General features: G+C 36.0%; 4 protein-coding genes across 4 annotated transcripts; 3 read left to right on the plus strand and 1 right to left on the minus strand.

Moving 5' to 3' along the window:
* Positions 1-10,214: 10,214 nt before the first annotated feature.
* On the plus strand, positions 10,215-11,954 carry LOC109147058. The gene has a single exon (XM_019294695.1). It carries the CDS (start codon positions 10,215-10,217, stop codon positions 11,952-11,954), a length of 1,740 nt encoding a protein of 579 aa, XP_019150240.1.
* Positions 11,955-13,585: 1,631 nt separating this feature from the next.
* On the plus strand, positions 13,586-14,371 carry LOC109147059 (uncharacterized mitochondrial protein AtMg00810-like). The gene has a single exon (XM_019294696.1). It carries the CDS (start codon positions 13,586-13,588, stop codon positions 14,369-14,371), a length of 786 nt encoding a protein of 261 aa, XP_019150241.1.
* Positions 14,372-32,940: 18,569 nt separating this feature from the next.
* On the minus strand, positions 32,941-34,743 carry LOC109147060. The gene has a single exon (XM_019294697.1). The coding sequence runs from the start codon at positions 34,741-34,743 to the stop codon at positions 32,941-32,943; it is 1,803 nt and encodes a 600-aa protein (XP_019150242.1).
* A 27,832-nt stretch (positions 34,744-62,575) lies between these two features.
* On the plus strand, positions 62,576-63,507 carry LOC109147061 (uncharacterized mitochondrial protein AtMg00810-like). The gene is made up of 2 exons (XM_019294698.1): positions 62,576-62,747; positions 62,900-63,507. Exons 1-2 carry the CDS (start codon positions 62,576-62,578, stop codon positions 63,505-63,507), a joined length of 780 nt encoding a protein of 259 aa, XP_019150243.1.
* Positions 63,508-72,089: the final 8,582 nt, after the last annotated feature.

Raw genomic sequence — 72,089 nt, forward strand, 5'->3', positions numbered from 1 at the left:
TCAAAGAGCGCAATAATCATCTAATTCTTGAAAAGGATCAATTAAATGAAAAATTGCAAAATGCTCTACTTGAAGTGAAAGACTTGAAAGATAAAATTATTTGTCTTCAAGAAGAGTGTAAATCAATGGAAGTGAGAGAACACAACCTCAGAGAGGTTATAGCTACATTTACACATTCATCCAAAATAAATGGGACAAAATGGTAAATATGCAAAAAACCCTCAAGTGATAAAACCAGACTTGGTTATGATCCATCGTGTTCTCAAGCCTCCGAAAAATTGACCAATTCTACTACTACTTTAAGTAATAAAGTTCAAGTAGTAAAATTTGTAAAAGGTCAAGAAAGCACAGTGAGACAAGGAATTGGTTACCAAACTGATGTCAAAATTAACACTGTTGGACTAAAGCATCAAAGAAACAATATTTTGTCCAAACAGTACATTAAAAGATAAAAGGTTGTTCCTAAATGGAAATATACCAATGAGTCTAGTGCACAAAGTCCTCATAGGAAAATAAGAAGAAATCCGAGGATTGAGGCAGGGAGATCTATCCCTCTAAACAAGATTGGTTTGGAAATATTAAACCATGGACTAAGTCCAGATTTAATGCTTATCACAGGCCCAAACAATCTATATCCACGTGTCAAGAAATCGAGTCAATTTTCAAAAACCGGCACAAAAAATGTTTTTCAAAAATTAAATATGATTATAATGTGTTTAATGGTTACCAATCACCTAAACTTAGATCAGTGAGTACAAGGTGGATTTGGGTACCAAAAATGACTAACACCAAGGACCCAAGTCAAGTTGGGTACCTAAAAATGTTTAATTCATTTGCAGGAAGTTTGGCACTTCGATAGTGGATGTTCTAGACACATGACTGGAAATAAATCAAGTCTTGTGAATCTTAAAAATATCGAAGGACCAAAAGTCGTATTCGGTGGAAATGAACGATACGGCATAACAAAAGGAATCGGTACAATTTTTCGAAATGGTCTGAAAATCGAAGATGTATCCTTTGTTGAAGGTCTAAAATTCAACTTGTTAAGTACAAGTCAATTTTGTTGACAAAGGATATCTAGTTGAGTTCTTCAAAGACAAGTGCCAAGTGAAGAATAATTCCACAGGAGAAGTTGTTCTCGAAGGGATAAGAAAGAAAAATATGTACGTTGTGGATTGGGACACAACAAAAGAATCAGTGTGTCTACTAGCAAACAACTCACACGCAACAAGTTGGGAATGGCACAAGAAGTTGAAACATCTAAACTTCAAGACTATTAACAAGCTAGCAAGAAACAAATTAGTTGAAGGTCTACCCGACATTGTCTACAAGAAAAATCAAATATGTGATGCTTGCCAAAGAGGAAAGCAAGTCAAGTCATCTTTCAAATCCAAAGCTCAAGAATCTACAACAAGACCGCTAAGTCTACTACACATGGATCTATTTGGTCCAGTAGACCCAGCAAGTCTAAGTGGTAAGAAATATACACTAGTTGTTGTTGATGACTTTTCCAGGTACACATGGACAATATTTCTCAAAAAGAAAAATGAAGTGGAGCAAAAGTTGCCAGATCTACTGAAGCTACTACAAAATGAGAAAGACTTGAAAATTGCAAAAATCCGAACGGATCGTGGAACTGAATTCGTGAATCAAGTGATTGAAGCCTACTGCAATTCCCAAGGAATTCTACATCAACTATCTGCCGCACGTACACCTCAACAAAACGGTGTAGCCGAAAGAAGAAATAGAACGCTAAAAGAAGCCGCACGAGTGATGATTACGTCAGCCGAGCTACCTAAAAGATATTGGGCTGAAGCAATCAACACCGCTTGCTACACACAAAATCGGAGCTTGATACATAAGTCTTACAATAAGACTCCGTACGAATTATGGAAAGGGAGAAAACCTAAACTCAACTATTTCAATACTTTTGGTATCAAATGTTTTATTCTTAATAATGGTAAAACATATCTAAAGACTTTTGATGAGCGTGCAGATGAAGGAATATTTTTGGGATATTCATCTACCAGTAAAGCATTTAGAGTATTGAACAAGAAATCAATGGTGGTAGAAGAATCAATTCATGTCACATTTGATGAAGCTCATATGAAGGAAACCCAAAGCAACAAAAATGATCAGGAGATTTGTCAAGTTGAAAAATCATTTAATGATGCTGACATATCTTTTAAAGATCAAATTGTACAGGGTATGGAGCAATTGGACATTGATTGCAATAGTGAAGAACACGTGGAAGCCAATGAAGATGCACACGTGGAAAATCAAAACTCTCAAGTCAATACACAAATTGGAGATCAATCTGATGAGCAAAATGTGTCTACCTCCAATTTACCTACTGAACAGGGAAACGTGGAAAGCTCACATAATCTACAACCTGACTTGAGATGGCTCAAAAATCACCCTCCAGAGCTAGTGATTGGAGATCTACGAGAAGGAGTAAAAACAAGGTCCTCAAGTATAAATTCTTTATTCTCTTGTTTTCTTTATCAGGTGGAGCCCACAAGCATTGAAGAAGCACTAAGTGATTCAGATTGGATCAATGCAATGCAAGAAGAGCTTGAACAGTTTAAGAGAAATGACGTATGGGAATTAGTTCCAAGACCTGAAAATTACAATGTAATTGGAACAAAATGGGTCTTTCGGAATAAAGCTAATGAGGATGGAATCGTCATTCGAAATAAAGCACGTTTAGTGGCAAAAGGATATTCACAAGAAGAAGGCATAGATTTCGATGAAACATTTGCACCCGTTGCAAGACTAGAAGCCATCAGAATATTTCTAGCTTATGCCGCATACAAGAATTTCACTGTCTATCAAATGGACGTGAAAAGTGCGTTTTTAAACGGATTACTTGAAGAGGAAGTCTATGTTGAGCAACCTCCCGGTTTCGAGGTAAAAGGTGATATTAATAAGGTCTACAAGTTAAAGAAGGCGTTATATGGGTTAAAACAAGCACCGAGAGCTTGGTATGACACCCTATCAATGTTCCTAATTAACTGTGGTTTCACAAAAGGCCCTGTTGATAAAACCTTATTTAGAATTCAAGAAAATGATCACATTTTATTAGTACAAATTTATGTTGATGATATTATCTTTGGAAGTACTAATAAAATTCTTTGTGAGAAATTTTCTAAGCTCATGCAGAATAAGTTTGAGATGAGCATGATGGGAGAATTGAATTACTTTCTTGGACTACAAGTAAAGCAACTCAGCGAAGGAATATTCATCAATCAGGCCAAATACACAAAGGATCTTATAAGGAAATTTGGTCAAGATGGAAAATCCTCAATCAAGATCCCGATGAGCACATCTTTACGATTAGATAAAGATGATGAAGGCAAGGATGTTGACGAAACAAAATATCGAGGAATGATTGGATCATTACTATACCTCACTGCAAGTCGACCAGATATATCTTATTCAGTGGGAGTATGTGCTAGGTTCCAGTCAAAGCCAAAAGAGAGTCATCTTCTTGCTACCAAGAAAATCATCCGATACTTAAAAGGAACAGTCAATGTGGGATTATGGTATCCCAAAGAAGGTAACTTGACACTAACTGGTTTCTCAGATGCAGATTTTGCAGGATGTAAAATCGATCGCAAAAGTACCTCAGGAACGTGCCAGTTCTTAGGGGGAAGGTTGGCTTCATGGTTCAGCAAAAAGCAAAACTCCATAGCTACAAGTACAGCTGAAGCTGAATATATAGCTGCTGGAAGTTGTTGTGCGCAAATTCTTTGGATGAAACAACAACTGAAAGATTATGGCGTGAATTGTGAAAATGTCAATATATTGTGTGACAATACAAGTGCTATTGCCATAACACATAATCCCGTGTTACATTCAAGAACAAAACACATTGATGTGAGACATCATTTTATCCGGGATCATGTTGAAAAGAAGGAATTATCAATCGAATATATCCCGACCGAGAATCAATTAGCTGATATTCTTACAAAGCCTCTGTGTGAATCAAGATTTTCGAAATTGAGACACGAAATGGGCATGATTGAATTGAGCTAAGTTTCTAAACACTATTCTATTTATAAGCTCAATTTTTCATCTGATATTTCGACACTTTATCTGATTTAAATTTTCGTGCCTATGTGTCACACATGCAAAAAATGTCACATCTTTTTAATGTCCACCTATATCTATTAAATGGTGTTAAAGCACATAGTGCTTATATATCTTTCTAACCGTATATCTATATACATATGTACAAGTAGAAATCATCTAGATATGCCAAATCTTACCATTTAAGAGTGATAAGATGGTGTGATGATAGAATGTCTTAAATGAGAACACCTTTTTATGGTAGTTGTGCACAATAAATAGTCTAGAAAGAATAGATTTCTCTCCCTTCCATCTAAATAAAAACGTGTAGATACATACATATTATTTTCGAATAGATTTAGTGCTCTTTGAATTTTATTTCAGGTAAAATCAGTCCGAGTATCTAAATTTTTGGCGCCACATCAGCAGACAAATTGGATGGAGAATATATAACCTAAACTAACTATCAGTTAGGTCAAAGGTTGGAAGCTATTGGAATATCAAAAATACCCCTCACTTATTAAAAGTCAACATTTAATTGTGAGGATATTTGTGTAAAGACACCTCCTTTCTACCCAATCGGTTGGAGAAGCCACCATTACACTCAAAATTTCAAAAGCTTTTCATCTTCCATAGCCGAAATACAAACCTCTTCTTCCAAAAATTTTCAATCCCTCAAATCTCCTAAAAATATCAATCGAATTATGGCCACCATTGGAGATACAAGCTCACAACCGAATGAAGAACACACCACACAACTCAACCTTGCAAAGCTAGCAGTGGGAATCAAGGCTGGAGGAAGTTTTGACCCTCAAGGATTCCTCAAAGAAGCCGAGAACTCTCCTCTTGCACAAAGAATCATCAATGCACTTCAACAAAGCAATCTAATGAGGTTATGTTCTTACTCATATTCTGGATTTTATGATGAAGATGTAGCAGAGTTTTATACGAATGCCAAGGTTGTTGGATGGACCATTGAGTCCACCGTGAATGGGAACTCTCATCACCATTGATGAACACGAGTTGCACACAACCTTTGGACTGCCCATATCTAGTCCAGAACAACCACTGTTGGACTTAGATGTTCATTTATATGATCATACGGAAATTTGGACAGAAATTCGGAATGACAATGCCTCTCTTGAACCAAATCTTTCCGGTCAAAAATCTGAGTTGAAGTTGGAGTATGAAATGCTTGTTAAAATTCTCTACAAATGTGTGTTGTGCAAATTAAATAGCATGGAAGATATTTCACCCGTAAGAATTGGTTATGTACATGCTATCATGAATGTTGTTAAGGGTGATTGGAGTAAGCTTGTCTTGAGCCGAATTGCACACTTTGTGAAAGGTGCAAAAATAAGGAATGGGAAGTTCAACCGTATATTAGGGTTCGGTTTGCTCATTGGAGAGATTATCAAAAGTAAAGGGTTGACTATGAGGTCAAAGAAGCCTTTTGGGAGTAATAGAATCTTGTTTAAAGATCATGAAGTGGTTAGTGATCTAAACTCCAAAAGAAAGAGGAAGCCGAGAGGTATCCCAGCTAGAAAAAGACCGGTTGCAGAAATTCTTGGTCTACCCTCTCAATCCCATGAAAACCCTACATCAAGCCAAAATCCAAACACAAGCCATAACCCTACCTCAAGCCTTAACCCTACCACAAGCCAAAATCCTACCACATGTCTTAACCCAAATGCAAGCCAAAGTCTCTTAAATCCTTTTTCCCAAATTGCCGAATTGGAAACAATGTTGAATGAGGAGATTCATCAAGTTGAAGGATTAGACTGTGTATTAGTGAATGAATACCGTAGAGTTCTAAGTTGGAGAAAATGGAGACTTGGTCCTTATGATGAGTTGATGACTAAGGGACCAAGTATGCATGAAGAAGAATTGTTTTCACTAAATTGGATTGGCAATTTTGATGTTTGCCATGCAACCTTGTTGTCTACGGTAAATGGAGCTTTTGTGAACAAATTGAAAGCCAAATTGGCCGAAGCTACTGTTGACTGCACCGTTCAAGATGATTTGCCTACTGAAGACAATTTCTTAGTTGATATGGCCGAATTTGTGACAAGGGATGTTGAAGAAAATGTCACATATGGTGTACACTTGATGGATAGTGGCTTATATGATGTGAGTGTGTTAAATCTCACTGAAATAAGTCAAGACCAAAATGCCATGCAAGCTAGTCAACATACGGAGGAAATTCAATCTCTTAATGCAGAAAGTGCACATGGTGACACTCACGTGCTACACACTCCGGAAAGGGAAGGAAATATAGTGGAAAATCAAGCTCAATCTCACATGCTTGAAGCCGATTTTGCTTAAGAAGGAGCAAGGTGTTTTCCCTCATCCCGAGAAGAGCAAGAACTTGTTGGCACACCTACAAATGAGAAGTTGGAAAATCTGGAGAAAGTTGTCTTAAGCCTTGTTGACCGAATTGAGAACATGTTTCAAGGGATCTACACTCATGGGGATCAAGTTGTCAATATTCAAGGTGGAAAATTCGAAGCATCTTTTGATGAAAATCGGAGAAGTCAACAACATTTGATTGATACCCACCAAGCACTTGAAAGACAAGTTGGAAGTTTGAATAACAATGTCAAAGGGCAACTCAATGAGTTCTATATCTAACTTTCACAAATCCTCAAGAATTCTGGAAAGGCAAATGAAGCAATTGCCGTGAACCAAAGCCAAGGTATTCTCAATGTTGTTCATCAACATGAAAAGCAGATTAGTGATGTCCACACGGATCTCATCTCAGTTAACACCAAAGTGGGCTGTCTTCGGGGTTCTTATGAGAACATTTCCGAATCCATTTCATCTCTTCGTGAATCAATTCATACACTTCTTGATTACGCCAAAAAGGGGGAAGAGAGATTCAGTCATTTGGAGAGCATGATTGAGATGATGATGACTGCCATGGCTAGCAGAAATGTTGGCACAAGCAGTAGTAGGGGTGGAGGAGGCAGATCTGCTGGAAGAAATGCACCAAGAAAAGGAGGATTGGAGTATTGGTTCGGTGGTGGTGAAGCTGGCAGTCCAGGAGGATCAAGCAGTGCAAATACCACTAACCGTTCTTTTCGTGATATTGTTTGTGCAGGGGGAAACATTGAGCAAATAAATTGGTACAACCGTGCAGCTCTTTATTTGGAATCCACACTGCGAGACGGTAGAGTTGAAATGCCAAAGTTGGTGACTTTGAATGATCTACCAAAAGGAATGAAGAAAAGTGGTCCTAGTGATCAAAACATGTGGGTTTCAAGTGAAAATTTCAGAAGAATTCAAAGCTATGCTAGAGCCTTGATGATTATGGTTCTAAGGGACTACATCAAAGTCAATGATGCCGAGCTACAAGATGGAAAAAGTCTAGAAGAGTGCATCATATGGTATGAGGAAGGTATACTGCCCGGAAGCAACATCACTGAAGCTTTCAACTACTATTCAGTTGGGCAGGTATGCAACAACTTTGCCATTAGTGACAATTTCGTTGATGTTCAGAACCATATTAACAATGTGCTCAAGGAAAAGAGAAACAAAGTGATTAGATGATTTGTATGATTGGTACAGTTTTTTTGTGGTCCACGGGTACATGAACCCATGAAACAATTTGAAATGATTTGAATTATCTGTTTATGATGCTATTAAGTTGTTTCTTAATTTTATTATTTGTCTTGAAAGGTTATATTTTTAGCTTAGAGTGTATCAAATCGCATGAACTGGAAAAATGAAAAAATTCATTATCATTAAAATTCCAAAAATGCGAAATAGGAATATAGTGGCTAAAAATACCTTTCCTAGAGTCAAAATCATTTGTTAAACTCATCTTGGCTATGTCAATGAAAATAATATAGGTTTTGACGTCATCAAAAAGGGGGAAAATTGATAGGAATATTTTTGTAAGTTTTGATGAGCCAAATGTATCTTTAGATCCCCTTAGTTTTTAAGTCTTTAGTACAAGCATCATAAATCAGAATATTGAAATCAGAAGGAATCTACCATAGGAAGAACAAAATTAATTTGAGAAATTAATTTTGGTCCTACGAGTATTCATCCGTGAAAGAAGCACAAAGCAATGACGTTGCAAGGAATGATCGGATGAGCTTAACGGCGAAATGGTAGAGGTCTTTACTCTAAACGATCACACTCGAGATCGATTCCCCCTAAGGACCTATATTTTTAAGGCAGATTTTGAAGGAGCACGATGTGTTCAAAAGAGCACAATGTGTGCTAAAGGAGCACGATGTGTTCAAAAGAGCACAATGTGTCCGAAGGAGCACGATGCCTTGCTAAAGGAGCACGATGTGTTCAAAAGAGCACAATGTGTCCGAAGGAGCACGATGCCTACTAAAGGAGCATAATGTGACCAAATCTGAAAGGAGCACAATGCCACCTAAGAATCACAATGCTGTCAGAAGAGCACAATGTATCGAAGGAAGCACAATGTTGTCTAAGAAGCACAATGCTGTCAGAAGAGCACAATGTATCGAAAGAAGCACAATGTTCAAAGTCAAGGAGCACGATGTTCAAGTCAAAGGAGCACAATGTGGCAAAAGAGCAAGATGATCAGAAATTGGATAAATTCGAAGGAATTTACTCCAAGTCCACCCACATGCCACAAGACTCCAAAATTGCCTGAAAGACATTTGATCAGAACGGAAAAATATTTATGAAGGCATGAATATAAAAACTTATCCTAGAAATAAATTCTATCAGATGAATTTATTTCAAAGATTCGTTGGATATTCAAATTGACAATTAAAGTAATATTTTTAGAAACAACTAGAAAATCAAAGTTGTGCTAAAAATAATTACTTTGTCAGGCAAGTTGACAAATCAAATCAATATTGAAGATCTACTACTGTCAACAATATCAGGCTATGAAGATTCAAAATTCAAATATCAAATTATCCAACTCCAACGGATATATTTGATTGACTATAAAGAGCCATGAAGACTTGAAGACAAACTGTAGAGTAGAGCAGAGAAAAACGAGATAGAATACAAGTGCAAAATTCAAAAGTGCTAGTGCTCAAATATTCTAAGAGACTTAGTCTGAATAGTCTCAAATCTAGTTGGAGAGAGAAATACAAATCCTTGTATTTGTAAATTGTAGAAAGAGTATAGTTGTGTGCAAAATACTCTAGTGAGTGTAGCTGTGTGCAAAACACTCGTAGTTTCTAAGTGTAGCTGTGTGCAAGACACTTAGTTGGCGTTGAGTATAGCTGTGTGCGAAATACTCGGAGTTGAGTGTAGCTGTGTGCGAGACACTCGGAGCAGGGTGTAGCTGTGTGCAAGACATCCGGAAGAAGTGCCTGTGTAGCACTTGTTCACTATTGTAACTGTGTGTGGAAAATAGTGAATTTCTCCTAGACGTGAAAGGAGAAAAGTGGACTAGGAAGATTACGCCACTTCCGAACCACTATAAATTGCCTCTCTCATTTACATACCGCACTTACATTATTTGCTATATCTATCTATCTCATCCGACTAACCCGTTTACTATTCACAGTTAATCTTAATCATCCGGGTTTAGTGTGTTCTCACGTATGCATGTGACTCAAACTTCTCGAGCTTAAAAAGTGATTTATTCTAAGCAAGTTTGACGTGTTGCATGTAACAGTCGTCACACGTTCGACGTGATACGATATTTATTTACAATCTTGAATATTGTTATTATATATTGAGTGAACCATCTCCTTTATATATTCAAGATATCTCTGTCACTTTACATATCATTTGTACCTAACTTACTTATACCTGCACACTTAATTTACTAGTTGGGCATAACTCTTTACTATTATTCCACTGTGCAGTACAAATTTGCTCTATTTACTTGTTACTTAGAGTTGAAGTTACCAAAGAGTTATTTAATTTGAAAAAGCTTGAAAGTCTATTCACCCCCCCCCCCCCCCTCTAGACTTTCACCACCCTATCGGGACCAACAGTACTTTTCTTTCCCTTTCAGTTAGTTCTTTTAGATCAATAGTCTTTGTATATAAGTCCTGTGTTTCCCTTTATTCAGAACTGATGAATAATACCAATGTAACAGTGCTCATCTCTTCAATACATCAAAGCTTCTTCTTCTTTCTTCCTATCTGAGTTCTGTTCTATGATATGGTATCAGAGCTATAAGCGCAGCATCCATGGCTTGGAACAACGCGTCGATTAGACCTCCTGGGACCTCGGCTGCCCCGCCTGTAGCAGGAACCTCGACGGCTCCCCCAGCACAGGAGAACGTCAATACCGTCGCAGCAATTTTTGATCCGAACGACACCGCCAGTCCCTATTTCTTGCATCCGAATGAGAATCCTCCATTGATTCTTGTCTCAAACGTTCTAAGTGGCCGGAATTACCATCCTTGGGCCAGAGCAATGGAGATGGCATTGCTGTCCAAGAACAAATTAGGGTTTGTGGATGGCACAATTCCCATTCCCAACATAGGTGAAGTAAAATACCCTTATTGGAGAAGATGCAATAATATGGTGGCAACTTGGATCATGAGAGCCATTTCCCCAGAGATAGCGTCAACACTCCTTTGGGTTGGATCAGCTGAACGTATATGGAGCACACTGAGAGCCAGGTTCAACGAAGCAGATATTTTCAGAATTTCAAACCTACTTGCTGAGATTCACCAGATCAGACATGGTGACTTAACTGTGAGCGGTTATTTTGCAAAATTGGAAAATCTCTGGGATGAACTTCAAGTCATTAGGCCCTTGCCTACATGCAAGTGTGATAGAATGTGTGATTGCGGATTGTTGGAGACTTTGCAACAACACCTAGAAAATGACAACCTCTCAGTTTTCTTAAGAGGTCTCAATGAGACTTATGCATCTGTCCAGTCTCAGATCATGATGACAAAACCTCTTCCTACTGTTGATGAGGCCTTTATGATTGTTCAACAGCAAGAAAGAAGGTTCAATAATGGGGTAACAGGAATGCAAACTCAAGAAGCAGGCAGAGTTCTACATACACAGGGCAATGGAGCAGGCTTCAAGAAGTTCCATTCCAATAGCAACAAGAAACCTGTCTGCACTTACTGTGGCTTTACTGGACATATAGGAGAGAAATGTTACAAGAAGAATGGTTATCCACCTGGGTGGAAACCAAGACAGAAGGTTGTTGGTTCTGTTAATCAAGTTGCAACCAACACCAATGAGCAGGTTTTAAGTGAGGACACGGGATCTAACAATACTGGTTCTGTTACTTTAAGCCTAGATGATTACAGATTGATCAAACAACTTTTGCATAGGAATAGCATAATTCACCAATCACCCTTGAGTGTGACTGAAGGAATACCCCAGGCCAACCTGATTGCTGCCAATTTTGCTCCCAATTCCCAACTTGAAGGTATTCACTCTGACCTCTCTTCTGAAAATCAAGCTGCTTGGATATTAGATAGTGGGGCTACCCATCATGTTGTATGTCATCATAGCATGTTAACTAATGCAAAAGAGATCCAAGGTATGTTTTTTGAACTACCTAATGGAGGCAAAGCTGATATTACACACATAGGATCTATTTGTGCTGATGGTCTGGTTCTGCAAAATGTATTATGTGTGCCTGCTTTCCATTACAATCTAATCTCTGACAGTGAACTAATTAAGACCTCCAAATGCAAAGTGTTGTTGTATTCTGACTGGTGCATTATACAGGATCAGGAATGTGGGGAGGTGATTCGCTTGGCTAACTTGCAAAGAGGGTTGTATTACCTTGTAAAACCCACTCTTCCTGTTTCTAATAAAGTAGTACAGGCTAGAGTCAACTTCTGTAATTCTGCCAATGCTTGGCATGCTAGATTAGGGCACTGCTCTTATGAAAAACTGAAACAAATACCTTCTTTGTTGAATGTAAATTTGAAAGTGAATAAAGATGATGTTTGAAACACTTGCCATTTAGCTAAACAAAGAAGATTGCCCTTTCATACTAGTTCTACTGTTTGTAGTGAATGTTTTGATCTGATCCATATTGACATCTGGGGACCATACTACACACACACACACCATATATGGACACAGATTTTTCTTAACAATTATGGATGATTGTAGCAGGGCCACATGGGTCTATTTACTGAAAGGCAAAGATGAAGTCAGGTCATTAGTTCAAGGATTTTGTGCCTTGATCGTGACACAGTTCGGGAAAATGATCAAATGTATAAGGATGGACAATGGACAAGAATTTAAGATGGATAAGTTTTATCAACAAAAAGGGATAATCCATCAGACAAATTGTGTGTATACACCACAACAAAATGGTGTGGTTGAAAGAAAACATAGGCATATTCTAGCTGTGGCAAGGGCACTGAAGTTCCAATCAGGATTATCAGATGGTTTTTGGGGGGATTGCATACTGCATGCAGTCTATATTATTAACAAACTACCTTCATCAGCTTTGCAAGGGCAGATTCCTTATCAGGTGTTATTCAAGAAGGCACCACAATACTCACATTTCAGGATCTTTAGGTGCTTGGCCTATGCTGTCTTACAAAAAGGTCATTTAGGAAAATTTTCACCTAGGGCCAGGAAATGTCTTTTTTCTTGGACATCCTAATGGAGTAAAAGGGTACAAGCTCTATGATCTGAACTCTAGAGAAGTATTTGTTTCAAGGGATGTGGTCTTCTATGAACATATCCTTCCTTACAAGACATCAAAACAGACTGACAGATAAGGATCACCTCAGGATCTTATTTTGCCAAGTGACACAAGTATTATGGAAGATATTGTTTGCCAGAGGACTGTACAAAGAGAGGAAAGGAGTCACAATGGCCCTGTAGAGCCAAATGATCCCACACCTGAAGCTACTCAGGGTGATCCTGAGCCAGTACAATCTGATCCCATACCAGTGTAGACCAGGAGGTCTAAGAGACAAAAATCTAGACCTGTTTATCTGAGAAACTATGATTACAACTTGCCTACAGTTAGGACTTCTCTTCACACTCTATCAGCTGTGTTGTCTTATGAGAAGTTATCACCTACATTCAAGATTTTCTCTGCCAATATTCTTGATATTCAAGAACCAAAGTCATACAATGAGGCCATAAAATATGATTGTTGGAAGGATGCTATGCAGACAGAAATAGAGGCTTTACAAGCCAACAACACTTGGGAGCTGACCACTCTTCCTCCTTCCAAACAACCAATAGGATGTAGATGTGTTTACAAAGTAAAACATAAGGCTGATGGTACAGTGGAAAGGTGCAAGGCCAGGTTGGTTGCAAAAGGGTACACTCAGACCTGTGGCATAGACTATGTGGATACTTTTAGTCCAGTTGCAAAGGTAACAACTATTAGAACATTGCTAACTGTGGGATCTGCAAGAGGGTGGGAGCTACATCAACTTGATGTTAACAATGCTTTCCTGCATGGAGATCTCAATGAAGAGGTTTATATAATCCTTCCCCCAGGTTTTATCCCTAATCAACCTGGGCAGGTATGTAGGCTAAAGAGATCCCTCTTTGGACTGAAACAGGCAAGCAGATAGTGGAATGCCAGGCTAACTACTGAGCTTGTTAACATGGGGTTTGCACAAGAAGTGTGTGATAACTCTTTGTTTACTAGAGGATCTGGTGATGGTTTCATTGCCCTCGTGGTGTATGTAGATGATGTGATATTGGCTAGCAGTGACAGAACTCAAATCCAACAAATCAAAGATCATTTACATTCAGTTTTCCAAATCAAGGACTTGGGAAGCCTAAAGTATTTCCTTGGATTGGAAGTTGCTAGGAATCATATAGGTATATCTCTAACTCAAAGGAAGTATGCCTTAGACCTTCTACAAGATGCAGGTTTTCTTGAGAGTAAACCTGTAAAGTGTCATATGGTCCAGAAAAATAAGTTCTCCCAAGATGATAGTGAGGCATTAGAGGATAACACTCAGTATAGAAGATTGTTGGGAAAACTCCTATATTTGACCATCACTAGACCTGACATATGTTTTGATGTGCGACAATTGTCTCAATTCTTAGACAAACCTACAGTTTTTCATCTCCAAGTAGTCCATAGAGTGCTTAGGTACATTAAAGGCAGTCCTGGACAAGGTTTGTTCTTCCCTGCAGATTCCAATCTGAAGTTGAGTGGCTTTAATTTGCTGATTCAGATTGGGCAGCTTGTTCTGACACAAGAAGATCTGTCACTCGTTTTTGTGTGTTTTTGGGAAATGCCTTGGTATCCTGGAAGTCCAAGTAACAAAGCACTGTATCTAGATCATCCTCTGAAGCTGAGTATAGAGCCCTTGCTCTTACTGTTTGTGAAATACAGTGGTTGTTCTATCTTCTTCAAGTCCACTAAGTACAGACAGTAGAATCAGCCATTTTGTTTTCTGATAGCAAATCTGCAATTGCCATGGCAGAAAATCCAGTTCTACATGAAAGGACTGAGCATATAGAGATAGATTGTCAATTGATAAGATAGAAAATCCAAAAGGGCATTATAAAACTCTTACATGTTCCTACTGAGCACCAGACAGCAGACATCCTGACTAAACCCCTAGAGCCTATGCTATTTCAGAAGTTTGTTTCCAAGATGGGGCATCATTCCATGTACACTCCAGCTTGTGGGGGGTATTAGAAGAGAAGACAAGAAGTCAGTTAGGTTGATTTGGTTATAAATCAGTTAGTACTTTTCTTTCCCTTTCAGTTAGCTCTGTTAGATCAATAGTCTTTGTATATAAGCCCTGTGTTTCCCTTTCTTCAGAACTGATGAATAATACCAATGTACCAGTGCTCATCTCTTCAATACATCAAAGCTTCTTCTTCTTTCTTCCTATCTGAGTTCTGTTCTGTGATATCATTATTAGGTTGTGATCATGCAAGGTTATGTTAGAACATTTGCTTCATATTGTGTATGATTAATGCTTTGATTATATGGCATATTCTTAATTTGAAAATGTAGGTGTTGTTGCTAAAAGAGTAGAGTACATATGAGACAGACATTCTTGTTCCTACTATATATGAGAGTAATAGGTACGTTAGATAGGGAGATGTTTACATGTTATGGTCTTGATCGATTGTTTCCAATTTGATTTGAATTACCATGAGGGTGGAATTAGAGTCAAATGATTGACCAGATGATTACACTAGTAGCTACGGGTGGGCGCGTGCAATGAACATGCTCGCTAAGTGCGTTAATACAATTAATAAAATTTTAATTTATTTTGACTGTGATATTTTTCATTTTCTTTTTTCCCACTTTTCTTCCATTTCTCTCTCCTTGTTGGACACAAACCTAATCGAAACAACATAACTATTGTAGTTGCTTTAAGGAAGCTACTCTATAATCCACTCTTATGGTTTTTGTCGACTAGGAATATGAATAGATTCTAGTGGCTTCCTTAGTTGACTGTGATTTTTCAGTAATTGAAACAAAAATGAACATATGGAGAACATATGAAGAAAAATGTTTTCTCAAAAGTTGTATCTTAATCGACAAGGACCTTGTAGTCTAGTGACACTAAGTTACTCCTTTATATGAGAGGTTGTGGGTTTGAGTTTTAGTGGAGGCGATAAATAGGTTTTACTAGTAAATCACTTGTGCGATGCACAGATAAATTTTTTTTATATATATCTAAAGAAGAGTTAATGCCACATGGGGTCCCCCGAGTATAGTGGTTTTGCCACGTTTAGTTCTAACTTTCAAATTGACCATCTGTGGGTCCTTCGACTTTCAAATTTAATCATTTGTGGTCCAAGTTAACCACACATGATCCTTCAAGTTTCGAAATTTAACCAGGCGTGGTCCTTTCATGATTGGTTAAGATTTAATAGTTGAAGGACCATGGGTGATTAACTTGGACCACGAATGGTTAAATTTGAAAGTCGAAGGACCACAAATGGTCAATTTGAAAGTTTAGGACTAAATGTGACAAAACCACTATACTCGGAGGGCCTTAGATGGTATTAACTCATTTCAATAATAAAATTGATGATGAAATTATAAAGAATTTTAATATTTGAAAGTGTACATTTATTTGAAATTATAAGATTTGTATATTAGTGTTCCCGCAATTGATATATTAGGAAAAGTCTAAACAAAAAATAGAAGAAAGAGCATGGCTAATTGATATTATATATTTTAAGTAAAAAAATATACAATAATTAAATAAAGGGAATCTCTATGTTAAATTACCATAGTAAGATTAAAGTGTAAAATATAGGTTGGTAAAATGGACGTAATATGTGTATATTTAATTTCTTTAATTATGGACATAATATGTGTATGTTTATTTTTCTTTAATTACCCACTGTAATATGTGTATGTTTAATTTCTGGCAAATTATATCGTGTACCGCGGTGCATAATCGATTATGCACCGCGCATCAAAACGACGTCGTTTAGTTTAATGAAAATAAACGGCATTTGTTTCTCGATGTTCCACACCCTTCCACAAAAAGTAACTCTGTTATTCAATGGCAATTTATATCCTACACCACGGCGCGCGTTGCACTCTGCGCCCAGATGCAAAACGACGTCGTTTTAATTTTTTTTTTTTTTAATTTCCCACCCAGTGTATGGCAGTTATTTTTTCTTTAAAAAAAAAAACCCTGTTCAAAAATGTACATAATTTTATACTAGAAAACACATAATTGTATACATGAATGTACATAATTATATAACAAAATATACATACTCTTTTTAAAAGATAATACACATAATCTAACATAATACATAATAAACATAAACTTTTAACATAACACACATCAACTCTTAACATAATACACACAAATTTTCTGATTCGGATGTACATAATTATATAAAAAGAATGTACATAATTGTATAAAAAAATGTACATAACTGTATGAACAAATATACATAATTGTATGAACAAATATACATAATTGTGTGAACAAATATACATAATCACAGCAACTTCCTACCGCGCCTCCCAAAACGATCCCAAAACGACGTCGTTTTGGGAGGCGCGCGGTGCACAGTGCTACGCGCGCCATGGTGTAGGGTATAACGATTGATTATTCAGTTTCATTTTGTATACACTGCAGTTTCGGTTCAACACAACTACAATTTCATTTCGATATAACTACAGTTTCATTCGATATTTATAGACTCAAATATGTGAAAATGTTATTTAATTTTATTTTATATAGACTATAGTTTTATTAAAACACAACTACATGCAGGGACGGAGCTAGAAAACTTGAGTTTGGGGGGGGGGGGGGGGAGGGGGGGCGATGCAGTTGAGAAAATTTACAATGTTAGTCGACATTAAAATTAACCGCACCATATTATTTTATATATCATACATTATTGTGATCATTATTGATAATATAATGATTTCTAATTATACTATGTGTAATAAAGTATGAAATACATAATTATATGACTACGATCGATCATTACTTTAGAAATGTTTCACATAACACAAAATATAATAATAACAATAACAACAACATTTATTTAAAATATAGATTATCACTTAACATCAAATAAAAAGTTGTCAATTTTTTTTTCACCAAATTTTTTCGTAATTAACTTATATTCATTTTACTGGTTAATTGAATATTTCAAAATTTGAGAGATAAAGACAAAAACCAAGACGAATTAAATAATTAATATTAATTTTTGTCAATTTAAAAACTAATAATTTAAACTAACAAATGTACATCTTAAAAATGTAAATAAATAATTAAAACACACAATAACTCACTAATTATTAATCAACATATATAACTAATAAAACCAAAGCATATATATCTCAAATTTGGAGATTTTTTTTTTAAATTAAAATGTATACTTGATGCCATTCATTATTAAAATCTTGATAAAAGAAATAAGATAATAAAGAAAAATGGTCACTTAATTATTTGATTTAATTCTTTTTATTTAATGAATTTGAAATTTATAAACATATATATTTTGAGTTCATTTAATATAAACATAATAGATTATTTAAAAAAAAAAAATTAGAGGGGGCCAAAAGTGTATTTTATCCCTACTATATCGATATATACATACATATTTACAAAAAAATTTAGGGTGAAGGTAGGGGTGGGTGGGGGGGGGGGGGTTCAGGGCCCCCCTACCCCATAAGGTACCTCCGTCCCTGACTACATGATTATTTTGATATAATTACAGCTTCATTGTACAATATACACTCAAATATGTGAACTGTTATTCAGTTTCATTTTATATACACTGCAGTTTCATTTCACCACAACTACAATATCATTTTGATATAACTGCAGTTTCATTTGATAATATAAAAATAATACGTGAGGCAGTGTCGGTTTAGATATACTGTAGTGTTAGTTGGTATTTAACATATATAAAATGCACGCTCCGTTAAAACTAACGGCGCGCCGTTTCTTTACTTAAAGAAACGGCGCCGTTTTGACCGTTGTGCACATGCACCGCGGTCCACGATATAACGACTGTTAATTTTCTATATGGGTAGGAAAATTTATCATTAATTCCAATAAAAATGAGGCCGTTTTATTATGATTACTATATGGTAATTAAGGAGTATATATTATTCTTAATTAATACTATGCTAATTATGACGTCCATGTAATCTTAATAATTATGGTAATTAAGGAGTATATATATATTATTCTTAATAAAATAATGTGTATCTTTAATTTCGATTAATTATTGACATAATATGTGTATGTTTAATTTCTTTTAAGAGTTAATAACCGATTTGGTCATCTGACTATTGCAAAACTACCAATTTGGTTCTCGACTATCATTCCTACCAAATTAAGCCCTCAACTTTAAAATTTCTACTAGATTTCGTCATCCGAATCTTTGACCGTGAAGCCACCGTCTAAATGAAGGACAATAATGTAAATACTCATGTCATCTTCGTTGGTCTCTTCTCCAACGCTGGCCTCTTGTCCATGGCGTCGGCGATCCCCAATGCGACGAAATCTACCAGCTTCGACTTAGGCGACGAGGATTTCAGATGAGATAATCCATGGATATCATCATCCCAAAAGCATCCTTAAGACGGTGGTCGAGGTTCTGGCGCTGCATGACGTGAAGGCAGAAGAGGAGATAGAGATGAAGTCGCTGTCGGATTTGGCCGACGGTCTAATTCAATAGCCACTGCCCCCAAATTCTAGGGTTTGCAGAAAAATAAACCAGGCAACAAATCCAAGGGTTTGCTGAGCTGAATCACGAAAATGATACTTGAATCGTGAAACATAAAGAAGGAATTGCAAGCAATGGATAGAAATGAGTCACCTTCGAAGGTTCATCTGGATCCAGAGAACTGAGCGTGACTGCGTGACGGCTGAGCGGCGATTTGAGGGTGTGACAACGAGAGGCTGGCAGCGACGAAATCTTCTTCTTCCATTTGCTTTATATATACTTTCAAAATTGGGTCGGAAATCCCCTTAATTTAACTGTATTTTCACATTCCTAGAACGATTTTAACTCAATTTCGATTTTTGTTAGCATTGATATTTGAAGATCTATAGCTGATGGCAAAGGAATTCAATGTCCAGCCAGTAGTTTTCCGGCAAGGTGGGAACACGGGAACGCAGCAATGCCCTCCTCAATCGGCAGCGCCGTTTCAGCCACCCAAGTCATCCAGCCCTAGCATCCTCTTTATATCCATCGATGTGGGTTCCGCCGCCGCCTCTTCATCTTTTGATTTACTCTCATTACCAAAATTGTGGAAAAAAAATTATAAGTTAATCAGAATTTCATTGTTATTGAACAGATCATTTGAAGTGCTGTCAAGGGTTAGAAGAAAGAGAATTTGATCTAAACATGGTCTCTCATGCTCTTTACATACTATGACCAGAATTGCATAGAGGTGAGCTTACATATATATATATATATATATATATATATATATATATATATGTATATATATAGTCAGGTTTCCATATGGACAATGCTTCTGGTGTGGTCGTGCGGCCACGTAACATTAGGTATACATAAATGCACTACAAAGTGTTCAAAAATACCATTAGGTGCATTGCATTTTTGGAGTGTGGTGCATTTGTGCATTTTATTCTTGTGCATTTTAGAACACAGTGATGTGCATTTGTGCATACCTAATGGTGTAATCCGCACGGGAAGCTAGGTCTGATCTTCATTTGAACACACACACACAGACACACACACACACACACACACACATATATATATATATATATATATATATATACATATATATATATATATATATATATATATATATGTGTGTGTGTGTGTGTGTGTGTGTGTATATGTATTCATTTTTACATTTTACATTTTGTTCACGAGTAATATCTAACCGACTACCCCTACTTTCTACTACATCTTCTACCTACATGGTGAGGTGTCATCCTTTGACTGATTTAAACAATAAATTGGACCATTATATTGTTTTTAGTCAATCATTCATTTGTCTTTAAGCAATAAAATTTATACATGTGGCAGTAGTTATACTTCATAGAAGTACATATATTATTTTCTTTTGTGCGCACACATGCATCTGTGTGTATGTAGATTCTACAAAAAGATAAGTCTATTGTCAGATGTGGGCAAATTAAAATGTTTGCATTCTTGTATCATAAGGTCAAATAAGTTGTATTGAACAGTAATTACAAATGTTTTGTGGTCTAAAATTAAGATTTTAATGATATATTTTGTATATGTTTTTGTTGCAAATAAGGTTTCTGTGAAACTGGAGAAAACATTGATAGGATTAAAGAATGAATTGGAAGAAGGGTATTCATGGACATTACTCCGTCAGTTAGATCATCAGCACGGCGTGTACATAGATCAATATTATGAAAGAACAATTTTACTGATAATTCTTTCGGACAAGTCTTTGATAGCTACATAAAAATTAACGTTATCAAAAAGGTCATTTACAATTGTGGGTATGTACTAGAAATTTCTATAACATCATGAATCTAAAGTTATAAAAGAAATTTCAATTTTGAATTATGATATTATATTGCCATATCACATATATACTGATACATTACAGATCCTGCTACCCAACTGGTTCACACTACCTAAAGATCAAATTAGTTATATTGTTTCCTTTACTAGTTTAGTTATATGTTTCCTTTTTATTTAAGGATTTCCTTCATATTTAGTTTAGCAGTTTTTAGAATATTATTTCCTTGTATCTTTGGTTGTAACTCCAATATATATGGGAGAATATTAATCTGTCAAGTTAAGTTGGAAATTGAATAAAATAAAAAGGAAGTTTCTTCCTCCCACTTCTCCTCTCTTATTCTATATCCAGCCACCATAGGTAAACCTTCTTCTTCCGTTAACCATAGACCCGTGATGCGTAGTCTAACTATTGAAACATAACATTTGGTTCCCGTTGCCGACGTCATGGGTACTGATTTGAACATCGAATCAGCCATCAAAGCTTTGCAGAAATCTGTCAAAGCTTTGGAATTACAGCATGACAAAATTGAAAATTTGACAACTACTGTCGCCTCCTTATCCGCATCCTCTCACACCCAGGCAGCTTCTCTTGCCAGATTGGAGAAACTGGTCCAACAGCTACTCACCAGCCATGGTAAACAACCTGTCCAGGAGGAGAACTCTGTTTCTGCCCTTCAAACTGAAGGGATATCTACTGTTGCAGACATAGGGGATCACTCCTACCGTTTTTCCCGCTATCTCAAGGTCAAATTCCCTTTGTTTTCGGGCGAGGAAGACCCTATGGTTCGGCTACTTTGTTGTGAGTCTTCATTTTGCATGCTGACACACCAGACCATGAACGTGTTCCTCTGGCAGCACACCACATGATTGGCGAGGCCCAACTGTGGCACCATTATGAAACTGCGATGTCACCATTTGCTTCCTGGGCATCGTTTAAGGAAGAGTGTTGTTTGAGTTATGGGCCACCTCGAAGCATTAATCCACTAGGTTAACTGAAGCTGCTCATTCAGACCAGCAGGCACGTTGATAGTTATGTCACAGACTTTCAAGTTTACCTTGCACGTGCAGGCACAGTGCTCCCAGCCCAACGAGTTGATCTTTTTACCGGTGGTCTGGACGAGGTACTTTGGATTGATGTAGAAAGGACCAAACCTAGTTTTCTAAACGAAGCCATTAATACAACCCGTGACTTCTACCGGAAATGTCACATCTTAGACCTTCTACCTGCCAAAACGGCAAAGAATGACCCACACCCTACCACACCCCTGCCCTCTACCCGTGTCTCATTAACCCCACAACAACCAACCAACCACACCAAATCACCTCGACCTCCGTATAAATTCTAATCCCCAGCGGAAAAGCCCGAGAGGGATGCCAAAAAATTGTATTATAATTGTGATGAGCGATTTTTTCCAGGTCATAAATGCCGCCACCATTTTATGTTGTGGACATTAGAGGATGGTGAAGAACCCCCTGCTTGGCTTGCATCCACGGAGATGAACGCACGCGATGGAATCACTTGAATTCAACTTGAACGTTGTCACCTGCTTCAAGCTTGAGGACAAGCTTGATCTCCAGGAGGGGTATAATGATACATTACAGATCCTGCTACCCAACTGGTTCACTCTACCTAAAGATCAAATTAGTTATATTGTTTCGTTTACTAGTTTAGTTATATTGTTTCCTTTTTATTTAAGGATTTCCTTCATATTTAGTTTAACAGTTTTTAGAGTATTATTTCCTTATATATTTGGTTGTAACTCCAATATATATGGGAGAATATTAATCTGTCAAGTTAAGTTGAAAATTGAATAAAATCAAAAGGAAGTTTCTTCCTCCAACTTCTCCTCTCATATTCTATATCCAGCCACCATAGGTAAACCTTCTTCTTTCGTTAACCATAGACCCGTGACGCGTAGTCTAACTATTGAAACATATCATTTGGTTCCCGTTGCCAACGTCATGGGTACAGATTTGAACATCAATTCAGCCATCAAAGCTTTGCAGAAATCTGTCAAAGCTTTGGAATTACAGCATGACAAAATTGAAAATTTGACAACTACTGTCGCCTCCGTATCCGCATCCTCTCACACCCAGACAGGTTCTCTTGCCAGATTGGAGAAACTAGTCCAACAGCTACTCACCAGCCATGGTAAACAACCTGTCCAGGCGGAGAACACTGTTTCTGCCCTTCAAACCGATGGGATATCTACTGTGGCAGACATAGGGGATCACTCCTACCATTTTTCCCGCTATCCCAAGGTAAAATTCCCTTTGTTTTCAGGCGAGGAAGACCCTATGGTTTGGCTACTTTGTTGTGAGTCTTCATTTCGCCATGATGACACACCAGACCATGAACGTGTTCCTCTGGCAGCACACCACATGATTGGTGAGGCTCAACTGTGGTACCTGTAACACCCCGTGTTACGGACTTTAATCCTGGATTAATTATTTAATTTATTTCGTTAAAAATAATTAAAAAGGATTTAATTTAGTTAGGATTCCCTCTAATTAATTAATGTGGTCCACCATGGACAGTGGACCCTTGCCTAAACTAGAGTCTCAAGCCTATTAGGAATAAAGAGAGTAGACTTATTACTAGTCAGATTCTATTTAGGAATCCTAGACCTATATATCTGTTAGGGATAAAGAAAGTAGGGGGTTAGAAATCAATTAGAACCCTTACCACCCATATATACTATTCAGATTCTGATTAGGATTCCTGATTCTATAAATAGGGGGTTAGAAATCAATTAGAACCTTACCACCCATAGTTATATTACACGAAACTATTCCCAACAGATTCCCCACCACCAAGCCTAGGGAGATCAATCGGATGGAAATCTTAGGGAAGAACCTTAATAGCCAAGGGAGGATTAATTAAGGCTAAGAGGTAACCCATGTCTCAACAAAACCTATTTTCCTTGCTATATCTTATTCATTGGCTCCTTTGTTATATGATTTTGTGCTTGAGTCTTGATAGAGCTTTGCCTAGGGTTTATATTGTGTTTATGTGATAATCGTAGTGTTTATGTTATAATCTTGATGTTTATGTGTTAATCTTGATGTTCTTGATACTATGACTAATTATATGAACGACCTTGTATTTTGATTATGTCTAGAGCCCTAGGGTTATAACATGGATTTCGTATTATGATATTCTTGATATATTTGGGTGGGATTTTGCATGATCGGGTATTGAGTCTAGCCTAGGACTTGTGTTTAGGACTTGCATATAGATTTCTTGATATTCTTGTGATTCCAGATATCCCTGGATCGTTATATGATTTATGTTAAGTCTTGGCATGTTTAGAAATCGTGTTAGGGTATATATTTGGTGTGATTCTGGGTCTAATGTCGTTACTTGAATACGTGGTGTTTTCGTTATGTGTTTGGACATGGTTTCGGGTTCCACGAGAGATCCCGGAGCCAAAAGTTTCCTGCGTATCAGTGGGGGGGACTGACCACCCGCCACCTATCCGCTGCCGGCAACACTGTTCCAGCGGGCAGCAGTCGGGCGGTGGTATGTCCGCCGGCCACCCGCTGGAATGGTGACCGGCCACCGGCGGGTGGCTGGCGGGTGGTCCTCCACCCGCCACCTACCCGCTGGAATCCCGGCGTGGTTCGTGGTGTTATTTCCCGTTTGATGTTTCCCCGTGTCCTGTTGTACCCCGTTAAGTCGTGTATGAGTCTCGTTTGCTGTTTTAGGCATCGTTCTAGGATTTTATGTGTGATACGTCTCATTGATGTTGTGTCTTGCTTGTTATATGATTATGTGTTGATTTATTGGATGATAATGAGTACTGTGGTCATTGCGCAATGACCAGTGTGACTGATGATGATGATAATGATGATGATGAGAATGTGATTGGTGGAAAATAAACTGTTGGCGGTTGGCACCACTTGTGTTTGGTCATTGTACTAAAGGTACAGGCTATAACGGTGACTGTGTTAAAGGCACACACCCACCTTCGACTTGCTTGCTTTAGGCATGGGTCAGGTTATAAGTGTTGCGGTGTCATGATAGAGCTATATGCGCTAACCCCTTGGTATTGGCACTAGAGGTGCGAATCATTGAATGACACTGCGGCACCATCATGATATGTTGGTGGTTGAAAGGTGGTTCGTCAGTGGGGGAATGTAGTTGCCCGGAGGCATAAGGGGTGGGGATATAAGGGTGGCCTGGAGGTATAGGTTGGAACTGATATAAGGACAGAGGGGAGCTACAAGGTTGGAACTTGGTATAAGGTTGAAGGATGAATTGTGTGCTTTGTTGACTACTTGCTAATTGATTGTATTGAATGCCTTAGTTGCCTCTACTCGTTATTTGCATGATTATCTGTCTGTTATGTCTTGCATTGCACATTTAGGACGCATATTAGTTCTTATTATTATTCTATGATATTGAGTCTGTTAATTTGCCTTGAGTCTTGATCTTGGATTTAGACTAGAGTCTCGTAATTATACATGTATTCCAATTTCAAAATGAGTTTCTTATATCTACCTATATTGTACTTAACGCGTTGGAGTGGGTTACCAGCATTATTCGCTGACGGTTGTTACACCGAATGTTTTTCAGGGACAGTGAGTAGCTTTGAAGCGCGCTAGTGGATTCGTGGACTTAGTTTAGGTAGTTCTAGCCTGGATGAGATGGCATGCGTGCCTTGATTTGTATTTGGGTAATAGTTATGGTTTATGCTTTGTTAGTTAGTTTAGCCTGTGCATATGAGCTCTCCAGCTCAGATGTGGCATATAACCCCGACTACTATGTCTAGTTTATGCTCTGTTTGGGAATAAATAAAAGATTAGCCTTTATTTTATAGGTTTTAAATAACTTGAAATTTAGGGGTGTTACAATTGGTATCAGAGCCTAAGTTCAACCCTAGGATAAGGCCCTTAAGACAAGACTTTAGGACATTAAGCTTGAACTCTAGGTGCTTAAGTTCTTAGGATATAAGAATCTTAGGACACGCGGTGAGACTATGAGTTTATTTATCGCTTTCTGTTAAGTTCCCTATACTTGTTCTTTGCTTTCTACGCTTGCTCCAAAGTTGTGATATCCTTGCATACTTTTACATGCTTTGTCACCTATCATTCCTTGATTATTAATAACTTACCTTGACATGCTATTGATTCTGTTTCTTACATACCGGACTTGGTTATTTGCTTAAGCATGAAAGTTGGGTTATTTTCCTAATTATTTCATTCATATACTGGCTGAGGACTTGCATATTATTGCTTAATTATTTGATTAATATGCATTATTTGGATATTTGTTATTTGATGGAATATTTTGGAACTTGCAATTGACGACCTTATTTGACCGATAATTGCTCACTTTTCTTAATTGTGATTGTTTAATTATTTTGATAGTTAACTTACTTATAGCTTGTGGGAAACGTAGCTTTATTCTCTAAGAGGGGAGGAATGTGATGTGTGATCCTTATGATGTCTTGAAACTTTCGTTTAAGTCTTCCGTATTCCTTGTTGATATCATAATAATGTTATTCTTTGATGTTTACATGTATTCAAGTCCCTTTTGTTGTTCATATGAGTGTGGAATTCTTTGGACTTGAATTTGTGCATTCTTGGGACTTTTCCCGAAGTGATTCCTTCTTCACAGTCACGTTCCAGTGGGACCTTGGCAGGAGGTCGACCTCCCACCACGTGCCCACTATCATGTTCCAGTGGGACCTTGATAGGCGGTCGATCGCCCAACCGTGCCCACTGGTACAGTATGTTTTCTTGACTTCTCGTTTTATTGATCCATTGTGCGCGTGTATCTCTTCTTGGATGATTCCTTATGTGTTTAATATGTGAATAACAATCTATACTTGAACATGAAGGTTGGATTCTTTCCTAATTATATATATATATATGTATATATATATATATATATATATATATATATATATATATATATATATATAATAGATAAATGCATAGGTACGTAGGATCATATATGTGTACGGTACATAGTAATCCTTGTCCCCTAACTCTATTACCTAATATCGTCATAAACCCTATTTCATGTTGGGCCCAATACTATACTCATAGTTCTAATACACGTATACATAGTTATACATATATGCACCAAGTTTTGACCAAGAAGACAATCTAAGAGAAATCGGGAGAAATCTGTGAAACTTAAACCAAGTGGTCACTTCAAAACTATTTTTGAAAGAAATCCATCTTGACCCACCCCTTCCCACCCCCCCCCCCCCCCCCAAACTATTTTAAAACTATCCTTCTAGACTTTGGTCCAGGTTGCATGGTGGACCACAAGCTTCCAATGCCTTGTTTAATACCCTTGACCACTAAGATAAAGACCACCTGAACAAACATTTATACATAAATAGGTATATCCCTACTATTCTAAATATATTCCCCTAAACTTCTACTATATATATATATATATATATATATATATATATATATATATATATATATAAAAGCATACTACATATGCGTGTAAGTGTAACATATGAATGTAATTACATTCATATGTTACACTTACACGCATATGTAGTATGCTTTTATATATATATGTACACACGTTCCTAAAGTATGTAGTAATCCCAATTACATTCATATGTTACACTTACACGCATATGTAGTATGCTTTTATATATATATATATATATATATATATATATATATATATATATATATATAATTGTGAGCCTATAGAACATCCTCCATTATTCATACATATTTATATAAATTGTTACGGTCATATTATATACAATAATATCTCTAACCCCAAATAATACACATGTACCCTAGCTATGATAATCTTATATGTATCTATAAGTTTGCACTTAGCGTATCCAAACCCTGAAATATTATAAATTACATTACTCATATATATATACATACACATATCCTGAGATAACCCTAATTCTACATTTCCCCCTCGCATAATCTCTCTGTTACCACTCCTACCTTCCCTAAATAATTAAAAACTTTAGCCTCATCGCCAGGTCATCAATTGATTCAGGAATTAGCAATCAAGGGTCTTCAATTCTAAGTTGTTTAGGCATTCTAGGCTTCTAGAGGTAAGATTTATGCCTACCTAAAATTTATTCACCCCGAGATAAAACTGATTTTCCTAATTGCTTGTGTGATCAAATTCTGTCAAGATTTCTCAAAGATAATCTTTTAGTATTTGTGAACCTAGGTTATTTCACTCGTAAATATTAAAGAATATTTGTATGCGAATTGCATGTTCAAATTGTAGGTGGAGATTTATATTTTCATTGTGTATGTATTGTGTGTCAAATCAGATAGCTCGCATGTTTGTGTTGAAATGCATACTTACACACATTCCGGTATACATAAAGCATGTTAGACAAAACTGTATGTTATAAAGCATTCCACTATGCATATATACAATATTATTAATTGCAAGCAATCTGCATATACGTGCCAATACTTGTATACTTAGTATGCTATGATCAATCGTGTATAACACCTCTGTATTCACGGCATACGAAATAGACATAAAGTATTCGTCTATGAAATCCGGTGAAATATTCCGTATGTGCTAAACGTTAGTATATATGTAAATACTCGTTATGTGATTATCCATCATTATTCATGATGTGCAGAATAAAGGTCCTAATTCTATTGTCTCCCCAAAGTTATTTACCCCATAAGAAACAAGAACCTTTCTCCTAATTGGTTACGTAAAGATCTTTTTATTGGAAATCGATCTTTTATTAGTTCGAGTAATTGTTATATGATTTATGACCTTCCTGAATTTATATGACAATTGTTTGGTTATGCCGCAATGTTGAGTACGTGAATTTATTTGTTAATTATGCACTAGTTTAACATGATGAATAATACGTATATGTGCTGTGTGATTCCATAGGACTATTTATTACTTAAGATTTGAAATATGTTCACATGCATTCATACCTATAGACTTAAGAAATTGTATATTTAGCATAATTACGACTTTATACATATAGGCATGCTAACTTGCAGGTACCACATATAAATAGTTAATTATCGTACGTGTTAGGCTTGTTATTTTGTAATCGCGAGAATTTGGTATAGTCTGTTTAGCACAATGATTAGGTATAGATCCTATATATGTAGCATTTGGCTCGCGACATGCTACACTACATACTAAATGCTTGCATCCACTCGTAAATGTGGTTCGCCTGTGTTGATATATGTGCATATGTGTTTTATAATGATTATGTGGTTATTCGAATATGCACCTGCGTGGTATTAGCCTCTTATTTGTGGCGAAAGATTGATTGAGCAAGTCTCAGATAGACTTCATTTGACAAAAAGGATCTCTCGTCTAAGAGAAAGGACGAAAGATAAAGTCAATCTTTCGACCAATATCTCTAAGTGAACAACTCAAAGACAGACTTGTAAAAGACAACCTTCATTTAAGTAAAGCAATGAGAATGTTGTCTATGACTCAGATGGGCAAATCATTCGGACAAAGAGTGTCCTAGAAATGATCTTCACAAAAGACAAGAAGCATTAAAATACTTGTACCATCTTGTTAGAGAATAAGGACAAAAGTCATAAAACTTTTGGCTCCAACGCCTACACAGTACAAGTGCATTAAATGCTTGATGCCCACTGGTTAATACACACTGGTTATTAGGTTTGAAATCTACATCTCCCTCCAACGAATGGATTTTTTCACCTATAAATACCTCTCTTCACTATTAAAGAAGGTGCTGGTTAATTCACTCATACAATTCAAAGAAAAGCTCTTCAAGCAGTCTCATCTACCAAAGTTTTTCATAACCAGTGATTTTGTGAAGTTTTTCAAAGACATATCTATCTCCATACTTCACAACTCGAAGCAGTCTTGTAATTTCTCAAGAGAAGATCAATCCAGACGTCAAGACAAGGCTTCAACCTGTTGGAGAAACATCATATTATCTTTCCAACATCTCAACTTAGGAAGGAGTTGATAGAGGCGGAGTAAACTCGAGGAGTTGAAAAACCTTTCAAGTGGCTGTCCGGCTTAGTGATCAAGGAAGCCAGCTTGAAGTAGTTTGTACTAGGAGTGATAGTGCAAACCCTTTCACGAGTTGTGAAAGAAGAGTGGAGTATGCTTCGTTAACAGCCGAACCACTATAAAATCTCTCTCTCCATATCTCTCACTTACTGCTTTATTACTTTCGTGCATTGTATAACATATTGACCAAACGCTAAATTTTCCCAACGAAAGTATGCAAAGTGTATCTAAGACGAAACGTAATTTCCGTTGTGCATAGCTCCGAAAGGAGTTACTTTGAAAAATCGATTAGAGTCTATTCACCCCCCCCCCCCCTTCTAGACTCTCATTCGAGCCTACCGGGACCAACACTTGCGATCTCGGACGGCTGTTGACCTCTTATTCTGACCAAACTGCGAAAAAATCAAACAAAAAAAAAAACAATTGCCAGAGACGGAAAGTTGGGTTTGAAAATGACAATCGATAAAGCCATTATGTTTTTCTTCAAAATAAAGAAGATGAAGATTGGCAATGGATGGCATGTTGAAGATGACAATCGATGTTCTCCTCTTGTTCACAGATGGGTTGATGAGATGGGAGCAGATTAGGGTTCGTCTCTAGCAATTGGTTTTTTTTTTTTTTTTTTTTTTTCGCACTTTGGTCAAAATAAGAGGCCAACAATGGTCCGAGATTGCAAAGTCAATGTAAATGTCTGTTTTATCCCTACTTGAAATGAGAAATTTTTCTTTGGTGAGATTTTGACGGAAAATTGGTCGGAAGGATCATTTTTGCAACAAAAACAATAGTCGTGGACTGAAATTGTAAAGTTTGAAAGTCGCGGATCAATCCTGATAGTGCAACTATAGTCGTGGGACCGAAAGTGCAAAAAAAACTCTTACAACATCAAATCAAACAACTTTATTTTTTTTTTAAAAAAAATAATGTTTACCACTTTTGATTCTTGAATTATTTCTAAGTTATAAATCTAGTCCATCTCTTTAACAAAGTTAAAAAATCATTCATTTAAAAAAACGAGATGGGCTATAGTATAAAAAAATAATGTTTACCACTTTTGATTCTTAAATCTAGTATATAATTATCAATCGTATAATAATAATTTTTACTCTAAATTAATAATTGCAAACAGGCGAAGCAGGTTTGGCGTGCATTAATCCCTTTCAATGAGGCTAGACGCCTGGAGGGACTGACCTTCGACCAGTGGTTAACTGATAATATCAAGGGAAGCGTTCAGACAACTCATGCATGGAAGAAATTGGAAAACCATGTTTTCACTCACCGCATGGTGGATTTGGTGATGGAGGTGCGGAGAAGTCTTCAATGGCGAAAAGTGGGACCACTGGAGGAAAATATCGTGGCTCAAGGATTACTGTGAGGAAGTCAAGGTTGATTGGAGCTTTATCTTTCCCATGAAACTTTGATTTAAAGTTGTTTGATACTCTAGTTAAATATTTTTCTTGGAAGTATCTTCCCTCCTCCCATTGTATTGTGTCACTCCCACTGTTGTCTGTTGATATTGGTTCATCCCCACCACTTGTTTGTCCTTGGTTCATCTCCATTTGTTATGGTCAATACATTTGTTCTACAATATTATATTGTATGAATTATATACACATATTAGTAAAGAAAGTGTGGCAACATAAACAAATTAGCTTTGTATTACATGGAATATCCAAATACTCTTCTAGAGGAGGTCGAGTGATAACAAGAATCTCCTCTGCCACAACCACATCTTCTGCCACCACTGGCAATACAGTTGCAATTTGCCTATAACACAAAAGAAGTTGGAAATTATGAATATGAAGATGCAATAAACTGTAAAATAAGTAGTGTTTGTTATATAGACTTGTTCTTGTTAAAGGGGGTAGTATTGTCTTTGGCCAATGTCTGACAATAATAATCAAGAAGCTTAGCAGGAACAGTCTTTACTCTCAGAGACCTCCTGTGTTGTGGTTGACTGTTGCTCACATCATGCAGGACCATGGTGTCCTCAACCCCATTCTCATTGATAACTTCATTGGCTGGCTGTAAGGCAGAATCATTTTCTGATCTGTCAAGACTGTATGGTGTAACATCATCACCATTAAAAGTGGTATTATTTCTCTCAGTGCTAACAGAATCATTAGTTCTCTGTGAAGGACCAGGGGGGATGCTTCTTGTATTATTTGAAGGGCAATTCAGCAAAGAATCATCCTCTTCAACTTCTTCATTCTCAGGTTGATTGGCATTAGTACTAGAATTTTTCTTCTCTTCCTGGAAGGGATACACCTGTTCATAAAACTGAACATCTCTACACACAAAGACATCTTGGTTAACAATGTCATACAATAGGTAGCCCTTTATATTAGCAGGAACTCCCAAAAAAATGCACTTTCTGGCTCTTGATTGCATTTTATTTCTTCCCTGTGAAGTTGTAGCAGCATAACACAAACATCCAAAAATTTTCAGATGATCATACCTTGGGATTTTTCCAAAAAGAACCTCAAAGGGACTCTTATCATCAACTATTGGGGTTGGCAGTCTGTTTATAAGGTAGCAGGCATGGAGAACACAATGTCCCCAAAAATTCATTGGAAGGCCAGATTGGAACCTTATAGCTCTAGCTACATTTAATATGTGTTGATGTTTTCTCTCAACAACTCCATTTTGCTGGGGTGTGTAGGCACATGACTTTTGATGAACAATTCCCTTCTCACTGCAAAAGGAGTCCATCAAAAATTCCCTTCCATTGTCTGTTCTTACTGCCTTAATGCTCACAGAAAATTGATTAAGAACATAGTGATAGAATCTTTGAAAGAGCACTGCAACTTCTGACTTATTTTTCATAAGATGTAACCAAGTGAATCTGCTATGATCATCCACAATAGTTAGAAAATAGTGTTCCCCCTTTGGAGAGGCAATGGCAAAGGGACCCCAAACATCCATGTGCATTAGATCAAAACAATTATCAGTTTTAGAGCTACTTATAGGAAACATTGATCTCTTATGCTTAGCAAAATGGCATGCATCACAAGCAAATTTTTATGATTTTGAAAACTGCTCATGCTTTATTCCATCTAAAAAAGACATCTTATTCATAGAGAAGTGCCCTAATCTATTATGCCACAACTGTAAAGATAAGCCATTACACTGAGCTCTAGTAATCTCATCTACACAGTGCTTCTTTCTTCTGGTTGGAGGATCTATCAACAGGTATAATCCATCCTTTTCCCTAGCAAAACCACACATCTTCCCATGAAAGCCCTGGATGTGACAAGAATTAGCATCCAAAACAAGCTTATATGAAAACTGCTTAGTCAACTTACTGGCAGAAATTATGTTGAAAGTGAATGAAGGAATGCATAACACATTTTTCAGCAACATATTCTCATGCAGTCTGATTTCTCCCACATGACTAACACTAACTGTTTCTCCATTAGGTAATTTCACAAGAACCCCATGTACTGCCTCACACTTTTCAAAGTATTCTAGGGAACAGATAATATAATCAGTTGCCCCTGAATCAATAATCCATAAGCTAGGCCTAACAGCAGTATTATCAAAAAGATTAGAAACAAGGCTACCTTCATTGAGATCATCAGGAGTGGACTTGAAGGTAGGCCTCATCCCTGAACTGTCCATCTTCGTAGCAGCATTCGTTGAGGCTAGATTAGTGGAAACCTGACTCTGGTTTTGATTTTGCATAAAGGCCAGCAACCTCTGAAACCGATCAGCTGATAGTCCTATATCCCCAATCTGGCTTGTAGAGGAATTTGCAGATTGCTGAATCTCTTGATTCTGCATGTTCTTGGATTTGTAGCCTGGTATCCATCCAGGTGGAAATCCATGTTTTTTATAACATTTTTCAACTGTGTGCCCGTTCATACCACAATAGGTGCATTTAGGCACATTCTTACCTACACCATTCCCAAACCTCTTTCTATTATTTGAATCTGAAACATCAACAAGACTTTGATCTCCCAAAACTAGATTCTGACCATTTTGAACAGCATTAGACTGGACCAAATCATTGCTCCTTTGAGCAATGGAACCATTGAGTTTCCTCTCTAGTTTTAAAGCCATATTAAGGACTTTTTCCATGTCTGGGATAGGATCCATTATAAGCACCCCTGACTTTATTGTTTCAAAGTCATCATTGAGACCATCTAGAAACCTAATGACTCTATCATCAGCTCTCTCTTTCTGCATTTTAGTAAGGAGATTGCAAGTACATCTAGGAGGACATTCACAGAGTAATATAGGCCTCATAGCATTCAACTTCTCCCACAAGGCAGTACACTTTGTAAAATACTCATTAACAGTCAAATTACCTTGCATGTTTCGGTAGATTTGATTCTGTAACTCCGCAATTCTGTGAGGATCTGCTTGTGTATACCTATTCTTGAGAGCTTTCCAGATATCCGCTACAACTTCATAGTATAGAACAGTCTCCGCAATGCTCGAACTTAGAGATTTCAGAATCCACGAGCAAACTATCGTGTTACATCTCCTCCACACTGCATACCTTGGATCATTCTCCCTTGGATTTGGAATAGATCCATTAGCAAAGCCAAATTTGTTCTTCACCTCTAGGGCTATCTTCATCGACCTACTCCATGAAGCATAGTTGTGTTCGGATAACGGAGGAGATACGAGAACCAAATTCGGATTCTCGGTGATGTGCAAATATAGCGGATCGTCGAATTCATCATTCCGCTGAGTTGGAGCTTGATCGAACGGACTTTGATTTGCTGGATTCGAAGATTGTCCGGCCAGATTCTCTCCGCCGGCTACGTTATTCTCTGTAACCACCGCGGCATAGCTAGGACGTCGCTCTGATACCATGATGAAAGTTTGGCATGAGCTAGTCTGAGCTGAGATGGAAAGTAGAACTGAGTAGTTTCATTGATTGTGGAACAATTGAATGAAGAAGATACAGAGAAGGAAGGAAGAAGACTTCCTTATATGTTCTGGTACAACCGGAATTAACAGAAAAGGAAAGGGTGTGAAAAGACAATACTACCCACTTTAACAACAAGTCTATATAACAAACACTACTTATTTTGATAATTAACAATTCTATTAGTGGGTCTTTGGGACATTTTCTTATGTTATGCCCTTGGCTCTTGCAGATAGAGCAATATATGCAAATTAACAAACTCCCTCATTGTCATATCCATTCAAATTCCCTTCGTAAAAAAATGTTAACTACCTCATTTGTATTTACAGTTTGAGTGACAGTTTCTTCATTCAAATCCAATAACACCTCTATACTCTACATCAACATCTATGTACCTCTCAAATTCTAAGTCAACAACTACATACACAGACTCCTCATTCACAGATTGCACATACACTTCATCAATATCATTTTCAAACATTATGGTAGTATCATCTTCACCCCCAACCCTGTTGGCACTATCATCTTCCAGTTGTTAGGTGGATCATGGTCGTCAAATGAAACTGTAGTAGAATTAAAATGATACTTCAGTGTTGCTATGATGAAACTAGTGTGTGTAGAAAATAAAACTAAAAAAAAAAAAAAACAGAGCTCATTCAACAATGTATATTGTCAAATGAAACTATAATATAACTAAAATGATACTTTAGTGTTGTTATAATGAAACTAGTGTGTATGGAAAATGAAACTAAAATTTAGAGTCATACAATAACTAACATACATTGTCAAATGAACCTAGAGTGTAATTAAAATGGTACTGTAATATTACTATAATTAAACTAGTATGTGGGAAAAATGAAAATACAAAATAGAGCTCATGCAATATATATTGTTAAATGAGACTGTAGTAGAATTAAAATGATACTTTAGTATTGCTATAATGAAACTAGTGTGTGTGGAAAATGAAACTTGAAAACGGAGCAATATTGTCAAATGAAACTGATGTGTAATTAAAATGATACTTCATGGAACACACTGCTACATACACCATGGTCCACATAAAATTTGCCATCATCTTCACCTTCCTCTTGGTCAACGGCAAATTATGCTGTGCAACCGTGTACACCATGCATGGTGCACAATGTTCTATGTTCATAATTGTTGAACTATATGTTCGTAATTATAAAGCTATATATTCATAATTTTTGAACTTCATATTCATAATTATTGAACTCTATATTCACAATTACAGAACTCTATGTTCATAATTTTCTATGTTCATATTCCCAATTGTTGAACTCTGTATTCACAAAACACAGAATTATGTGTTCATAATTTGATAACTATACAGTTTAGAAATTATGAATCTACAGTACAGAATATCATGAATCTGCAGTATAGAAATTATGAATCTACTGTATAGAAATTATGAATCTACTGTATTTAAATTATGAATCTACGGTTTAGAAATTATGAATCTACACTATAGATTTTATGAATCTATAGTTTAGAAATTATGAATTGGAACTGTGTGCATCTTGCATGGTGCACACAGTTGCACAGCATAACACAATCCAGGCTTTTATAACCCATATTTAAATGTCTTTAGGCCTAACAACATTATTAACTAAACTCCAAACATCCAAATCAGTATGCAACTTATTCAAACCTTTTTCAGTCACCACAAAAAATCTTAAAGTTTCAACCATATTATACCCTAGTTCTTCTAGACTATCCTTTAAAGAAGTCATTCCCTATTCATAATAGTCCATACCGTTAAATGAATGTCTAAACCCACCAATATACATAGGGGGATTACTTTGCTTAATCCTCTCCTGATCGCATGCCTTAGTTTAAGCATAAAACTATCAATGATAGGACTAACATCGGTTAAAAATACAAACACAGCAAATTCACAAGTATCACAAGTGATCCCCAACAAAAACACAAATATGCTACAGAATAAAGAAATCAATATGCACAATTTATAATTTAGTGTTCAAATTGTACTGGTTTGTCCACCATTGAGGAGGCAAGTTTAACGAAAGAAGTGGTCCCCAACTCTGTGTTTACCCAGTAACACATTTCACAATCATCAGTAATAAAAATGAAAATAAAAAAAAAAAACATCAAACATACATAAATTGTCCACCCAGTAACAACAAAACATAAACCGTACATTTCACAATCATCAACTAAGCATATAAAAAAACCATTCATTTCAAAGTAAAAACCATCCCTATTCACAGTCCTATATGACTAACGAGAAGGGGAAGGAAAAACAAATAGAAACTTACCGGCCTTCGACAACTCGATTCAACCTCTTTACCATACGTTGTGAACCCATGTCTCTAAACACTCCAAAGATCAAGTCTCGTTTCCGACTAGGGCTTGTGAAAAAGAACGATGAGCAACACAATATTCATTGACCATGAAATTTGGGGATTTTGACTCGCATTTCGAGTTTAAGTGTTTAACATAACTGATTCAATTGAAAATAACTTGAAAAGACAACTTTATCCTTGTATTTGATGGCCAACTAACATAAAATATTAAAATCTAACAGAAGACCATACAAGTAGACCTGACAATTCGTGTATACGGGTTCGTTAACGGGTTAACACGATAATGACATGAATACGATAATGCTAAATCCGAACACGACACGTTAAGGTTAACGAGTTCAAATTTTTAACACGAACACGAACAAGATTTGTTAATAGCAAGGTTGTAAAACATTTTTTTTTAAATGTAAAAAAAAAAAAAAAAAATTAAAAATTATAAAAATTCACTAATAAAACATAAGGTAGTTTAAAATATTGTTGAAACTATTTATTTAAGCGCAAACTATTTATTTAAGTGGCTATAAAGTAGTTTAAAATATTGTTAAACCATCTAAATACATAAAAAAAAATTAAAATTAAGGGCAAAAGAAGCATTTTTTAGAGAAATTAAAGGGCCAAACCTTCTTCGGTTGTTTGCGGTGTATAGATCTCGAAAAAATACGCGATTTGAAAGAAAATATTGTCCAAAACGGACAACGATCGAGTCAAAAGTTATGTCTTCGCAAAGTTTTTAACCCTAAAATAAATAAATAAATACATAAATAAATAAATAAATCGGACTGTTCAGCCGGCTAGGCGGTCTAGGCGGCCGCGGAGGAGGCTGATTCCGACCTTCCTCGCGGCGGCCGAGCGACGCCTAGGCGCGATTTTTGAAACATTGGTTAATAGGTTATCACGATAGACACATTTTGTTAATAGATTTTGTGTCGTGTCAACACGATATCACACGAAACATGTTTAAACCCGCTAAAACTATTAATATATTTATAAAAAAAAAAAACAAAACTTTAAAGTTATATATATATATATATATATATATATATATATATATATATATATATATATATATATATATATATATAGGATAAATGACTGGAATGTGTAGTCAAACAAGAAAAATTCCCAAAGTGTGTCGTCTTTTTTTTTTTGAAAAAAATATGCAAAACTCACTTACCACTTGCGTTTTTGGTTGTGTCCCGGCGTATTTTTTTTTCGTTATTTTCGTAAAACGCAAGACTTGGTTGCGTTTACGTATTTGTATACGTAAAACACATTACGTAATTGCGTTTTCTGGATGATACGGTATAGGCAGAAACGCAACTTACTCTTGGGTTTTGCGTATAATACGCAAAACGCAAGAGCAAGTTGCGTTTTTTTTTTATTTTTTGTACCGGCAATTTCCGGCGATCGCGAAGAACGGCGAAGCACAAAACGCAATTACCACATGCGGACATGAAGCGCAATCGCACCGTCCAATGCTGAGAGTAGGATGAAATTGAATTTCAAAAACAGAGAGAGCAAGAAGATGCCTACTCGCTCTCAATCTCTTTTTCTCCTTCATTCTTCTTCCAAAAATCTCTTTCTTTTTATCTTTCCGCCCACAGATTTGCATAAGCCTTAGTGTGTGCGTCTTTGTGCCGGTAAAGATCGAGTTTTGGAATTTGTTTTTTGAATCTGAGCTGCGCTTGATGACGAGTTTTTTTTTTTTTTTTTTTTTTTTTTAATTTAATGGAGTTTCTAGAACGATTTAGAATCTGAATGGTTCGAGTTCTGAAGGCTGTGATTGTTGGAGGGGAAAGTTTCGTTCTTGTAGGATAAAAAAAGAAGAATTAGGCTTAATTTTTTCTGGTTTTGATTTTTGAATGGGAACAACAAGTGAGGGAGGAGATTTCCCTCCAAAAAAGGCTGAAATGGAGGTGGCTTCTTCGGCTGTGGATTTCCCGGCAAAGAAGCTGGCGAGGCAGCTGGATTTTACAGGGTTCGGTGGCGGAGGTGCATCGGCGGCGGCCGTTTTGCCGGACCAGCCACCGCTCACGGCGAAGCCAAGCCAGCAGATGCCGCAGCAGCAACCTTCTATGCGATTTCTGTGAGTTTCTTTGAAGGCTCTATCAATTGATGCTTTTAGGCTTGTCAAGATAGATCGCCGGTAAACAGTCCGCATTTCGGACTTGCGTTTTACGTATTTTTTTCGATTATACGTAAAATGCATCTACCAAATGCGTTTAACGTATTCCATACGTCACATGAAAACGCATTTGGCAGATGCGTTTACGGTATACAATACGAAAAACGCAAGTCACCTTTGCGTTTTACGAAAATAACGAAAAAAAAAATACGACGGGACACAACCAAAAACGCAAGTGGTAAGTGAGTTTTGCATATTTTTGTCCAAAAAAAAGTCAGCACACATTTTTGTCATTTCTCTCCCCCCTCTACACATTCCTGTCATTTATCATATATATATATATATATATATATATATATATATATATATATATATATATATATAAACAAAATCTTGAATCCTAAAAAATCTCGCTTCGTAATAAAATATATTGTTTTTCTACTTCTCTATTCATACTATTAATTCTAGATTAAAATTCCTATTCTAAGATTATAAAATAGTGTAATACAATTCCTAATAGAATATATTGTTTCCTACTTCCCTATTTGTACTATAATTCTACATTAAAATTCCTATTCGTAATACAATAGTTCAAAAATTAAGAAGATATAATTTTATAATTATGAACATAGATTTGTGAACATAATTATGAATATAGAGATTTAATAATTATTAATAAAGTTTAAAAATTATGAATATATAATTTTATAATTATTAACATATAACTTTATAATTATGAACATATAACTTTATAATTATGAACATATAACTTTATAATTATGAATAGACTTCTCTAACTTTTTAACTTCTTTTGCAAAACACACAAGGCAAATAACACTTTGGTAATTTCAACTCTAAGTAACAAGCATCAACAAGATAAACAACTTAGAGTGTGCAGCAGAATAGGTAGCGGCAAAGTGTTATGCTTAATTAGTGCGGTGCTCAAAGAGAGATTCTAAACATGCAACACGTTATAAACATTTTATATGGTTCAAAGATGATGTACGCAAAGTTTGGCTTGCATGCAAAAGTGGGAACTATTAAACCCAGACAGATAAAGATATGCGATAAATCGTAATTGGGTTAGTTCGTAGTTAGAATAAGCATGCACAAAATATATGAGCAGAGAGTAAAGAGAGAGAGAGAGAGAGAGATTTATAGTGGTTCGGAGATGGTGTAATTCTCCTACTCCACTCTTCTTCTTTCACTTCAAGGAGGAAATTCACTATTCTTCGATCACCCAAATACAATAGTGAATAAGTGTCCACCGACACTTCTCCTTGTGCTTCGCACAAAGTTACACTCCTCCAAGGTTTTTCGCAAGCTCCTCTTGTAACTCCGCCTTCCCGAGTACTTCGCACCAAGTTGTACTCCTACAGCACGAGAACTACGCACAAAGCTACGCTCTCACAGGGTTTTCACAAGCTCCGATCCCCTTGTTACTCTGCCCTTTACAACGAGTGCTACGCACAAAGCTACACTCAACCAGGGTTTTTCACTCTCTCTAGTTACTCCACCATCTTTCTACACTCAGTAGAGAAGTTTACAAAGAAATAAAATATTTCGCTCACTCAGACTTGAATTCTATCGTATATAGCTCAATGTATCACTTGATGATTGATTGGATATTCTTCGTTGTTTTTCGTATTCAGCTCTTGTTCAAGTGTGTTTGTCTTCAAGTTTGCTTGGGAAATTTATAGCCAATGAAAGCTATTTTCCCGTTGATCAACTTTCAATCTCGATCGTCCATCTTCGTATGTAGTTGATCAAAATAATGTTGTCAACTTGATCTGAAAAGTTATTTGCCCGTTGATCAACATTTCTTGTCATTCATAAATGTTCTGACATGTCAAGTTGATCAAATAATTTATCTGCTGATTCTTGCTTGAGTATGAAGCAATATCTCCGTGAATCAGCCTTCTTCGAGCGTCTCCGGTTCCACCGTAAAAAGGTTGATGTTCAGAAGTTTATTTTATTCTTCATGATCCATGTAAAATGATATATTGGAACCTTTGTAAAAACTTCATTGTTGTTCATGGTGAGATGCTCTGTTTCGATTTTGAGATTGGTCCACCTTACTTGGTGTGTTCCATCATTAGGTGCATGGCTTTTGTGAGACTTGTGCATTCAACTTGGTTAGTCTCCCTTTTTGCTTAGTCTCCTATTTCGCGTGGTTGCTTTGCTTCGCCCCCATTCGCATGGTTGCTTTGCTTAGTCTCCCATTCGCATGGTTGCTTAGTCTCCAATACGGTTTCCTTAGTCTCCCATACGGTGCTCCTTAGTCTCCCAATTAAGGTAAAAATGCTTAACTTGAGATTTGAACTTAAGATCATTTGGCATAGTTTACACGCATATCATCCAACTCTTCTAGCATGGTTCTTGGTGATATATCCGCATTATAATTGTGTTAACCTATAATCCCGCTTAACTTTCTTCAAATAAATTATGATCTTCCAAACTTGCACATGGGTTGCATGATATGGGTGCACCATACTATGTAGACTCAAATTGACTCAAATAGAATAAAATTCGGGACTACTTGATTCTTCAAAAATTACATTCGGCTCATCAAAATTTACATTTTATTCCTAACAATTTCCCCCTTTTTGATGATGCCGAAACTTATACCCAAGTCATTTTGGCTTTGTCAATTTTTGAAAAATAATTTCTTTTAATTGCTTTTATTTCGACTAGCTAATTTGACGGGTTTAACAAAAATTGAGACTTAGACATTTTTAATTGGACAATCCTAAATGTATACATGAGACTTTGATCGTGGGATTTTGTATTTTTCTTTTTATCTTGAATTTTTCTTCCCCCTAAGTTTTATCTTCTCATTTATACACGTTACATATTAATTCTAGGTCCAAATTAAAATCTTGAGACATACTAAACACAATTAAAATAAGATTAAGCTAGATAAGACTTAATAGTACGGTACCAATTTTAGGCATGCAAAGTTAACCCATTTAGCATAGCAATAACGTACCAAAATATAAAGTGCTAGCTAAATAACATATACACCAAAAATTATGAGATGTGCCAAACAGTTTTTACCTCCCTCTTAATTTTGCGTTGATGTGCGCTCGTAGCTTCTTGAAGTCATTGTCGTAGCTCTTATTTTGGTACGGAGCAGTCACTTGTCCAATGACGTAGTAGCCATAGGCTTCTCTTATGCTTTCTCCTCTCAACACGCCGGCTTCGTGCCAAGTAATGCACTCATCAAAGGATCGGCCATCACACATTTGTTCACTCCGATGTCTGAACTCGGTTTGAAGCTCTTGTAATTTTTGCATTCTTGTGGCAATTGGCTTCGGCAATGGTGCATTCGGCGTGGGTAGCAAAACATCATGCAGGGTTGAGCTCGAACTAGGACATGTACCTCTTAGATAGTCAATCATGCTCCCACGGCCTTGTCCACTTCGACCTTTTGGTGTTGTTGTCGATCGCATGAGTTCCACCAATGGTCCTCTCGACTGTGGTGCGTGTGCATAAGCTTGAGGCACAAAATGACTTGCTAAACCTTCCCCCTTTTTGGAAGCATTGATAAATCGTTGAAAGCTCTCCGAGGAAGTGTTTTGGTGTTTTCGAACACCATCAAGAAGATCCATGTTGATATGAGTTTGTTGTAGGAGGCCCTTCATTTGTTGTTCCAAGAACTTAAGTCTTGAAATTGTCTCGGTGCCCAACTTGCCCATTTCAACAAAAAACTTCAATATTTCATTTTTCAACTCATCCTTAGCCGTATCAATCTCATTCTTCAAGAGTCCTTGCCTATTGAACAGTTGCATAGCATGATCAAACATAGTCTTATGATAATCATCAAGCTTGTTGTCCATGGCGTCAATCTTGGTATTCAACCCTCCTGTGGACTCTTGAATAATCAATTTAACATCTCCCACAATTTCCTCCCGTAAAGATTGAACATTGAACGATGTTTCGGGTTGAGTTGGAGGTGTTGGATTCGGCATAGAGTGAATGAAATCATCTTGAGCAGTGGAAATAATAGTGTCGGCTAGATTTGGCTCGGCCTCCTCATTGTTGTAGCAAAGCATCAAAGTGGTGCGATTTCTCGGATTGTCTTGATCATATAGCTCACATCTAGTTGGCAAACTCGGCAAGTTGCTTGCTTCATCCAAGTTCAAGGATATTTGGTGGCTCGGGACACTCACATTTTCTTGAATCGATCCCGTGATCTCCGTTGCGGGATGAGGAAAGCAAGACTCATAGCTCAAATTTTCATCTCCAAAGGTGGCAGGGTACGGGTCTAACTCCGGCAATCCTCCATCATCAACTCTTGTCGTTGATCCTTATCCGGTGGCCCTTCGAATTTCCTTCATTGAATTAATAGTGGCCCGGCGAATATCATTTGGATCAAATTCGCCAATTGGTGCATCCGATGCGGCTTCAACTATTACACCTCTTTCAGTTCTTTTCCTTTGTGTAGCCTTGAGCGCAAAATAAGTTTTGATAAAAGATAACCGTGTGGCTTTTGCAAGATTTCGGGTTCCAAGCCAACTCAATGCAAATTCTTCTTCAAGTTATGAATTTGTCCCAATAGAATCGGCTAATGCCTTATGATCGGATAATCTCCACAATCTCCAAGATTTGGCTCTTTCAATTTCGGCAAGCAGTACACTGTCAACTCCAACAATAGGTACATCATCATCACTCCCATATTCAACATTTTCAACCGGCACGGGAAGGTTAAGGACAAAAGGGTTTGGATTTTGGCAAGGTTGCGGGTTGGTTGGTTATTGGGTGGCTAGATGTTTCTTCATTGGATCTTATTGCGAGGGTGTTTGATCCCTCATTGCTTGGTTCACGGATAAAGGGTCTTAGAGCTAGGGATGGGTTAGAGGTTTTTCTTTTTCGGGTAGGCTTGGGTATTGTGGGGGCTATGGTTTCGGATGAGCTAGGCCGAAAGAGATAGCTATGGTTTTGGATTATTTTGGCTTTGGACAGGGGTATGGCTTTACTCCTCAAGATTTCTCCAATAACAAATCCATAACCCACTTCTTGTTGAAACCAACCATTTACCAAGGGCTTGGCTTTGTCAACATGATCCCGTAGCTTTTCATACAAAAACACTCCCCAATCAACACTAACATTGTTTATGATCACACTCATAATCATTAGTTTTTCTCTTGATAATTTATCACGACAATTATATCTAGACTCAATGCATTTATGAATGATGTCTAACAAGAGTCCATACTCCTTTTTCAAGTCCTTTTTATTGCCGTTTATTTTCGGTGCAAGCGGTGCGTTGGCATCGCGAACTTCGGCCCATGTGGCATCCAAATCAAACTCATGAGTTTCGACTCGTAAGTCTGACTCCTCAAAATGAAAAACTCTCCAAAAATCATCTACGGTGATAGCCACATCAACACCTTTCACACTAGAGGTGACCGAATTTTCTTCAAGTTTAGCATTCAAATGGAATTCGATCACTTCATCCCTATGAAATCCAACATGTCTATAGGTGCAAAAATTAAGCAACCCACAAGATTCTAAAGAGTTGATAATTTTTACCCCCAAAGATTTGTCTTGAGCTTGAATGTTGAACCCATTGGTGTCGAGGATCATGCCACTTAGTACTCGGCTCGGCCTCTTCCTCCCTCTAGCAGTGATGGTCTCCGTCTCCTTTTGAATTTGATCACTATCCATGAGCTTTGAACTTGATTTGAGTGAGATTGGTGAGAAGATGAGTTTTTCGGTAATGGAAGTCCGAAAAGTTGAGGGGATTGGGTTGTGTGTTCTAGATGGTTTTTGGGTGAGATTTTGGTGTTGAGTAGTGGGTATTTGTGGGTAGAATGATTTTGTGTATATGATTTGGAATGTGTATTGAAGAGTTTGAAGTTGTTTGAGATTCTTCTTCCTTCTTGAGGTCGGCCGGAGAGAATGGAGAAGAAGATGAAGTTCTAATTTTTGGGTTTTCTTCTCCTACCCGTTAGAAAAGAGGGTAAATTTTTGGAAATTACAGCTTTGCCCCTTAGTGGAAGGAGAGAGAGTATTGATCTCTTTGAGGATAAATTCGACCTTCCACACGATTTAAATTTGCCAGCTCAGATTTAAATACTCCATTTGTGGGTACATGGCGCCAAAAATTGTGCTTCAAATAACCGCCAACCTGGAGCAAATCAGATAAAAAAATTCTCAAAAATAATCTGTTAGAGCAAAAATATATTTTAGATAAATATTATCACTTCGATTTCATATTTCAATAAAGCTGATAAAATCTCTGGATTGACAGATATATACCTAACAGTCTGAAAAAAGGCAATTCCAGTAAATGGATAGGACTTTCTACAGACCTGAACCTAACCTTTTTGTTGACTTTTGAGAAATCAATTTTAGGCAAGCATACATGCAAGCAAATTGAGAGTTCCCCCTTAATATATGCTGACCCAATCCAAACATGTTCCCCCTTAATTATATATCCAAAAAAAAACTTTACTTAATTAAACTAATTAATTGGAACAATCTTAAATTACACATATTAAATATGCTAAAAACGTGACAAATATGTAAGCACACATTAAATTACAAAAGCATGTACGCAAAATTTCGTAAGTCATAATTAACACATTTAAGCACATAGAAATTTTATAAAAACACGTTTGTAACTTAATACATATTATACGCACATAGATATAACATATGCTTCAAAATATTATAAAACACGTAGGTCACATAAATAACACATTTCACACAGTGCGAACACATTTCAAAATTAAGAGTTTAGAAATGCTTAGCTCATTTCGATCATTCCCATTTCATGCCTTAGAGTTGCAAAACGAGATTCACACAACGGCTTTGTGAGAATGTCGGCAATTTGATTCTCCGTGGGAACATGATCGATTTTCAAATCTTTCTTTTCGACGTGGTCTCGGATAAAATGGTGTCGAACGTCAATATGCTTTGTCCGCGAATGAAGCACCGGATTTTGGGTTATGGCGATTGCACTTGTATTATCGCATAAAATGCTAACATTTTCGCACTTAATCCCATAGTCCAATAATTGTTGCTTCATCCACAAGATTTGTGCACAACAACTCCCAGCTGCAATATATTCGGCTTCGGCAGTGCTCGTAGCTATGGAGTTTTGCTTTTTGCTGAACCAAGAGACCAATCTTCCCCCTAAGAACTGACATGTCCCTGAGGTACTTTTTCGGTCTATTTTACAACCTGCAAAATTTGCATCTAAATAACCAGTTAGTGTAAAATCTCCTTCTTTGGGATACCATAATCCCACATTGATTGTTCCTTTTAGATATCGAATTATCTTCTTGGTTGCAATCTGATGACTTTCTTTGGGCTTTGATTGGAATCTCGCACATACGCCAACCGAATAAGATATGTCTGGTCTGCTTGCGGTTAAGTATAGCAATGATCCAATCATCCCTCGATACATTGTTTGGTCGACATCTTTTCCTTCATCATCTTTATCCAATTTTTGAGATGTACTCATGGGAATTTTGACTGAGGATTTTCCATCTATGCCAAATTTCTTGATAAGATCTCTTGTGTACTTGGCTTGATTTATGAAAGTTCCTTCTTCAAGTTGCTTGACTTGCAGTCCCAAAAAGTAATTTAATTCTCCCATCATACTCATCTCAAACCTGTTCTGCATGAGGTTAGAAAATTTCTCACATAAAGATTTATCAGTACTTCCAAAGATAATATCGTCAACATAAATTTGTACTAATAAAATGTGACTATTTTCTTGAATTCTAAAGAGGGTTTTATCGACTAGACCATTGGTGAATCCACAACTAATTAGGAACATTGACAAGGTGTCGTACCAAGCTCGCGGAGCTTGTTTTAACCCATACAATGCCTTCTTTAATTTGTAGACTTGATCACCAACGTCTTTTACCTCAAAACCGGGTGGTTGTTCAACGTAAAATTCTTCTTCAAGTAAGCCATTAAGAAATGCGCTCTTTACGTCCATTTGATACACAATGAAATTTTTGTGTGCTGCATATGCTAGGAATATCCGGATTGCTTCGAGTCGTGCGACGGGGGCGAATGTCTCATCAAAATCAATGCCTTCTTCTTGTGAGTGCCCCTTCGCAACTAGTCTTGCTTTATTCCTAACAATGACGCCGTCTTCATTTGCTTTGTTCCTAAAGACCCATTTAGTCCCAATTACATTTTAGTGCGTTGGTCTTGGAACAAGTTTCCATACGTTGTTGCACTTGAATTGATCTAGTTTCTCTTGCATGACATCTATCCAACTTGGATCGGCTAAAGCTTCGTCAATTTCTTTTGGCTCCAGTTGTGATAGAAAGCATGAGAACATTGCATCTCTTGTTGATACATCTTGTTGTTGGTTCCTAGTAGATGATCGTGTCTTTACTCCGTCCCTCGGATTTCCAATGACTAAGTCATGTGTGTGACTTCTTAGGCACTTTCGATTTGGTTGGAAACTTATTGGATTCTTAGACTTTCCTTCCTGTTGAAATACCACTTGGTGTGATTCCACTTGTTGCGAATTGTTGACGGGTGCATATTCGGGTTCATCTACTGGGATTTCTTCCGTTGGAACTCCGGGTGCAATTTCAGTTGTAGGTGTGAGTGATATTTCGGGTGTCACATTGGATATTGTCTCAACTTGGTGAGTACCCATATCACTTGATTCTTCTACCTCTTACAACACATTATCTTTAAAAGAATCATTAGAATTATTTAAATCACGATTACCTCCATTATCTTCGCCATTTTTGTCGTGATTTTCGTCGAACACAACGTGAATGGATTCTTCTACCACCATGCTTGTGATTTGTTGAAAATTCTATACGCCTTGCTGGTAGACGAATATCCTAAGAATGTTCCTTCGTCCGCTCGCTCGTCAATAGTCTTTAATTGAGACTTTCCATTAACAAGTACAGAACATTTATAACGAAATGTATGAAAATAAGTGAGATTGGATTTTCTCCCTTTCCATAATTCATATGGTGTTTTGTTATAGGACTTGTGGATTAGACTGCGATTTTGAGTATAGCAGGCCGTATTGATTGCTTGTGCCCAAAATCTCTTTGGTAGCCCGGCGGCTGATATCATGACTCGTGCCGCTTCCTTGAGTGTTCGATTTCTTCTTTCAGCTACACCATTTTGTTGCTGCATTCGTGCGACAGATAATTGATGTAAGATTCCTTGTGATTTGTAGAATGATTGAATCACTCTGTTCACAAATTCTGTTCCTCGATCGGTTCGTATTGTTGCAATCTTCATGTCCTTTTCGACTTGCAGTAGCTTCAATAGCTCTGGAAACTTTGATAAGACTTCATCCTTTTTCTTGATGAATATTGTCCATGTGTACCTGGAAAAATCATCATCAACAACCAAAGTATATTTCTTACCACTTATACTTACTAGGTCTACTGGACAAACTAAATCCATGTGTAGTAGATGTTGATGTTGACTCTTGAGCTTTGGCTTTGAATGATGTTTTGATTTGTTTTCCTTTTTGGCATGCGTCACATATCTGATTCTTTTTAAACACAATATTGGGTAGCCCTTCGACTAGCTTATTTCTGGCAAGCTTGTTGATGGTTTTGAAATTCAAATGATTTAGCCTTCTGTGCCATTCCCAACTAGCTTCATTCGAATTGTTTGCCATCAAGCATACAAAATCCTTTGTTGTACTCCAATCTACAACATACATATTTTTCTTTCTTGATCCGGTGAGTACGACTTCATTCGTAGATTCGTCTTTGACTTGACATTTGCCTTTGTAAAATTCTATGAGATATCCTTTGTCGCAAAATTGACTTGTACTAAACAAGTTAAATTTTAATCCTTCGACATAAGATACGTCATCAATTCGTAGACCATTTTTCACAATTGCACCTGTCCCTTTTGTCATTCCATATCGATCGTTTCCACCGAAAACTACTTTTGGTCCTTCGATACTTTTGAACTCAACTAGACTAGCTTTATTGCCGGTCATGTGTCGAGAGCATCCGCTATCGAAATGCCAAACTTCCTGCAAAAAAGAGTAATTACTTTTAGGTACCCATACTTGTTTGGGTCCTTTAGTGTTAGTAATTTTTGGCATCCAAATCCACCTAGATCCCACTGATCCAAGAGTAGGTGATTTGTAACCATTTAAGACTCTATAATCATAACGCACTTGCGAATAATGCTTTGGTGCGGGTTGGGAAGCAGATAGTTGCTTGATCCTATGGAAAAGGGCAAATCTGGACTTGGTCCATGGTTTGTCTTCAAGCGACTAATCTTGTTCTGAGGGATATAATCTCCCAGCCACAATTCTTGGAATTCTTCCCATATTCCTATGAGGTTTTATTGCACTAGACTCGTCGGCTCTCTTTTGAGATACAAATTTTTGCCTTTTAAATTTTTGTTGCCTATCCGAGATATTAATTTTTGGATTCGGCCTTGCAACATTTTTCTGGGCATTTATTTGATTACCAACTCCTTGTCTCATTGTGCTATACTGCCTTTTCACAAATTTTACCACTGGAGCTTTATTAATTAAAGTAGTAGTAGAATTAGTTAGTTTCACAGGGGTTTGAAAACATGATGGATCGTAGCCTAATCCGGCTTTATCTCCAGCGGGTTTTTGCATGTTTACCATTTTATCCATTATTTTGGATGAATTTGTAAATGATGCGATTACTTCCCGAAGGTTATGTTCTCGAACCTCTCTAGCTTTACACTCTTCTTGAAGTCGAACATTTTCGGCTTTCAAGTTACTCATTTCATTTAGAGCATTTTGCAATTTTTGTGCCATTTCTTCCTTTTCAAGGATTAACGTATTATTGCGCTCTTTGATTTGAGTATGAGTGGCCATGACCTTTTGACAATCTTCCATAAGACTTTGAAATGATTCTTGAGTCTCGAAAGAGGTGTCAACGGAACTAAAAGAGCTAAAAGAACTAGAAGATACCTCTTCGTCGATTTCACGCGCCATATAGCATTCCTCATGTTCGGATGTCTTGCTTACCAAACATAGTAGCGTCGTATCTTCTTGTGATGAATCACTCTCGTCGCTAGATGATTCTTCGGATCCACTTGCTTCTAATGGATCGCTTATTAGTGCATTCCGTTTGTCCTTTTTGAATTTTTTTTCTTTGGATTTGTATTCCACCTGTGGAGAGTTAGAAGTATTCGAATTTTTGTTCGCCTTGGGGTGTGGACATTCGGCCATAAAGTGTCCAGGCTTTCTACAATTGTAACACACATTTGTGTTTTCTTCAGTAGATTCTCTTCTTGATCTTCTATTCTCCCGAAAAGAATTTCCTTGTGGTGATCCTTTGTTCTTTCCCATGAACTTCTTGAATTTCCTAAAAAATAAGGAAAATTGTTCGTCAGATAAAAAATCATTATTTCCTACTGACCTTGATGTGGATGGTTGTTCGGCCATCAGTGCAGATGTTCGTTCATCACGTTCTTCTTCGACTCGTGTCTTCATTTCGAATTCATACGCCTTAAGATCACTAAAGAGTTTATCCGTAGATAATGTCCTTAGATCTCTATGATCGCGCATTGCGGTCACCTTCATATCCCAACTTGTAGGTAGTCCACATAACACTTTGAGCGATATTTCCTTCTGGGTAATGGTCTTTCCCAGATCCGTGATTTCTCCAAGGATTTTGATCAATCGAGCTTCCATGTCGGTGATGCTTTCGTTCGGTAGCATTTTGAAATCTTCGAACCTCTTCATGGCGATGGTTAGTTTGTTGTCTTTTTCTTGTTCGTCGCCTTCACCAATATCGATAAGTGTATCCCATATTTCTTTTGTTGTGGTGCACTTTCGAATCTTTGGGAATATGGTGTCATCTACGGCCTTGAACAAAATATCTTTGGCAATGTTGTCCAAATTATTTCGTCCTCTATCTTCACTTGTCCATTCTATTTTTGGCTTTGGAACATATTGTGGAGCATTTGGATCTCGTGCAACGGCAGTATTAACTTCCATGATCTTGATAGGACCATTTGTGATGACATCCCACATTTCATTATTTAGAGCAGATAAGTGCACCTGCATTCGAATTTTCCAATCATCAAATTTGTCAAGTGAGAAAAGCAGATTTTGAGTGAGAACCATATCTCTCTTCATCTTGAAGATTTGGAGATCTGTCTAGCAGTCAAAATTGACTCAAATAGACAGCCGCTTTGATACCACTTGTTGGTCCCGAAAGGGTGGCGAGAAGTCTAGAGGGGGGGGGGGGGGGATGAATAGACTTCTCTAACTTTTCAACTTCTTTTGTAAAACACACAAGGCAAATAACACTTTGGTAATTTCAACTCTAAGTAACAAGCATCAACAAGATAAACAACTTAGAGTGTGCAGCGGAATAGGTAGCGGCAAAGTGTTATGGTTAATTAGTGTGGTGCTCAAAGAGAGATTCTAAACATGCAACACGTTAGAAACATTTTATATGGTTCAAAGATGATGTACGTAAAGTTTGGCTTGCATGCAAACGTGGGAACTATTAAACCCAGACAGATAAAGATATGCGATAAATCGTAATTGGGTTAGTTCGCAGTTAGAATAAGCATGCACAAAATATATGAGCAGTAAGTAAAGAGAGAGAGAGAGATTTATAGTGGTTCAGAGATGGTGTAATCTCCTACTCCACTCTTCTCCTTTCACTTCAAGGAGGAAATTCACTATTCTTCGAGCACCCAGATACAATAGTGAATAAGTGTCCACCGACACTTCTCCGAGTGCTTCGCACAAAGCTACACTCCTCCAAGGTTTTTCGCAAGCTCCTCTTGTAACTCCGCCTTCCCGAGTACTTCGCACCAAGCTGTACTCCTACAGCACGAGAACTACGCACAAAGCTACGCTCTCACAGGGTTTTCACAAACTCCCCTTGTTACTCCGCCCTTTACAACGAGTGCTACGCACAAAGCTACACTCAACCAGGGTTTTTCACTCTCTCTAGTTACTCCGCCCTCTTTCTACACTCAGTAGAGAAGTTTACAAAGAAATAAAATATTTCTCTCACTCAGACTTGAATTCTATCGTATATAGCTCAATATATCACTTGATGATTGATTGGATATTCTTCGTTGTTTTTCGTATTCAGCTCTGGTTCAAGTGTGTTTGTCTTCAAGTCTGCTTGGGCAATTTATAGCCAATGAAAGCTATTTGCCCGTTGATCAACTTTCGATCTCGATCGTCCATCTTCGTATGCAGTTGATCAAAATAAAGTTGTCAACTTGATCTGAAAAGTTAGCTGGTAGAAGCTTTTCGCCTTTTGTCAGATGATTTGAATATTTTGTCCATTGCTGTGTCTTGAATTTTGTAGCCTTCAAAATTTGAATAAGTTCGGCGCGGCAAGCTTGACATTTCTTGTCATTCATAAATGTTCTGACATGTCAAGTTGATCAAATAATTTATCTGCTGATTCTTGCTTGAGTATGAAGCAATATCTCCGTGAATCAGCCTTCTTTGAGCGTCTCCGGTTCCACCGTAAAAAGGTTGATGTTCAGAAGTTTATTTTCTTCTTCATGATCCATGTAAAATGATATATTGGAACCTCTGTAAAAACTTGTTGTTCATGGTGAGATACTCTGTTTCGATTTTGAGCTTGGTCCACCTTACTTGGTGTGTTCCTTCATTAGGTGCATGGCTTTTGTGAGACTTGTGCATTCAACTTGGTTAGTCTATGCTTAGTCTCCCATACGGTGCTCCTTAATCTCCCAATTAAGGTAATTAAAATGCTTAACTTGAGATTCAAACTTAGGATCATTTGGCATAGCTTACACATGTATCATCCAACTCTTTTAGCATGGTTTTTGGTTATTTATCCACATCATAATTGTGTTAAGCTATAATCCCGCTTAACTTCTTCAAATAAATTATGATCTTCCAGACTTGCACATGGGTTGCATGATATGGGTGCACCATACTATGTAGACTCAAATTGACTCAAATAGAATAAAATTGGGGACTACTTGATTCTTCAAAAATTACATTCGGCTCATCAAAATTTACATTTTATTCCTAACAATTATCATTATTATTATTATTATTTTTATTTTTATTATTATTATTGTTATTATTATTATTATTATTATTATTATTATTATTATTATTATGTAGTAATGTAATAATAAAATAAAATTAGAATAAAAATAATATTAATAATATAATAATTAATCAAAACCAATCTATATACAAAATAATATTAAAATTAAAAAAAAAAAAAAAAAAAAAGCAAATGGGAGCCCGGCTCCTCTTTGTAAATGATGTGTGATCATTGTGATCCTACTTCGAAAATGTTTAGAAAGATGAGCTCTTGAGCTCCTCTATATAAGATGAGCAATGCTCGTCTTCCAAACATAAACATAATTGCTACATAATTGCTTGCCCATCAACGTGGACAAGTATTGAGAAGCCAAAAGGCTCTTATATAAAAAGTCTTAATGACTTCTTATTTTAGTTTCTTTTAATAAATTAATTTATTTATTAGGGGTTTTTGGGAAAAGATTAATCTTAATCTTTCCCCAAAATGCATGTGTTGTTTTTGTTTTTAGCAGTTTGGAGCAAATTGCAGAGTTATTAAATAGTATTTTTTGGTGTTTTGATTAAAAAAAAATGTTAAAATGGCGGATTTGTTAAAATTTTGGCGAATTTGTCAATAATCAAACATGGTCATTATCTAATAATTAATATGACAATTAAAAAATTAATTGTACAAGTATTAAAGTTCATTTGGAAAGTAGGAAAATGATTTATGAAAAATGAGTAATTTTTTCAAAAACATTTTTCTTTTCAAGCCCCAGTTGGTAGAGCGCAAGGCTCTTAACTTTGTGGTCGTGGGTTCGAGCCCCACGGTGGGCGTTTTATGTCGTTGCTGGGTTTTTTCCATTGCAGGTTGTCTTTATTATATTACACTGAGAGTAGCAAACATAAATACCAATGTGTCAATATGTCCGAGTGGTTAAGGAGATAGATTCAAAATCTATTGGGCTTTGCCTGTGTAGGTTCAAATCTTGTTGTCGATGTTGAGTTATTTTTTAGAAAACATTTTACGGATGGATCCGGGGCGAACCGGACCCGAGGCATCAGACCCGGGCAACCTATCCACGAGGAGCATACACCCCCGGTGCGGTCGACCTCCATGGGCCCGACCGCATGGCTGAGCCCTGTGCTCGGCCAGGATGCGTGGTCCACGCGGGGAGCGAGTCGTGCGGCAGCAAATGCGGACCGCTTCCTCCGGGGTTGTTAGGGCAACGTGGAGTATACAAACACTTCTTAGTGTCCTAATCAAGCATCTTCGACTTATTACATAAACTTGTCTTATTATTACACCTCTGTAATAGCATTTTATATACAATTAATACAATATCAGTCCCCGTGACTATATTCGTTCACTATTATCATAACATTATTGCTTACGACATCGTTTTACCCATTTTACATACATAGTTCCTATATATGTTCTTATCGGGTTTAGTGATTCGGGTCCACCCCGGGTAATTAAATCCATCAGTTTGGCTGCATATCAGAAAATTGACTTTGTGTATTTGATTCATTTTTCAGTAATGTCATTGTGTATTTGGAAAATTATCTTTGTGTGTATTTGAGTCATTTTTCAGAAAATGTCTTTGTGTATTTGGTTCATTTTTCAGAAAATGAACAAGAAAATGAGTAAAATTGTATACTTAAACATTTTAATTGTTATATATCCAAAAAAAAATATTTTTATTGTTTTGTTTATAATATAACAACTTTTATTTTAAATTCCATGCAATATAAATTTTGGCTGTGTTCAGTGGTGGTGGGCGGCGATGGGTGATTAGCTTCCCCACTCCTGCAAACGGAAAATGACTTCCTCCACAAAAAAAAAAAAAAAAAAAAAAAGGAAAGTCATTTCCAAAAAATTCTTCTCTCAAGCCAAACACTGAACACCTAGAAAATGATTTCTGGAATCAATTTTTGGGTTTCCAAACACACCTTTAGTATAATTGACTAATAATTATTATGATAACTAAGCTAATAATCTATCTATACTTATTATTAAAAGCAAATTCTTTCTTTCATTCTTGGATTTCTTGAATTCTTGCCCAAACAATAGAAAAGGAAAAATGAAAAAGGAAACGGAATTAACTTAATAATAACAATAACAACAACAACAACAACAACAATAATAATAAAAATAAATAAATAAATAATATATATCTATATCTATACTATAATTAAAAACAAAATCTTATTTACTTGATTTCCTGTCCAAACAATAGTAAATAGTAAAGCTAAATTAAAAAAAAAAAAAATAGAACATAAACTAAAAAAAGGAATAGAAATATGTCACAATAATATCCTATATCATCAATTAAAAATGTAACAAGAATTAAGTAAATTGGAAAATGAAATGAATATTAATAACTGATTGAAAATTAAAAATAGAAAAATGAATGGAAATTAGGTTAATTGGAAAATGAAATGAATATTAATAATTGACTGAAAAAAATCCATAATTGACTAAAATAGAAAAGAAAATGGTCAAATTATTGCATTTTAATTTTTCACAATAATATTACACAGTAGAATAAATCAAATCACAATTATATCATAAATCTTTCACAATTACAAACAATGGAACGGAAATTAAAAATAGAATAGAAATATTTCAATAATAATATTCTACATCATCAAGTTAAGGAAAATTAAAAATGAAAATGAAATATTTCAATAATAATATTCTACATCATCAATAGTAAATGTATATTTTTAAAATAGTAAAGGTAAATTAAAAATGGAACGATAATTAAAAATAAAATAAAAATATTTCAATAATAATATTCTATATCATCAAATAAAAATGAAACAAAAATTAGGTAAAAATATCACTGCATCTATATTCTAATTGACTAATTGTCTGAAAATAAAAATGAATAATTGACTGAAAATGAATCTAATATTACAAATTGACTAAAAATACAAAAGGAAATGAATATTAATAATTGACTGCAAATAAAAAAAAAGATTCAATATTGACTAAAAAAAAAAAGAAATGATCAGATCATTGCATTTTAATTAAAAATGGAACGAAAATTAGATAAAAATATCACTGCATTCGATATTCTAATTGACTAATTGACTGAAAATAAAAAAGAATAATTGGCTAAAAATGAATCTAATATTACTAATTGACTGAAAATATAAAAGGATCACTAATTGAGTGATATTCTACCATTATATATTTTCACCCGAGTAACCCGTCCTAATAGACAGAAGGTGTTAGCTCTAGACGAGGATGGACAATATTGTGTTGCCACTACCAATGTCGTCTATAAAGGGGTTTCAATAATGTGTAAATATAATCGGGGGTATTATATATATATTTTTTAAATGGAATAATTGCTATATATCTGGACAAAAAATATATCTTCCATACAAATGAATTAGGATAGCAATTCATTCCTATAACTGAGTTGTTAGAGAACGAACACATTTGCCTAATTTATGAAAATGCTAAACAATGATAAATAAAATCTTTAAAGTTATAGCACCGCATGCGTACATCTAGACATTAGCTATTAATTTGAGTAATTATTTGTACAAATTCAAGCAATGATAACATCAAAATACACAAACGATCCAAATTATATCTTTAATAGCACTATATAATATTTGATGTTCTAATTTAAATAGTTATATATCGATTCAAATATTCGCAGTGGCGGAGCCAGAAAGTCGGGGTTGGGGGGCCATATTTATAGAGAAAATTTATCATCTTAGTCGATATTAGTACCAACCACACAATATTATATATATATATATATATATATATATATATATATATATATATATATATATATATATATATATATATATATACACACATATATATATACCATATATGATTGTGACAATTATTATTGATAATTATTTTTAATTATACTATGTGCAATAATATATGAAATATATAATTATATGAGTAAGATCGTTAAGATTGTCAAACATTACTTTTGAATTTTTTACATAACACAAAAATTATACAATAGTAAAAAATAGGAAATATTACACTTTTAATCTCTAAGTTATAGGGTAATTGACGAATTCATAATTATTAGTCGTTCTACCTTTTCGTCCCTAAAATATACTCTGTAATTGATGTTGCAAATTTTGTCTCTTTACTAACAAACCATTAGGAACGAAGCAGGGCCGTTCCAATAAAAATGGGGTCCTATGCGGCATAGTAATTTGGACCTCTTTTCAACTATTTCATATATATAAATAATAAATAGTTGTTCAATTGTATAAATGCATTGCACTACTCTAGAGGATCGCATCTCTTACTTTACCACAACTATTTGCAATATCACCATAATCGGTGGTATAGGCGGCTGGCAGGCTAGGCGGCCGACTAGGCCGCCTAAGTGCCACCTTGACCGCCTAGGCGCCGACAAAACCGCCTAATCGGCCAATTAGCTATTGTTTCATTCTTTTTTAAATAAGTTATTTCACTCAAAACAACATCGTTTTGAGCGAAATAACCCTAAATTGTTCAAACTCTATATTTTTTTTTAAGTTAGCATTTAATATTTTAGTATTAACTATTAAAGTATTAAATAGTTTATAATTATAAAGTTTAAAAAATTTAAACAAATTTTTAAAAAATCAAATAAAAAATACATGAACACCGAGGAGCCCTAGGCGCTAGGCTCCCCCGAATGCTCGAGGAGTGCCTAGCGATTTTTTCAATCATGTATATAAGTATATAATTTTATTTTTTTTATTTTTTTATTTTTTACAATTGTGCTCCCAATTGAAAAAAAAAATTATATATATAACTCATATATAATATATGTATATATTTTCTTTTTGTTTTTTTATTTTTTTATTTTTTTTTACAATTGTGCCCCCAAATTTGGGTGCGAATTGTAAAAAAATTAAATTATATATATACACATACTATACAGCAGGCAGCACTGCCTGCTGTATAGTATATGTATATATGTTTTGTAATTGGGGCCCCCAAATTTTGGGGGCCCTGTGCAAGCTCCCTGGGCAAACATACCCAGGGACGGCTCTGGAACGAAGTATAACTTAGAAAGGAAGAGTGACCACAACTTGTTATTAAAAGGACGGAATTTGCAACGTCAATTATAGCTTAGGGACGAAAAGTGAATACGGCCAACAATTATGGACGAATTCTTCAATTATCCTATAACTTAGGGACAAAAAGTGTAACTTTCGAGTTCATTTAATATATACATAATAGATTTTTTTTAAAAAAATTAGGAGGGGGCCAAAAGTGTAATTTATTATCCATATTATAATAATATATACCTATATATTTACTAAAAATGGGGGATGGGGTGGGGTGGGGTGGGGGGAGGGGAGGCCAGACCCCCCTATCCCAAGGGGTGGCTCCACCTCTGAATATATTCTTAATATATTGCAACAAATTCATTCCGCGCATCGCACGGGTGAAAATACTAGTATATATAAAGAAATAAAAACTACAACTCAATCCATCAAACAAACTAAAAAAGGTATTCAATTTATAAAATCCATCAAAAAAACTAAAAAAAAGTATTCAATTTATAACATTCATAAAATTATGAAATAACGGAAAAAAAATCGTAATTAAAGAAGTTCATACTAGTTTTTAGAATAAAATTGAACACAAAAAAAATTCAAATTTCAGATTGTTGAACATCAATAACTGAGGTAGAATCTTGGCCTATAATGTGTAGCAAATTCATCATGGGTCATTTTCATGATATCTTTTGTAATCTCATTCTTGACAATGGTTATACCTAAATGACAATGGTTCTTAGCAGGTTATAAACATGTTTGTGTAAACGGGTTCGTGTAAATGGGCTAACATGATAATATTAACTGGTTAAATGAGTTCTTAAGAGATTTAACGGGTTGACCCGTTAAGACACGAAACATAACGGGTCAACTCGTTAACAACACGGGACACGTTAAAGCTAAACACTAACCCATTATTTTCGTGTCGTGTTAACGGGTTGTGTCCATAATTGTCAGATCTACTTACAAGGTAACTTTTTAATAGTTAGGGGACTAAATCGAGTAAAAAATTAAACAAATGACCTTTTTAAGCAAATCGCAATAATTTTTTTTTTTTGAATGCTACTGACTCTATTACATTGTAGTATCTATTCAAACACACTTTCTTAACCTAATGAAGCACACAGAGTCAACAACGCTTCCACTGAGGCTCGATCTCATGACCTCCCACATGGGAGAGGTCACTACATGACATCTGAGCACAAAGTGCTTGACGCAAATCGCAATAGTTGAGGGACCACAACTGATATTAACTCTTATTTATTATATATACTACTCAATATAGTAAATAACTATCAATCGTATAATAATTAATTTTTACTCTAAATTAATCAAAACATTAATTTTACTCCAATTTCGCATCATGTAGAAAATTTAGACGGGAAAAAATTAGTATTATTTTTCATACTCCTAAATATAATTCGATTACCTAAAGATCAAAACCTAATTAGATAGGTGTACACAATTTGTTTTAAATAACCTTTTATTAATTATCGTCGGCTCGTCACGCCTTTACACCTTTGAGAAAATATTTGTTTTCGTCTGTTCATTATTTTTTAATTCTTGTTTCAACGACTACAGAAAAATCGCCGACAACTAAATAAGCTACTGCAGTCTACTCCTATTCCTAGCCGCCGGCAAAAACCCTAACACATATAGTAGAGGTCGACGGTGATTCTTGAGTAAGTATATAGGTCTTTAGAGTTTTTGAATCTTTTCATTATTTATTCATGTGAAATTTTCAATCTTTTGATTATTTTAAAAGGATACCCGGAAAAGTAGCAAATGACTTGACGTTTGTAAAATTGATATGAATTTTTATATAAATCATTATTGATAACCATCATTTCGTTTGTGAGTTGAATATATTATTGATATCAGATATCTCAATCATCATTTTTAAATTTCTCTGCTCAAACGAATTGTTGTGCATGATTTAGCTGCACACTTGGTAATCTACTCCAACTTCACTCTAAATATATAAATATTTTAATGGATTGGATCTGTCAAAACTTTTTGTTCTGTTAAGAGCGTCACTACCTTCTATTCTTGGATTGTCAATGAAGTAACACTTTTGTTCCTTTTGTTAATGGCATGGATTTGTCAAAAAAAAAATAAATTATTTTGATATATAGAAGGTCTGAAAATGTCACTTTATTGACAATCCAACAAGAACTAAAACTTGTGATACTATAACATATGAACTAAATTCACAATTATCTTTTAACTCAGGGAGATAAAGTGCAATTACTCCCTTTTTATAGTTTAGTGGGATTTTACATTTTTTTTTTGTTTAGGTATTTCTAACATTGGCCATGCATCGTTACATTCCGCGTCTAAATCTTTAAAGTTACATAATATTCTTCATGTGCCTGATTTGTCATTACCGTTATTGTCTGTTAATCGGTTTACCATTGACAATAACGTGTTTTTTGAATTTCACCGTGATCATTTTCTTGTGAAGGACTGTCAAACCAAGACGGTGTTCCTTAGGGGTCTTACCACGGGAGGTTTATATAGATTGTCATTGTCTCGGTCACCTGTTGCATTAATAACCGCTCGTGCCACGTCAGATGTTTGGCACCGTAGGCTTGGACATCCACATGAGCGGGCGCAAATTCGTGTCTTACAAAAGTGTCCGGTCACTCCCACAAAGTCAAGTGTGTCGCGGTTGTGTACTTCGTGTCAACTCGGGAAATCATCTCGATTCCCGTTAGATAGGGTTATTTCCCGTAGTAATAATGTACTTGACATAATATACACTGATATTTGGGGACCGGCACCCGTTGTTTCGGCTGGGGGTTTTCGTTATTTTGTTTTATTTGTAGATGATCACTCTCGATTTTGCTGGTTATACCCTATGCGGTTAAAATCAGACATTTATAAAATTTTTGAGTCTTTGCGTGTCATGGTAGAACGCTAATTCTCGCGTTCTATCAAGTCTATTCAGTCTGACCTGGGGGGCGAATACCTCCGGTTACATACAAGTTTTCAATCTCTCGGTATCGTGCATAGGCAGTCTTGCGCCTATACACATGAGCAGAACGGACGAGTAGAGCGTCGGAACAGACATATTGTCGAAATCGCGCTACCTACCTTATAAATTGTCAACCCTTGTCTGCACTAAAACACGTCAGTCCCTAGGAGTCCATCTATAACAAAACACCTCCATACACCTTTTTCCTTGTCCTTGGGTGCAGGTGTTATCCCTATCTCCGGCCCTATAATCGCCACAAGATAGAATATCGCTCTGCACCCTGTATCTTCCTAGGATATCCCACGTCCTATAGAGGTTATCGATGATGGACCTAATATCAGGAAAGACCTTCATCTGTCGCCATGTTCGGTTTGATGAAAATGTTTTTCCCTATGCAACAGGTACACAGGACACTGGTACCCCACATGAGCCGTGTGATCCAACGTCGTGGGCATCTAGTCCCTTGGTACCTTGTGGGCAGTCCACAACACCCTTGAATGAGCCACCTCTGGCCGTGTGTGTTCCGCCCTTGGCCATACAAGAGCAGCCAGGGGCTGCTACAGTACCGTGTCGTGGACCACGGGCTCTGAAACGAACTCGGGCACAACCTCATGAACGAGGTCATGTTATGCGTTTTCGTCATCAAACCCGTGGAACGGATGAGCCCTTTCAGGTTCTTACGGACTCTGCAGATCCCACGTGCTATAGCCAAGCAGTTGGACATCCAGAGTGGCGTGATGCCATGGATCAAGAGTTCAATGCCCTCTTACATAATAATACTTGGTGTCTCACTCCGGCCAAGCCTGGTATGAATATTGTCGGTTGTAAGTGGGTCTACCTTACTAAATGGAAAGCAGACGGCATGATTGAACGTCATAAAGCCTGCTTGGTTGCCAAAGGGTTTAATCAAGTTGCCGACGAGGACTTTTTTGAGACGTTTAGCCCAGTTGTTAAGCCAACAACGGTCCGCATCTTGCTTGACATGGCTGTATCCCGTGGGTGGACTCTTCATCAACTTGATGTTCACAACGCGTTCTTGAACGGTCATCTTACATAGACTGTCTATATGCGTCAGCCACCGGGTTATGAAGACCCGATTCAGCCTGATTATGTTTGTCATCTACAACGGTCCTTGTATGGCCTCAAGTAGGCCCCACGAGCCTGGTTTAATCGGCTCCATGATTATCTTCTGACATCGGGATTTGTGGCCTCCAAAACTGATGTGTCTTTATTTTATTACACATTAAATGACTAACGTATCTATCTTCTTGTATACGTAGACGACATTATCATGATGGGTAATGACTCTAGTCTTCTTGATGAGCTTTTGTGTCGCCTCTCCTCCACTTTCAAAATCCGGGATTTAGGAAGCCCTACGTTCTTCCTCAGTATTGAGACTATCCCACTAGATGGCGGCATATTACTGTCTCAACGCCGTTACATGGATGATATTCTCACTCGTGCTGGTATGTCGGACTGCAATTCTCTATCCACTCCAGCAGCAGTGACGAAGTCTGCGACACCGCTACAGACCCCTATGAGAACCCTACTCAATATCGTCGGTTGGCTGGGGCACTGCAGTATCTCACTATCACTCACCCGGATCTCTCTTATGCAGTCAACAGACTCTGCCAGTTCATGCGCACTCCTACTGATGAACACTGGGCCATGTTGAAGCGTGTTCTTCGTTACGTGAAGGGTACTCTCACACACGGCTTACGGTTGTCTGCGTCGTCTTCCTCTGATGTCCATGCTTATTCAGACTCTGACTGGGCTGGCTGCCCTATGGACAGGAAGTCAACCAGCGGCTATGCAGTTTTTCTTGGATCTAATCTTGTTTCTTGGGTTTCTCGCAAGCAGCGGACTGTGGCTAGGTCATCCACTGAGGCAGAGTACAAGGGCCTTGCTGACGTGGCTGCTGAAGTTACCTGGGTTATGTCGCTTCTTCGGGAACTTGGGCTAAACTCGGGTAACCCGGCTACGTTATGGTGCGATAATCTTGGGGCCACTTACATGTGTGCCAACCCCGTGTTTCATGCCAGGACTAAGCATGTCGAGATTGACTACCATTTCGTTCGTGATAAGGTTTCTACAGGAGAGTTCTTAGTCAACTTCGTCTCTACGAAGGATCAACTTGCTGACATCTTCACCAAGCCGCTGGCTTCTGCTCGTTTCAGCTCTTTGAGGGAAAATCTCAATGTTGTGTCTTCACCATCTTCAGCTTGAGGGGGTATGTTAGTAGTGTTACATTATTAGTATAATTATATGTAACGTTATTCTTGTACATGTAGAGTTGATTTAGTCTTGTAACCTACAGCTATTATGTGGGGTTAGTTAGATAGGCTTCTATCTTTTTTGTATCTCTGTGTAACAGTCTGAGTTTGAATTAACGTAAAACATTCACTCATCATATATACTCTTATTAAAAACAAAATCCTCATTCCTTGCATTTCCGCCCAAAGAATAGAAAAGGAAAAAAGTTAGTAATTAATAATACTAATAATGATCAGTAAAAAAGTTAGCAGTAAAATAGGAAAAACAAAGATCCTTAATTCACGAAAAAAGGAAAAGGAAATAAAATTCACTGATTAATTAATACTAATAATAATCAGTAAAAACGTTAGCAGTAAAATAAGAAAATAAAAAAGAATCCGTAATTCACTAAAATAGAAAAGGAAACGGAACTGACTGATAAATTAATACTAATAATAATCAGAAGTAAAATAAGAAAATAAAAAAGGATCCTCAATTCATTGAAAATGGAAAAGAAAAGGCAAGATTGTGCCAAAAAATAAAAAGAAAAAAGGGAGTCATAATAAAAATACCAGTAAACAAGGAAAATCCTATCAAAAATTACTAATTAATAATAATAAGGATCTCGAATTAATTAAATAATAATAATAATAATAATAATAATAATAATAATAATAATAATAATAATAATAATAATAATAATAATAATAACAATAATGTATACTATTAATAAAAATAAAATCATCATATGTAGTTTACCGTTTCAAGTAGTATCCTGATTTCTTAAATATTAAAATGGATGATTAAGAAAATGAAGGTGATAGTATTCAAAAAAAAAAAAAAGAAGAGGTGAATATGGTTTTGATTATAGATGAAAATAATATGTGATTGTGTTGAGGCATGAAAGAAAATTATTATTTTTAATTAGGTAATTTTTATTTTAGCATATCTTACTACTTACTATAAAGTCTATATACTGTAACATGTTTTTCTATTTTATGTAAAAGTCATATAATGTAATTGATGTTTTATTATTAAGATGTATATATTTATAAATTTTATATAGTCTATCTATACTCTTAATAAAAACAAAATGATCCTTCCTTGCATTCCCGCCCAAAGAATAGAAAAGGAAAAAAGTTACTCCGTTCTAATTAATAATACTAATATTAATCAGTAAAAAAGTTAGCAGTAAAATAGGAAAAAAAAATCCTTAATTCACGGAAAATGGAAAAAGAAATTAAAAAAAAGATCATTATTGTTCTAAACGTTGCTTCAAGTGGAATAGCATCTTTGCTATTTTCGGGTGGCAGGACGACGCATTCTCGATTTGCTAAACCACTTTCAGTGAATGAAGATTCGACCTGATATATCTCTCAAGGCAGTGACCTTTCCGAACTTATAACCAGGAGCAAATTTATAATATGGGATGAAGTACGGATGACACACAAATATTGTTTTGAGGGTCTAGACAAAATCATGAGGGATATATTGAGATTCACCATACCTGGTAGTGATCAGAAAATATTTTGTGGAAATATAGTAGTATTGGGTGGTGATTTTAGACAGATTCTTCCAGTTATTCCAAAAGCAACGAGACCAATGGTTGTGGGAGCTACTATTAATTCTTCATACCTCTGGAGGAATTGCAAGGCATTGAGGCTCACGAAGAACCTGAGACTACATAACTTAGCTTCAAACAAAGATAGACAGACAGTTGATTGGTTCTCAAGATGAATTGCAGATATCGGAGATAGGATTACAGGGTTTGTAAACAATGGTTTGTTTGAGATCGATATTTTACCAAGGTTTATTTTGAAGTGTGGACCTGATCCAATTGCAACTATAGTTGAAAGCATCTTCCCAGCTGCGAAGTATAGAATGCTAGAAGAGTCGCACCTAGAAGGATGAGCGATCCTCTCACCGACTTTAGATGTTGATCAAATTAATCAGTATATGTGTGACATGAACACTGTAGAAGGTCGGACGTATTTAAGCTGTGACTCTTTGTGTAAGGCAGAATCAGATGGTGATTATCTCTCACAAGTACACACTCCTGAATTTTTGAATAGCTTGAGATTGTTTGGACTTCCTAATCATTCATTGACAATAAAGGTTGGTGCACATGTTATGTTACTGCGGAACACAGACCACTCTCTTGGTATTTGCAACGATACGCGCCTCATCGTTACAAGATTGGCGGATCATATTGTCGAAGCAAGAATAGTTAATGGAACGCAGCAACGAAAAAAAGTTCTTATACCACGAATGTCTCTCACCCCTTCTGATACGAGATTGTCGTTCAAGTTACAACGTAAACAATTCCCGGTGATGCTAGCATATGCAATGACTATCAACAAAAGCCAGGGTCAAACTGTTGGGTAATATGGTTGTAAAATCCCAAAATAATAATAATCCTACGGAAAGATTAATATTATATGGGAAAACAGAAAGACAGGGAAGGAAAAGGTTGAGTGTTTGGGTAAAGGATTTAGCACGAGTTCGAACACAAAGTTCTTTTCCATAAAACCTTATTTGCTACCTCCCACAAGTGCTAGGAGCATTGTAGCCTAGGTTTCCCAGGATAAAACGTGCTACGATTCCTTGTTTAAGCACCTAAACAAGGAACCCGGCAAACAAAGCAAAGCTTAGAACACTGGTTGGCTAAAAGAAGAGAGTAGAGGCAGAGTTTTGAGATGAAAAGCTACTGGAATTCCTTTTGTTTCTCACCGTGTAAAATGCTACTGCTCTACCTCTCTTTATATAGGGCTGTTGGAAGGGATAGCATTCAACATGGCTTTTAATTGGTATTAAACCAATTGTATAACACCTGTAACGGTCACCCACTAAGTAGGATTAAACTCAGATTTAAAATTGGAATTAAAACAGTATTTAATTCCGTAACAGATGAGTTTAATCTGTACAACAGGCTGAACTTTCGGGTTTCAGACTGTTGGGGTGCAGGTTCAAACGAGAGCACACGGACCAGCAACACGAGAGTACATCTCTCGTGTGCACTGTGGTGCAACCCGAGAGTGCACCACTCTCGTGGTCACGAGAATGCACGAGAGTTGTGCTCTCGGTGCACCACAGCCTCTCTTGCTCCTCTGTAGCACGAGGAGTTGTGCTCTCGGTGCACCACAGCCTCTCTTGCTCCTCTGTAGCACGAGAGTTGTGCTCTCGGTGCACCACAACCTCTCTTGCTCCTCTGTAGCACGAGAGTAGGTGTTCTCAATTCGGTTCCGGCCGAACCAAGTGACTATATCAGTTGGAAAATGATACAACATTCGTGCCCGCAGGTGCCGGCGCACGCGAGCTCGGTTGATTTCAAGCCTTTTTCATGTCCTCTAGTTGGATTTTAATTTGCACCCCCCCCCCCCCCCCCCCCCCGCGCGCGAGAGAGCCTCTATGCTATACAATTCTACAAGCTTGAAAAGAGCTCATGTATATAAAGGGGGGCAAATCTTGTTTCCAAACCAATGTGGGACAAAGACCTACATTTTCCCTTCATTTCCCAACTTAAATGAGTCTACTTTGAGAATCAATATCTCATTCACCCATTATCCGTTTTGAGCGTACAATATATCAATCTCTTCGTCTTACTACGAAGAATCCAAATCCACTTTGACCCGACCCAAATCGGAAGTGAACCCCACTGATAATTGTACCACAAAATAGCCACTTAATATGCCATTTTATGCCATTTTAAGCTAATTTTTCCAACACAAACACTAACTCACGTTCACTTATTGTTGAAAAAACCAGTCTTTAATCACGGTGAATTGTACGTGGTTTTTTCCCGAGTCACTCATCCTGATGGCCTTGAGGTTTTAGCTCTATACGGGGATGGAAAAACTTCTGTTACTACTACTAATGTCGTCTACATAGAGGTTTTTAACAATGTGTAATTCAAAATAGTTATATTATGTATTCTTCTTGCACCAATATAACAAAATTTTTACTATCCACATATTACGTATATATTTCGTTACAAAAATTTCTATAGCTAAATTACTACACATAAAGATAATGAGACCAATTAATTCAATTCCGAAACATTCATACAAACCTTAATTCAACGTTAAAATTTACACTATCGAATATGAAGCAAATTATAATTCATATATTATAACGCACGGACGCAAATACTAGTATTAATAAAAGTAAAATCCTCCTCTTCCATATTCCCGCCCAAATTAATATCTATGTCTAATGAATTGTTACGACAGATTAAAGTCAAAATGGTTATCAAATTCTGAGAATAATTAAACCATTATAATTTTGAGAATAATGGAAACAAATTCTATGTAATAAATGGGAAAATCCATTTGAAATTCTATGTAATTTTATAGGGAAATAATAATTTATACTGTTAATAAAAGTAAATCTTAAATTAAAATGCCTTTCACCCTTTTGATACGAGATTTTCCTTCAAGTTCTAACGAAAACAATTCACGTTGATGCTCGCATATGCCATGACTATCAACAAAAGTCAGGGTCAAACACTAATTCACGTTGAGTTATTACTAAAAAAAAAAACAATCTTTAATCACAGTTAATTGTATGTGACTTTTTTCTCGAATCACCCATCCTGATGGTTTGATGGTTTTAATTCTAGACGAGGATGGATAAAATTCTATTACTACAACCAATGTCCTCTACAAAGAGATTTTCAATCATGTGTAATTCAAGCCAGTGATATTATGTTTTTTTTTTTTTTTATATACAAAGATGACAAAATTGCTATATTGCTATATATCTACATAAAAAATATATCTTCCGTATAAATAATATCTATAATTGAGTTGCTAGACAACGAGCTAATTAGCCCAATTAATACAAATCCTAAATACTGATATATACAATATCTAAAGTTGTAGCACCGAATGCGTATATCTACACGTTAGCTATTAATTGGGCAATTATTTGCTCGAATTCAAGCAATATAACATCAGAAAACATAATCGGTACAACTCAATTCTTCAATTATATTATAGATGTTATAATTTATACAATTGTATATCGATCTAAATATTTTTAAAATAATATAACAAATTCATCCCGTGCAATGCACATGTGAAAATACTAGTGTGTGTGTGTATATACATACATATATATATATATATATATATATATATATATATATATATATATATATATATATGTAGTCGATACTAATGAATATAGTAAATAACTATCAATTGTATAATAATTAATGTTTACTCTAAATTAATCAAAAAATTAATTTTACTCTAATTTCGCATCATGAGGAAAATTTAGGAGGCAAAAAATTAGTATTACTTTTCATACCCGCAAATATAATTCGATTACCTAAATATTAAACATAATTAGATAGGTGTACAAAATTTGTTTTAAATAACATTTTCTTGATTATCGTCGCGCCTTTACACCTTTGAAAAAATATTTATCTTCGTCTTTTCTCCATTTTTTCATTCTTAGCTTATTTCAACGACTACAGAAAAATCGCAGACGGACGCGCCTTTACACCTTTGAGAAAATATTTGTCTTCGTCTGTTCTCCATTTTTTTCCTTCTTATTTCAACGACTACACAAAAATCATATCGCAAACGGACAACTAAAGGAGCTACTGCAATCTACTCATATTCCTGGTATAGCCGGCAAAACCCTAACACATATAGTAGACGACGGTGATTCTTGAGTAAGTATATAGGTCTTTAAAGTTTGTGATTCTTTTCATTATTTATTCATGTGAAATTTTCAATCTTTCGATTATTTTAAAAGGATATATATCAGGAAATGTAGCAAATTACTTGATGTTTTTAAAATTGATATGAATTTTTATATAAATCGTTATTGATAACCATTATTTCTTTTGTGATTTGAATATATTATTGATATATATGAGATATGTCCATCTATCATTTACTTTCAAAAAAAAAAAATCTATCATTTTTAAATTTCTCTGCACAAAACTCACATTGGTGTAAACGAATTGTTGTGCATGATTTAGCTGCACACTTGGTAATCTATTCCAACTTCACTCTAAATATATAAATATTTTAATGGATTGGATTTGTCAAAACTTTTTGTTGTGTTAAGAGCATCACTACTTTCTATTCTTGGCTTGTCAATGAAGTGACACTTTTGTTCCTTTTGTTAATGGCATGGATTTGTAAAAAAAAAAAAAATTAAATAAAAAAAAAATTAAATAAATTTGCAACTCTACCAAGTGAATGGTAAAGTTGGATTGTGACTTGATGAAAAAAGATAAGTAAAAGGTAAAATCATATTATTTGTTTCGAATAATAATGTCAAAGTTTTGATATATAGAAGGTCTGAAAATGTCACTTTATTGACAATCCAACAAGAACTAAAACTTGTGATACTATAACATATGAACTAAATTCACAATTATCTTTTAACTCAGGGACATAAAGTGCAATTACTCCCTTTTTATTTTTTCTTATTTTTATTATTTTTTTTTATAGTTTAGTGGAATTTTACATTTTTTTTGTTTAATTGATTTGAAGCAGATATAGAAAGCAATATATGATGGCTGAGAATTCAAATAGAGGGAGGCAACAAAGGGAAAGTGGTAGAGTGTCATCCAATGACTCATCATCATCTGATGATGACAGAAGTAAAGACCCTGATTATCAACTAATAAGGTTGTCGTCTAGAAGACATTATTCAAACCTTAATCCTCCTCCCATTAGGGATACTAATCAAGAACCTGCACAGCATACAACATCAGGTATATATGGTTGTGTACATTTTATCACTAAAAATATGAATTACAAATTGAGAGTAACATTATAAAAATTAAAGTGACATTAAAGTTTTTTTTTTAATTACCAAAAAAAAAAAAAAAGAGTTGTCTCATACGAACATATGTATACAATTGGTATGATATATATTATATTATTGTATTATTATATTAAATGACATGATGTTATATTATTGAAGCTTTATCCATTCATATTCTAATTAAAATATTTCATTTGCCACTGCACCTTCTTCTGCAGAGGCGGCAGTTCCTAACGTGAGACGCAAGCGCCACCGTTCCGCGAGTGAAAACTGTGATGAAAGGACAGCTGATGCTTCAAGGGTCCGTTATTGTAGGGGGAATAGCAGCAAGCAATCATCGTTGAAACCTGCGACCATCCTTTCATGGCTCATTGACTCTCAAATAGTAGTTGAAGAAAACGGAGAAGTTATGGTTATATCCGCCATGGATGAAAGGAACATCATAAAGAAAGGGAAGATAAAGAGGGAGGGGATATTGTGTAGTTGCTGCAAAAAAACACTGACACCTCAAGAGTTTCACACTCACGCCGGAGGAACTTGAAGTGCTGTCAAGTTCTGTCAGTTATTGAACACGTGACAAGAGTTATACTCTACATATATCATTTTCCTTGACTCTTTTTTGTGTGTCTAGTTCATTTATAGATTTTAATGATTTATTTTATGTTTTTGTTGCAAATAAGGTTTCTGTGGAACTGGAGAAAACATTGTTAGGATTAAAGAATGAATTGGAAGAAGGTTATTCATGGACATTACTCCGTCAGTTAGATCATCAGCACGGTGTGTACATAGATGAAGATTATGAAAGAACAATTTGTCACTCCAAGCTCGCTGTTGCCTGGAGATTAATGGAGGATTCTTTCCGACAAGTCATTGATAGCTACACAAAAATTAACGTTATCAAAAACGTCATTTACAACTGTGGGTATGTATTAGCTAGACACTACAGAAATTTTTATAACATATATCATGAATCTAAACTTAGAAAAGAAATTTCATTTTTGAATTATGACATTATATTGACATATATATATAGTGATAGACACCTTCTGTTTCATTTAAACTTTTGCAGTTCAAATTTCAATTGAATTGACTTCAAAGGCTTCTACACCGCTGTCTTAGAAACAAATGGGGAAATAGTTTGTGTTGCAGCTCTAAGGTAATTAATAATCATCAAACATGGTATATATATATATATATATATATATATATATATATATATATATATGTATGTGTGTGTGTGTGTGTGTGTGTGTGTGTGTGTGTGTGTGTGTGTGTGTGTGTGTCAATTTGGTTCATAGTAAATCACATAATCTCTAAAATGTAAACATTTGAACATATATATGCTCTTCTTTGGTTTAAGAGAATGCGAAGTTACTTTACACAATGTGAAATTCTTATCATATTAATGAGAATCTCTCCCCCACCTCAACTATATATGTTATATCACATAATTCAAATATTGAAGCTTTTATGTATATATAATGTTGTTTTAATTTATAGGATCTATGACAAAAGGATTGCTGAAATGCCTTTCATTGCTCCCCATTTTGCTCATAGACATAAAGGGATGTGTAGAAAGCTTATGATTGCTATTGAATCCGTAAGTTATTTAATTTATCTTTAAAATTATATTTTTATAAGTAATTTACTTTTAATTTCCTTTTCTCGCTTAAATTAAGTCGTCATACACGCATATTGCACGTGCTCCGGTATGACCAAACTAACACCTTTATTTCTCTATATGAATGTTTTTTTTTTTTTTAAAT

The sequence above is a fragment of the Ipomoea nil genome, unplaced genomic scaffold, assembly GCF_001879475.1.
Source record: "Ipomoea nil cultivar Tokyo-kokei standard unplaced genomic scaffold, Asagao_1.1 scaffold1971, whole genome shotgun sequence".
In the NCBI taxonomy this organism is placed as follows: Eukaryota; Viridiplantae; Streptophyta; class Magnoliopsida; order Solanales; family Convolvulaceae; genus Ipomoea; species Ipomoea nil.

Excerpts from the sequence above, each read along its gene's own strand:
- LOC109147058 (XM_019294695.1), top strand. The coding sequence starts at position 10,215 with ATGGCTTGGAACAACGCGTCGATTAGACCTCCTGGGACCTCGGCTGCC.
- LOC109147059 (XM_019294696.1), top strand. The coding sequence starts at position 13,586 with ATGGGGTTTGCACAAGAAGTGTGTGATAACTCTTTGTTTACTAGAGGA.
- LOC109147060 (XM_019294697.1), bottom strand. The coding sequence starts at position 34,743 with ATGGTATCAGAGCGACGTCCTAGCTATGCCGCGGTGGTTACAGAGAAT.
- LOC109147061 (XM_019294698.1), top strand. The coding sequence starts at position 62,576 with ATGGGTAATGACTCTAGTCTTCTTGATGAGCTTTTGTGTCGCCTCTCC. Across the intron at positions 62,748-62,899 it reads TGATATTCTCACTCGTGCTG|TCAACAGACTCTGCCAGTTC; the intron begins GTATGTCGGACT and ends TCTCTTATGCAG.